Below are 72,089 nucleotides of genomic sequence, written 5' to 3'. Positions count from 1 at the left end.
GGTCAAACAGTATCTTCATACCCCAAAATATATCGAATATTGGGCTTGTTTGGCTTGTCTTGATGTAACGACCTTGGAATTTTTGTGCTTATCTTTCCTTAAGTAGTTGTTTTGGGGTAATTAGCGCTTTACTCGATTGCTTGTGAAATTCGCATCAATCACTTTAAATTGTATCTGCATGGCTCTAAACGTGTAGATTAGTGAGCGCTATGTTACTCTGAAATCTGGGATCCATCGCTAAATCCAGTTGTTCTGGAAAATTTTTGGAAGATCTGGATCGGACCTAGACCGCGCGTCGAAAGTCCAATAACGATGATCTTAGGCTGTTGCGGTCACCGAGTTGGGCTTGATCTTCACCTCGAAAATCAAGTCGATCTGATGTTCTGGGTCGATTTGGTTGAGTTCGGAGTGAAGAGTGTGAGAACGGTTGGAATTTAATAAGCTTTTATTGAAATCTGAGTCGTGTCGCTTGCGCGACGATTTTAAGCATTCTGACCGTTGGATTCTGACCCAATTTCACCCTCTGATCAGGATAGTTGGCCCAGGCATATCCTAGTGCTTGTGGACCTGATCGAGTTTCCGTGACCGTTGAATTGAGTGTGGTCCGCCACGGTTGATCTGAAGAGCCGGTCGGTACGAAAGCTCAGCCTGACTTAGATCCATGGTCAATGAGCTTAAGTCCAACCTTTCGTGGTTATAGGCCCACCAGAAGTGCTTCGTTGGATCGAGAAGGGCGTGCTTTGGTTATAACCTAAGTATACCTTGACCCTGGGGTTATTTCCATCATTTTAAGGCCTATATATAGACCTTAAACCCTAGCTCTCATTTCCATACGAATTTTCTCTAACCCTAGCTTGGAAAGAGAGTGGAAAAGAGAGAGTTAGTGAGAGAGATTGGTTGGTGAATCATCTTGATTCTTCCTTGTTCTTCTTCACCTTTGAACCTTAACTTTGAATCGTTCCTCTGACGATTCTGAGTTCTTTTGGGGTAAGTTAACCTAACCCTAACCTGTGTTAGAGCTTAGATTAGACTTGGTGTTGTTGTATCTCATTTCTATCCTTATTTTAGGGTATTCTAGCGCCGTTGACGAAGACAACTCGTCTAAATCAGTTCGGTGGTTCTTTCTTCGCTTAAGGTGCGGACTTTAAGTGTATAGGTTATGGTTTTCAAGGCTTTCAATCCCAGTTAGTGATTTATTCTTGTTATGGATGAGATTTCACATGTCAAATGTTGTGTTTACATTGCTTTCCTGATATGCATATGCTATATTGAGATTTGTGTATTCTAAGTGTATTTATAAAGTACCGTATACGTATAAAATACGCACTTGTGTTTGCCATGATTAATTGTCATGTAGGTATGCTAGATGCATGTATGACAACTCCTTGATAAAAGGAATTGTCTAAGTGCATGTATTCCAACATACGCTATGTATGTTGTTCCTTGTATGCTAAGTGTTTGTAGAAATGCATGAATGATCTAAGTGTAACTTATTACACTTCTTGCGAGCGTTGAGAAGTGATTCTCAATACTCCTATGGTTGCGCATGGTTTCCTTTATGCAGTTATCTTTCAAGTTCTTTAAATTCAAGCATCTCCTATGCTTACATTTATGTTAAGTTGATATTCTTCAGATGAGTATGTACCATGATTTGAGTGGTTGTTCCATTACTGTTTTACATTCCATATGAATATCTGTCGTAGTGTAGGATGTTTGGGACTATGCCTTAGTCCAGGAGATCGGTAATTGACCCTATATTCGTGGTTGAGATTGCTTTCGCCACGTAGGACGTATTAGACGAACCCGAGCCGTATTAGAGTTGGCGGCAATGGTTTGGCCATGCGGAGTGTTTGCGCACTCTATGTCGTTCAACTCAACGTGCGCTCGTGCTAGTCGAGTTCGTCAAATAACCCGATTGTCCGATGTATGTTAACCATGTATGGACGCTACTGCTTGAATCTAGGGTACCGAACTTACCAGTGAAATCCTAATAACCATGGTACCTGATCCGCTAAGACTCATGAGCCGGACATGGTGGTATGGGACACCGTGGTCGAGCTGTCGGCCTACGCTGGGGTGACGAGCCTCCCCGTAGTGACCAATGAGCAACTAAACTCGTGAGCCGATTATGGTGGTATGGGACACTATATTCGTGCTGTCGGCCTACATTGATTGGTGACGAGCCCTTTGTAGTGACCTCGAGCATACCTGGATACCGCAAGGAGGTGACGAGCCGATCTGTGGTAGTAAGGGCATGAAAGGCGTACATTGATTGGTGACGAGCCCTTTGCTACGACCTCAAATATAAAATCGTATGAGATGTCTAGGATTGACGACCCTAGTATGGATCACTGTTTGGATGGTGACATGAGGAAGGTATCTTAGCTTCCCAATCCTGTTGTGTGAAATGGACTAATAACAACTTGGTAATCATATCCATGCACCGCATTTGCATGTGCTTTGTAGATGTGGCGCACTTTGAGGCGATGTCATGCGTAACGTAAGATGAAGACGCTGAGGGTGTACGCGTGAGGGCACGCATCATATTGCATTCATCCTTGCATTAACAAGAGTAATTAGGCTTTATTTAAGTGTTATGCTTTATCATTACTGTTTGATTGAACTGATAGCATGTTAACCAGTGCCTTATTGTTCCACTGAGTTGATCACACACTCCCACGTTTATGGGCGGTGTTACACACCCACCGGACTCTGTCTTAGGCCCCGATGTTGCAGATGTGGATGCGGCGTCGAGGCAGAGCGGGAGCCGGATGACGACGAGGCCGCCTTCTCCTATATGCGGTTTTGAGACGGGTTCTAGCGAGCCTCGGTCGATGCGCGAGATTCTGGGATATCTTGGGGACCGAAATGATGTAATTTGATACTTATAATTTTGTTAAATAACACTTTTACACGATCTGGTTGTATATGTAATTCAGGGATTTACACTTGTACACATTTTACTATAAGTCTTCCGCTTGCTTTATTCACTTGTCCCTGAATCATATCTGTGTTTTGGCTTAATCTATTCCATGTTTTATGCACTAATACAACAACATACATTCATCATTAAATATGTTGCATAAGTGATGTTTTGGAACTCGGGAGCTGAGTTATGCTCGACCCCCGAATTTCAGGGCGTTACAAGTTGGTATCAGAGCATGATTTGGATTAAACCGGACCTGGGTTATGGTCACACACCGCACGTTGTCGCCACTATAGTGTATTTGGGTGCGGGTCTATCATCGCTTTGTGTTTGTGCTCCGTAGTTTCTATCGGCGAAAGTTTCTTGAAAACCTTTGCCGAGATCGAGTCTGTACCCTTACCTGATCACACACAGCGACCCGAAACCTTTCCTAGATCCTCTATTAATGAGTGTAGACGGTCAATCTTACTTTTTTTCATCTTAAACTTTCCAGAAATCGCTGTTTGAATCAGATTTCTGTCCGAATGACCCGATAGGCCTCTAACTACGCAAGGGGCCATTTGGGGCATTTCCAGTGGGGCCCAGGGGGGAACCACATGTTTTGGACCAAGGGAGACCAGGAGGGCCTCGCCAAATCGGCAAGGCATCGCCGATATGTCCAGAGACCGGCGATGCCATCGCCGGTTCGGCGAGGGATCGCCGGTGGCGGGCCGGGCCGATCGTCCCTAGGTCTTGTGTGGCCCACCCCTCCACGGTTTTCTTTTTAAAACCTCTCCTTTTACCTATTTCCTTCACAAAACTCACCCCCAAGCTTTCCTTTTCTTTCAAAACCTCTCCAAACTCCTTCAAATCTCTCCCAAATCTTCATCTTCCTTCCCTTTTCGTGCAAACCCATCACCCCATTCTCAAATCTTCCATTTTATTGCTGATTTCTTCTTTTTCCCTTCTCATTTGAGCCCTTTCATTCCCTATTTGGCTAATAGTTGTGTGGAAGCTTCACCATCTTCCTATTTCTCTCTTTCTCTCATTTCTCATGGCCCTCTTTGAGATTGTGACGGTCATCTTTTCCATTTCTTCCCTTCTTTCCTTGATGGGGAAGAAGAGAGCGCCCGTGGATGAAGCCGGGCCGAGCCGCCCAACCCGTGCACGGAGGCCGAGAGGTGCCGCCGCTAGCACGTCCGCCACGCGCGAGTTCCAGATGAAGCGGGACCTCGATCCTCGAGCTCCTGTCAGTAGGACCTTGTTGGCGGAATTGTAGCATGGAGTCTATGAGGGGCGTAGAGTCCTTTTTGAGGCTCATGTTGATCCGCGGCTCTTTGGTGAGTTCTTCTTGTTGGAGCGCCTAGAAGGGGCTGGTTGGGGTCCCTTGTTCGAAGGCGAGTATCGCGCAAATGCTAGCACTGTTTGGGCCTTCTATGCCAACATTCTGGAGCCTTCACTGGATCCTGTGCAGTTCAAGATTTCCTGTGGTAGCGGTCGAGTTGGAATTGTCAATGTTGCTTTGATATCCCGACTCTTGAAGGTGCCACTTGGGGAAGTGCATGCCAGCGAGAAGAATGTGGACAGTGTGCGCGAGAGGGATCGTCGCACCCGATCCTTGTGTGGTCGTCTGGTTGAATGGCAGCCGAATAGGAGTCTTCTGGCTTCTTTCATGACGGACGACTTCCGCTTGCTTCACCACATCTTTACGTTCAATGTATATCCAAGGTGGAGCAACCGCAGCGAGTGTACGCGCCTGATGGTAGATTTTCTATATCAGGTGGGGCAGGATGCGAAGTTGTGTGTGCCGACGTACGTCCTGCGTCAGATTATTCTCATCGCTCGTTCGAGTAGACGGACCGAGTCTCTTCCCTTTGGCCGCCTTATTTGCAAGATCGCACATGAGTTTGGCTATAGGCTTGGAGCTGAGAAGCTGGTCCTTGTTCGCCATATCAACTTGAGGACCCTTAAGCTGATGGAGGTTGGTTCTGGTCGGCTTGCCTCAGAGGGTGAGGCCGGGTCTGAGAGTGGTGATGATGAGAGTTATGCTGAAGGCGGTGCGGAGTCTGAGGAAGAAGCAGAGCAAGACGAGGAAGAGATTGAGGCACAGGATTCGAGTGATAGCTCTCCTCCTGTGGTGCCAGAGCAGGGCGCAGAGCAGGTTGCCAGAGATGCCCGTCTTACACGGCTTGAAGAAGGGCAAGCTGCTTTACGCCAGGAGATGGTTGATCTTCGAGGCTTGGTTAAGCACAAGTTCAAGAAGATGTCTCGGACTTTGAAGTCTATCCTGTGTTGCTTGCAGGATAAGGGTGCTCCGCCTCCATCTCCTGATTCCGACGAGTAGCATCGTCGTGGTCGTCTTTGCTTTGTTGTGTTTTCTTTCTGTGTGTAGCCGTTGTTGGCTTGTAGTTGGAGTTGTTGTAGTGTGGTAGCTGTTAGTGGTTGTAGTTGTTGTGGTTGTTTGAAGTGTTAGATGTTGTTGTTTTCATGCTTTCCTAGTCGTGATTCATGTATTGCTGCACTACTTGTATTGCGACGATTTTGATTAATGGAACGCATGTTGTTTGTCTTTGGAGTTGTGCTGTGATTGATCATGGAAGTGGATCGATCCGTGTTGATTTGCTAGTCGCACCGCTTTATCACTACGATGTTATTATGGGTATGGATTGGCTCACGAGGATGCGAGCTGAGATTAATTGTGAAGCGAGATCAGTGACGATCCATGGACCTGAGGGCGAGATTGTTACTTTCCCAGTTCAGGTCAGTTACCCTATTCGTATTGATTTTTATTCTTCTCTGTTGGAGAGTTCGGCCGAGTCGGGTTGGTTAGTACGTCGGTAGTTCAGGAGTTTGAAGATGTGTTTGAGTCGATTCCTGGATTACCTCCTCAGCGTGAGATTGATTTTGCTATCGATCTTATGCCTGGTGCGGCGCCCATTTCTTTACCCACCTATCGGATGCCTCCGAGTGAAATGGAGGAGTTGAGGAAGCAGATAGATGGTTTGCTAGAATTGGGTTTTATTCGGCCCAGTGTGTCTCCTTGGGGAGCACCTGTTTTGTTTGTGAAGAAGAAGGATGGTTCCTTGCGATTGTGTATTGATTATCGCAGTTGAACTTCTGGTAATCGTGAAGAATAAGTACCCTTTGCCTGTGATTGATGATCTGTTTGATCGTTGAAGGGGGCACGGTACTTTTCGAAGGTTGATCTGCGGTCTGGGATCATCAGATGCGCGTCAAGGATGGGGACGTGCGGAAGACCGCTAGGACTAGTTCCGGCCATTATGAGTTCCTTGTGATGTCGTTCGGTCGTCTAACGCACCGGCCGTGTTCATGGATCCGATGAACAGGGTATTTCGGCTTTCCTGTTTCGATTCGTCATTGTATTTATCGATGACATTTTGATTTATTCGCGAGCCGGCAGAGCACGAGGAGCACTTAAGAGCGGTTTTGGGTACTCTTAGGAGCATCACTTTTCGCATAGTTCAAGAAGTGTGATTTACGGAAAGAGGAAGTCAAGTTCTGGGACATGTGGTGTCCAAGGAAGGATAGCCGTCGACCTTGCCAAGGTAGGTGCAGTGCAGGACGCCCGGTTCGGTTATCGAGGTGAGGAGTTTTCTTGGCCTTGCAGGATATTATCGACGCTTTATTCAGAACTTCTCGAAGATTGCCAGAATCGTTGTCTCAGTTGACACGTAAGGATTTGAAGTTTGCTTGGAGTGAGCAGCGGAGTTAGCTTTTCAGGAGCTCAAGGACAAGTTGACGTCCGCCCGTGCTAGTATTGCGAGCAAGGGGTTAAGTATATTATATATACCGACGCCTCTCGCGTTGGTCCAGGTTGTGTCCTTATGTAGGGAGAGGGTGATTGCTTATGCTTCGCGTCGCTTAAGGAAACACGAAGAGAATTACCCTACGCACGACTTGAAGTGGCAGTCATCTTCGCATTAAAGCTTTGGAGACATTACCTCTATGGTGAGGAGTTCGAGCTCTTTTGCGACCACAAGAGCCTTAAGTATATTTTCACGAAGCGTGATTTGAATATGAGGAAGCGCAGATGGATGGAAACATTGAAGGACTTCAAGTTCGATGTTTCTTACCATCCTGGTAAGGCGAACCTTGTGGCAGATGCGTTGAGTCGCAAGAAGGCTTTGGAGTTTGCGGCTCCGCTGATGATAGCAGAGTGGGAGATGTTGGAGTTCGTGCGCGATTTTGAGCAGAAGCTTACGGTGGTTGAGCCGTATGAGGTTATCGCACACATTCGTGTACAGCCCGTTATCGACGAGAGGATCGTTGCAGCTCAGGCAGATGATGAGCTTTTGGTGAAGATGAGGCAGCGGGTTGGTACAGATGAGAGCTCCGACTGGAGTGTTAGTTCTGATGGGGGCCTACGTTTTCGTGGCCGGTTATGTGTTCCTGACATCCCTGACTTGAGACGTGAGGTTCTCGAGTTAGCCCATAGTTCTAAGCTTGCGATGCATCCAGGTAGCACGAAGATGTATCAGGATATGAAGAGGTCTTATTGGTGGGACAATATGAAGGTCCAGATTGCTGAATTTGTTTCTCGTTGTCTCACGTGCCAGCAGGTCAAGGCAGAGCATCGCCGACCTCCTGGGTTGTTGCAGCCCATGCCCATAGCTGAATGGAAGTGGGATTTCATCTCTATGGATTTTATTTCTGGGTTGCCGAGGACGAGAAAGGGATATGACTCTATCTGGGTGATCGTCGATCGATTAACGAAGTCGGCGCATTTCTTACCGATCAGAGTCACTTACTCGGCAGATGAGTTGGCTATGTTGTATATCAAGGAGATAGTACGTCTGCATGGAGTTCCCCTGGAGATTGTGTCTGATAGAGACACACGTTTTACATCTATCTTCTGGACTCGTATCCAGGAAGTAATGGATGTGAAACTGAAGTTCAGCACCGCGTTTCATCCCCAAACAGATGGGCAAAGGAGCGCGTGAATCAAGTCCTGGAAGATATGTTGCGAGCTTGTGTTTTGGATTTCAATGACAGTTGAGATAATTGTCTTCAGTATGCTGAGTTCGCGTATAATAATAGTTTCCAGGCGAGTATCGGCATGGCTCCCTATGAGGCGTTGTATGGTCGCCCGTGCAGAGCACCACATTGTTGGGCAGAAATTGGTGAGCGTAGTTTGCTTGGCCCAGAGTTGGTGCAGGTGACTTCAGAGAAGGTTGACATCATTCGACGTCGACTTCTAGCAGCGCAGAGTAGGCAGAAGAGTTATGCGGATACGAGGCGTCGACCGCTTGAGTTTGTAGTGGGAGACCATGTTTTTCTGAAGGTCTCTCCTATGAAGGGAGTTTTGCGGTTCGGTAAGAAGGGGAAGCTGACGCCGAGATTTATTGGTCCATTTCAAGTTCTGGATCGAGTGGGAGCGGTAGCTTACCGCCTTGCTTTGCCCACACCTCTTGCGGGCGTGCATAACGTATTTCATGTTTCTATGCTGAAGAAGTACGTTCCTGATCCTTCGCATATTATCAGTTGGGAGCAAGTGCAGTTAAGTGAGGATGCCACTTATGTACTGCAACCGACGCGTATTCTGGATAGAAAGGAGCAGGTACTGCGTAGCAAGGTTATCCCTCTCGTGAAGGTGCTATGGACGCATCATGGCGTAGAAGAGGCTACTTGGGAATCTGAAGCTGAGGTCAGGAAGACCTACCCTCTGATCCTCGAGGATTATATGAAGGTATGAATTTCGAGGACGAAATTTTCTTTAAGGGGGGTAGATTGTAATGACCTTGGAATTTTTGTGCTTAATCTTTCCTTAAGTAGTTGTTTTGGGGTAATTAGCGCTTTACTTCGATTGCTTGTGAAATTCGCATCAATCACTTTAAATTGTATCTCGCATGGCTCTAAACGTGTAGATTAGTGAGCGCTACGTTACTCAAATCCGGGATCCATCGCTAAATCCAGCTTGTTCGGGAAAATTTTTGGAAGATCGGGACGGACCTAGACCGCGTCGAAAGTCCGATGGCGATGATCTTAGTCATTGCGTCACCGAGTTGGGCTTGATCTTCACCTCGAAAATCAAGTCGATCCGATGTTCGGTCGATTTGGTTGAGTTCGAGTGAAGAGTGTGAGAACGGTTGGAATTTAATAAGCTTTTATGAAATTGAGTCGTAGTCGCTTGCGCGACGATTTTAAGCATTCGACCGTTGGATTCTGGACCCAATTTCACCCTCCGATCAGGATGGTGGCCCATGCATATCCTAGTGCTTGTGGACTCGATCGAGTTTCCGTGACCGTTGAATTGAGTGTGGTCCGCCACTACTGATCTGAAGAGCCGAGGTACGAAAACTCAGCCCGACCTAGATCCATGGTCAATGAGCTTAAGTCCGACCTTTCGTGGTTATAGGCCCACCAAGTGCTTCGTTGGATCGAGAAAGGCGTGCTTTGGTTATAACCTAAGTATACCTTGACCCTGGGGTTATTTCCATCATTTTAAGGCCTATATATAGTCCTTAAACCCTAGCTCTCATCTCCATACGAATTTTCTCTAACCCTAGCTTGGAAAGAAAGTGGAAAAGAGAAAGTTAGTGAGAGAGATTGGTTGGTGAATCATCTTGATTTCTTCCTTGTTCTTCTTCATCTTTGAACCTTCACTTTGAATCGTTCTTCTGACGGTTCTGAGTTCCTTTTGGGGTAAGTTAACCTAACCCTAACCTGTGTTAGAGCTTAGATTAGACTTGGTGTTGTTGTATCTCATTTCTATCCTTATTTTAGGGTATTCTAGCGCCGTTGACGAAGACAACTCGTCTAAATCAGTTCGGTGGTTCTTTCTTCGCTTAAGGTGCGGACTTTAAGTGTATAGGTTATGGTTTTCAAGGCTTTCAATCCCAGTTAGTGATTTATTCTTGTTATAGATGAGATTTCACATGTCAAATGTTATGTTTACATTGCTTTCCTGATATGCATGTGCTATATTGAGATTTGTGTATTCTAAGTGTATTTATTAAGTACCGTATACGTATAAAATATGCACTTGTGTTTGCCATGATTATTTTTCATGTATGTATGCTAGATGCATGTATGACAACTCCTTGATAAAAGGAATTGTCTAAGTGCATGTATTCCAACATACGCTATGTATGTTGTTCCTTGTATGCTAAGTGTTTGTAGAAATGCATGAATGATCTAAGTGTAACTTATTACACTTCTTGCGAGCGTTGAGAAGTGATTCTCAATACTCCTATGGTTGCGCATGGTTTCCTTTATGCAGTTATCTTTCAAGTTCTTTAAATTCAAGCATCTCCTATGCTTACATTTATGTTAAGTTGATATTCTTCAGATGTGTATGTACCATGATTTGAGTTGTTGATCCATTACTGTTTTACATTCCATATGAATATCTGTCGTAGTGTAGGATGTTTGGGACTATGCCTTAGTCCAGGAGATCGGTAATTGACCCTATATTCGTGGTTGAGATTGCTTTCGCCACGTAGGACGTATTAGACGAACCCGAGCCGTATTAGAGTTGGCGGCAATGGTTTGGCCATGCGGAGTGTTTGCGCACTCTATGTCGTTCAATTCAACGTGCGCTCGTGCTAGTCGAGTTCGTCAAATAACCCGATTGTCCGATGTATGTTAACCATGTATGGACGCTACTGCTTGAATCTAGGGTACCGAACTTACCAGTGAAATCCTAATAACCATGGTACCTGATCCGCTAAGACTCATGAGCCGGACATGGTGGTATGGGACACCGTGGTCGAGCTGTCGGCCTACGCTGGGGTGACGAGCCTCCCCGTAGTGACCAATGAGCAACTAAACTCGTGAGCCGATTATGGTGGTATGGGACACTATATTCGTGCTGTCGGCCTACATTGATTGGTGACGAGCCCTTTGTAGTGACCTCGAGCATACCTGGATACCGCAAGGAGGTGACGAGCCGATCTGTGGTAGTAAGGGCATGAAAGGCGTACATTGATTGGTGACGAGCCCTTTGCTACGACCTCAAATATAAAATCGTATGAGATGTCTAGGATTGACGACCCTAGTATGGATCACTGTTTGGATGGTGATATGAGGAAGGTATCTTAGCTTCCCAATCCTGTTGTGTGAAATGGACTAATAACAACTTGGTAATCATATCCATGCACCGCATTTGCATGTGCTTTGTAGATGTGGCGCACTTTGAGGCGATGTCATGCGTAACGTAAGATGAAGACGCTGAGGGTGTACGCGTGAGGGCACGCATCATATTGCATTCATACTTGCATTAACAAGAGTACTTAGGATTTATTTAATTGTCCTGCTTTATCATTACTGTTTGATTGAATTGATAACATGTTAACCAGTGCCTTATTGTTCCACCGAGTTGATCACTCACTCCCACGTTTCGGGGCGGTGTTACACACCCACCGGACTCTGTCTTAGGCCCTGATTGCAGATGTGGATGCGACGTCGAGGCAGAGCGGGAGCCGGATGACGACGAAGGCCGCCTTCTCCTATATGCACTGACGGGTTCTAGCGAGCCTCTGGATGCGCGGGATCTATGGGATATTATTTTGGGAATGAAATGATGTAATTTGATACTTATAACTTTGTTAAATAACACTTTTACACGATCTGGTTGTATATGTAATTCAGGGATTTACACTTGTACACATTTTTACTATAAGTCTTCCGCTTGCTTTATTCACTTGTCCCTGAAGCATATCTGTGTTTTGGCTTAATCTATTCCATGTTTTATGCACTAATACAGTCAACATACATTCATCATTAAATATGTTGCATAAGTGATGTTTTGGAACTCGGGAGCTGAGTTATGCTCGACCCCCGAATTTCAGGGCGTTACAAGTTGGTATCAGAGCATGATTTGGATTAAACCGGACCTGGGTTATGGTCACACACCGCACGTTGTCGCCACTATAGTGTATTTGGGTGCGGGTCTATCATCGCTTTGTGTTTGTGCTCCGTAGTTTCTATCGGCGAAAGTTTCTTGAAAACCTTTGCCGAGATCGAGTCTGTACCCTTACCTGATCACACACAGCGACCCGAAACCTTTCCTAGATCCTCTATTAATGAGTGTAGACGGTCAATCTTACTTTTTTTCATCTTAAACTTTCCAGAAATCGCTGTTTGAATCAGATTTCTGTCCGAATGACCCGATAGGCCTCTAACTACGCAAGGGGCCATTTGGGGCATTTCCAGTGGGGCCCAGGGGGGAACCACATGTTTTGGACCAAGGGAGACCAGGAGGGCCTCGCCAAATCGGCAAGGCATCGCCGATATGTCCAGAGACCGGCGATGCCATCGCCGGTTCGGCGAGGGATCGCCGGTCAGCGGGCTTGGCGGGCCGGGCCGATCGTCCCTAGGTCTTGTGTGGCCCACCCCTCCACGGTTTTCTTTTTAAAACCTCTCCTTTTACCTATTTCCTTCACAAAACTCACCCCCAAGCTTTCCTTTTCTTTCAAAACCTCTCCAAACTCCTTCAAATCTCTCCCAAATCTTCATCTTCCTTCCCTTTTCGTGCAAACCCATCACCCCATTCTCAAATCTTCCATTTTATTGCTGATTTCTTCTTTTTCCCTTCTCATTTGAGCCCTTTCATTCCCTATTTGGCTAATAGTTGTGTGGAAGCTTCACCATCTTCCTATTTCTCTCTTTCTCTCATTTCTCATGGCCCTCTTTGAGATTGTGACGGCCATCTTTTCCATTTCTTCCCTTCTTTCCTTGATGGGGAAGAAGAGAGCGCCCGTGGATGAAGCCGGGCCGAGCCGCCCAACCCGTGCACGGAGGCCGAGAGGTGCCGCCGCTAGCACGTCCGCCACGCGCGAGTTCCAGATGAAGCGGGACCTCGATCCTCGAGCTCCTGTCAGTAGGACCTTGTTGGCGGAATTGTCGCATGGAGTCTATGAGGGGCGTAGAGTCCTTTTTGAGGCTCATGTTGATCCGCGGCTCTTTGGTGAGTTCTTCTTGTTGGAGCGCCTAGAAGGGGCCGGTTGGGGTCCCTTGTTCGAAGGCGAGTATCGCGCGAATGCTAGCACTGCTCGGGCCTTCTATGCCAACATTCTGGAGCCTTCGCTGGATCCTCTGCAGTTCAAGATTCCCTGTGGTAGCGGTCGAGTTGGAATTGTCAATGTTGCTTTGATATCCCGACTCTTGAAGGTGCCACTTGGGGAAGTGCATGCCAGCGAGAAGAATGTGGACAGTGTGCGCGAGAGGGATCGTCGCACCCGATCCTTGTGTGGTCCTCTTCGAATGGCGGCCGAATAGGAGTCTTGGCTTCTTTCATGACGGACGACTTCCGCTTTGCTTCACCACATCTTTACGTTCAATGTATATCCAAGGTGGAAGCAACCGCAGCGAGTGTACGCGCCTGATGGTGGATTTTCTGTATCAGGTGGGGCAGGATGCGAAGTTGTGTGTGCCGACGTACGTCCTGCGCCAGATTATTCTCATCGCTCGTTCGAGTAGAAGGACCGAATAGCTTCCCTTTGGCCGCCTTATTTGCAGGATTGCACATGAATTTGGCTATAGGCTTGGAGCTGAGAAGCCGGTCCCTGTTCGCCATATCAACTTGAGGACCCTTAAGCTGATGGAGGTTGGTTCTGGTCGGCTTGCCTCTGAGGGTGAGGCTAGGTCTGAGAGTGGTGATGATGAGAGTTATGCTGAAGGCGGTGCGGAGTCTGAGGAAGAAGCAGAGCAAGACGAGGAAGAGATTGAGGCACAGGATTCGAGTGATAGCTCTCCTCCCGTGGCGCTATAGCAGGGCGCAGAGCAGACTGCCAGAGATGCCCGTCTTACACGGCTTGAAGAAGGGCAAGCTGCTTTACGCCAGGAGATGGTTGATCTTCGAGGCTTGGTTAAGCACAAGTTCAAGAAGATGTCTCGGACTTTGAAGTCTATCCTGTGTTGCTTGCAGGATAAGGGTGCTCCGCCTCCATCTCCTGATTCCGACGAGTAGCATCGTCGTGGCCGTCTTTGCTTTGTTGTGTTTTTCTTTCTGTGTGTAGCCGTTGTTGGCTTGTAGTTGGAGTTGTTGTAGTGTGGTAGCTGTTAGTGGTTGTAGTTGTTGTGGTTGTTTGAAGTGTTAGATGTTGTTGTTTTCATGCTTTCCTAGTCGTGATTCATGTATTGCTGCACTACTTGTATTGCGACGATTTTGATTAATGGAATGCATGTTGTTTGTCTTTGGAGTTGTGCTGTGATTGATCATGGAAGTGGATCGATCCGTGTTGATTTGCTAGTCGCACCGCTTTATCACTACGATGTTATTATGGGTATGGATTGGCTCACGAGGATGCGAGCTGAGATTAATTGTGAAGCGAGATCAGTGACGATCATGGACCCGAGGGCGAGATTGTTACTTTCCCCGTTCAGTTACCCTATTCGTATTGATTTTTATTCTTCTCTCGTTGGAGAGTTCGGCCGAGTCGGGTTGGTTAGTACGCCGGTAGTTCAGAGTTTGAAGATGTGTTTGAGTCGATTCTGGATTACCTCCTCACCGTGAGATTGATTTTGCTATCGATCTTATGCTCGGTGCGGCGCCCATTTCTTTACCCACCTATCGGATGCCTCCGAGTGAAATGGAGGAGTTGAGGAAGCAGATAGATGGTTTGCTAGAATTGGGTTTTATTCGGCCACTGTGTCTCCTTGGGGAGCACTGCTTTGTTTGTGAAGAAGAAGGATGGTTCCTTGCGATTGTGTATTGATTATCGCAGTTGAACTTCTGGTAATCGTGAAGAATAAGTACCCTTTGCCCGGGATTGATGATCTGTTTGATCGGTTGAAGGGGGCACGGTACTTTCTCGAAGGTTGATCTGCAATGTGGTATCATTGATGCGCGTCAAGGATGGGGACGTGCGGAAGACCGCCAGCTCCGGTCATTATGAGTTCCTTGTGATGTCGTTGGTCTTACAAACGCACCGCCGTGTTCATGGATCCGATGAACAGGGTATTTCGGTTTCCTGTTTCTATTCGTCATTGTATTCATCGATGACATTTTGATTTATTCGACGAGCCGGCAGAGCACGAGGAGCACTTAAGAGCGGTTTTAGGTACTCTTAGGGAGCATCAGGCTTTTCGCATAGTTCAAGAAGTGTGATTTCGGAAAGAGGAAGTCAAGTTCCCTGGGACATGTGGTGTCCAAGGAAGGATAGCCGTCGACCTTGCCAAGGTAGTTGCAGTGCAGGACGCCCGGTTCGGTTATCGAGGTGAGGAGTTTTCTCTTGCAGCTACTATCGACGCTTTTTCAGACTTCTCAAGATTGCCGCGAGCTACTATCGACGCTTTATTCAGAACTTCTCGAAGATTGCCACGTTGTCGCAGCTGACACGTAAGGATTTGAAGTTTGCTTGGAGTGAGCAGCGGAGTTAGCTTTTCAGAGCTGAAAGACAAGTTGACGTCCGCCCCGTGCTAGTATTGCCAGAGCAAGGGGTTAAGTATATTATATATACCGACGCCTCTCGTGGGTCTCGGTTGTGTCCTTATGCAGAATGACAGGGTGATTGCTTATGCTTCGCGCCACTTAAGGAAACACGAAGAGAATTACCCTACGCACGACTTGGATGGCAGTTGTCATCTTCGCATTAAAGCTTTGGAGACATTACCTCTATGGTGAGGAGTTCGAGCTCTTTTGCGACCACAAGAGCCTTAAGTATATTTTCACGCAGCGTGATTTGAATATGAGGCAGCGCAGATGGATGAAAACATTGAAGGACTTTAAGTTCGATGTTTCTTACCATCCTGGTAAGGCGAACCTTGTGGCAGATGCGTTGAGTCGCAAGAAGGCTTTGGAGTTTGCGGCTCCGCTGATGATAGCAGAGTGGGAGATGTTGGAGTTCGTGCGCGATTTTGAGCAGAAGCTTACGGTGGTTGAGCCGTATGAGGTTATCGCACACATTCGTGTACAGCCCGTTATCGACGAGAGGATCGTTGCAGCTCAGGCAGATGATGAGCTTTTGGTGAAGATGAGGCAGTGGGTTGGTACAGATGAGAGCTCCGACTGGAGTGTTAGTTCTGATGGGGGCCTACGTTTTCGTGGCCGGTTATGTGTTCCTGACATCCCTGACTTGAGACGTGAGGTTCTCGAGTTAGCCCATAGTTCTAAGCTTGCGATGCATCCAGGTAGCACGAAGATGTATCAGGATATGAAGAGGTCTTATTGGTGGGACAATATGAAGGTCCAGATTGCTGAATTTGTTTCTCGTTGTCTCACGTGCCAGCAGGTCAAGGCAGAGCATCGCCGACCTCCTGGGTTGTTGCAGCCCATGCCCATAGCTGAATGGAAGTGGGATTTCATCTCTATGGATTTTATTTCTGGGTTGCCGAGGACGAGAAAGGGATTTGACTCTATTTGGGTGATCGTCGATCGATTAACGAAGTCGGCGCATTTCTTACCGATCAGAGTCACTTACTCTGTAGACAAGTTGGCTAGGTTGTATATTAAGGAGATAGTGCGTCCGCATGGAGTTCTCCTAGAGATTGTGTCTGATAGAGACACGCGTTTTACATCTATCTTCTGGACTCGTATCCAGGAAGTGATGGGTGTGAAACTGAAGTTCAGCACCGCGTTTCATCCGCAAACAGATGGGCAGACGGAGCGCGTGAATCAAGTCCTGGAAGATATGTTGCGAGCTTGTGTTTTGGATTTCAAAGACAGTTGGGATGATTGTCTTCAGTATGCAGAGTTTGCGTATAATAATAGTTTCCAGGGGAGTATCGGTATGGCTCCCTACGAGGCGTTGTATGGTCGCCCGTGCAGAGCACCACATTGTTGGGCAGAAATTGGTGAGCGTAGTTTGCTTGGCCCAGAGTTGGTGCAGGTGACTTCAGAGAAGGTTGACATCATTCGACGTCGACTTCTAGCAGTGCAGAGCAGGCAGAAGAGTTATGCTGATACGAGGCGTCGACCGCTTGAGTTTGAGGTTGGAGACCATGTATTTCTTAAGGTTTTCCCTATGAGGGGAGTTTTGCGGTTCGGTAAGAAGGGAAAGCTCATGCCGAGATTTATTGGTCCATTTCAAATTCTGGATCGAGTGGGCGGTAGCATACCGCCTTGCTTTGCTCACACCACTTACGGGGGTGCATAACGTATTTCATGTTTCTATGTCGAAGAAGTACGTTCCTGATCCTTCGCATATTATCAGTTGGGAGCAAGTGCACTTAAGTGAGGATGCCACTTTTGTACTGCAAGCGTCGCGTATTCTGAATAGAAAGGAGCAGGTATTGCGTAGCAAGGTTATCCCTCTCGTGAAGGTGCTATGGACGCATCATGGCGTAGAAGAGGCTACTTGGGAATCTGAAGCTGAGGTCAGGAAGACCTACCCTCTGATCCTCGAGGATTATATGAAGGTATGAATTTCGAGGACGAAATTTTCTTTAAGGGGGGTAGATTGTAACGACCTTGGAATTTTTGTGCTTATCTTTCCTTAAGTAGTTGTTTTGGGGTAATTAGCGCTTTACTCGATTGCTTGTGAAATTCGCATCAATCACTTTAAATTGTATCTGCATGGCTCTAAACGTGTAGATTAGTGAGCGCTACGTTACTCTGAAATCTGGGATCCATCGCTAAATCCAGTTGTTCTGGGGAATTTTTGGAAGATCTGGATCGGACCTAGACCGCGCGTCGAAAGTCCGATGGCGATGATCTTAGGCTGTTGCGGTCACTGAGTTGGGCTTGGTCTTCACCTCGAAAATCAAGTCGATCTGATGTTCTGGGTCGATTTGGTTGAGTTCGGAGTGAAGAGTGTGAGAACGGTTGGAATTTAATAAGCTTTTATTGAAATCTGAGTCGTGTCGCTTGCGCGACGATTTTAAGCATTCTGACCGTTGGATTCTGACTAAATTTTACCCTCTGATTAGGGAAGGTGGCCCAGGCATATCCTAGTGCTTGTGGACCTGATCGAGTTTCCGTGACCGCTGAATTGAGTGTGGTCCGCCACGGCCGATCCACTGATCCGATCGGGACGAGATAACCTGACTTAGATCCATGGTCAATGAGCTTAAGTCCGACCTTTCGTGGTTATAGGCCCACCGAAGTGCTTCGTTGGATCGAGAAGGGCGTGCTTTGGTTATAACCTAAGTATACCTTGACCGGGTTATTTCCATCATTTTAAGGCCTATATATAGTCCTTAAACCCTAGCTCTCATTTCCATACGAATTTTCTCTAACCCTAGCTTGGAAAGAGAGTGGAAAAGAGAGAGTTAGTGAGAGAGATTGGTTGGTGATTCATCTTGATTCTTCCTTGTTCTTCTTCACTTTTGAACCTTCACTTTGAATCGTTCCTCTGACGATTCTGAGTTCCTTTGGGGTAAGTTAACCTAACCCTAACCTGTGTTAGAGCTTAGATTAGACTTGGTGTTGTTGTATCTCATTTCTATCCTTATTTTAGGGTATTCTAGCGCCGTTGACGAAGACAACTCGTCTAAATCAGTTCGGTGGTTCTTTCTTCGCTTAAGGTGCGGACTTTAAGTGTATAGGTTATGGTTTTCAAGGCTTTCAATCCCAGTTAGTGATTTATTCTTGTTATGGATGAGATTTCACATGTCAAATGTTGTGTTTACATTGCTTTCCTGATATGCATATGCTATATTGAGATTTGTGTATTCTAAGTGTATTTATAAAGTACCGTATACGTATAAAATACGCACTTGTGTTTGCCATGATTAATTGTCATGTAGGTATGCTAGATGCATGTATGACAACTCCTTGATAAAAGGAATTGTCTAAGTGCATGTATTCCAACATACGTGATGTATGTTGTTCCTTGTATGCTAAGTGTTTGTAGAAATGCATGAATGATCTAAGTGTAACTTATTACACTTCTTGCGGCGTTGAGAAGTGATTCTCAATACTCCTATGGATGCGCATGATTTCCCTTATGCATTTACATTCCAAGTTATTTAAATTCAAGCATTCCTATGCTTACATTTATGTTAAATTGATATTCTTCAGATGTGTATGCACCATGATTTGAGTGGTTGTTCCATTACTGTTTTACATTCCATATGAATATCTGTCGTAGTGTAGGATGTTTGGGACTATGCCTTAGTCCAGGAGATCGGTAATTGACCCTATATTCGTGGTTGAGATTGCTTTCGCCACGTAGGACGTATTAGACGAACCCGAGCCGTATTAGAGTTGGCGGCAGTGGTTTGGCCACGCGGAGTGTTTGCGCACTCTATGTCGCTCAACTCAACGTGCGCTCGTGCTAGTCGAGTTCGTCAAATAACCCGATTGTCCGATGTATGTTAACCATGTATGGACGCTACTGCTTGAATCTAGGGTACCGAACTTACCAGTGAAATCCTAATAACCATGGTACCTGATCCGCTAAGACTCATGAGCCGGACATGGTGGTATGGGACACCGTGGTCGAGCTGTCGGCCTACGCTGGGGTGACGAGCCTCCCCGTAGTGACCAATGAGCAACTAAACTCGTGAGCCGATTATGGTGGTATGGGACACTATATTCGTGCTGTCGGCCTACATTGATTGGTGACGAGCCCTTTGTAGTGACCTCGAGCATACCTGGATACCGCAAGGAGGTGACGAGCCGATCTGTGGTAGTAAGGGCATGAAAGGCGTACATTGATTGGTGACGAGCCCTTTGCTACGACCTCAAATATAAAATCGTATGAGATGTCTAGGATTGACGACCCTAGTATGGATCACTGTTTGGATGGTGACATGAGGAAGGTATCTTAGCTTCCCAATCCTATTGTGTGAAATGGACTAATAACAACTTGGTAATCATATCCATGCACCGCATTTGCATGTGCTTTGTAGATGTGGCGCACTTTGAGGCGATGTCATGCGTAACGTAAGATGAAGACGCTGAGGGTGTACGCGTGAGGGCACGCATCATACTGCATTCATACTTGCATTAACAAGAGTACTTAGGATTTATTTAAGTGTTCTGCTTTATCATTACTGTTTGATTGAACTGATAACATGTTAACCAGTGCCTTATTGTTCCACTGAGTTGATCACTCACTCCCACGTTTTTGGGGCGGTGTTACACACCCACCAGACTCTGTCTTAGGCCCTGATGTTGCAGATGTGGATGCGACGTCTGAGGCAGAGCGGGAGCTGGATGACGACGAGGCTGCCTTCTCCTATATGCAGTTTTCAGACGGGTTCTAGCGAGCCTCGGTCTGATGCGCGGGATTCCTGGGATATTTTGGGGACTGAAATGATGTAATTTGATACTTATAACTTTGTTAAATAACACTTTTACATGATCTGGTTGTATATGTAATTCAGGGATTTACACTTGTACACATTTTTACTATAAGTCTTCCGCTTGCTTTATTCACTTGTCCCTGAAGCATATCTGTGTTTTGGCTTAATCTATTCCATGTTTTATGCACTAATACAGTCAACATACATTTATCATTAAATATGTTGCATAAGTGATGTTTTGGAACTCGGGAGCTGAGTTATGCTCGACCCCTGAATTTCAGGGCGTTACACGTGTAGACATGAAATCTGCAACATTCGCTGCTGCTCCACCCTCTAAAGTGGTTCCAATCAACCTGTAAAGGTTTCTATACCTTTGTGCTCTTATAACCATTGGTTAGCGGCGACTTTGGTCAAATATAATACATTCACTCTCTTTTATAAAAGCCCTTGAGCGAAGCAACCAGTGGAAAGGAAGATACTAAATCTCTTGTACCTTTGGGGAATCATGCCCTCCTCCTCACAGCGTCCACAGACAGGTCATGATGTGAGGTCCGCAGAATGTGAGCAGAGATATACTAAGTAAAAACTTACTAATTTGGGGATCTAACGACTGCGTCGTGAATATTTTAGCTGCTCTTACGTGCGTACTACAATAATGCGCATGACACTATTGAAAACTAAGTTAAGATCTAATAGCTCCGAACTTCCCGTAGCATGGCTAAACAAAAGTGGAGAAAATAAGTTAAGAAGCTGAATTAATAATTGCCCATAAATGACAAAAGAAATAAGTAACGTTGAGCAAGCAATGTAGAGATGAAAAGAAATTGATTGATTTGTGTTGACAAGGATTTGAAGCTCTTCTTTGAGTGTTGCTTTTATAGGCTTTTGAGAGGCTGCAGCTGTGTATGATGTTTGTTACTTGTATATGAATTTTATGACCGTATCGTGATCAGATTTAAAATTTTTACTGAATTATGACATCATACATGATCTGCTTTTATATCTTGAAACCTTTACGTGATTTGTGAATTTTTCTGTTTATTTTTTATATAAAATTTTTAAATGTTTTCAGGAAAAAGGTTCTCCTTTTGAATTAATCGGATGGCTGGATGGCAACATCTAGTGTGAATTGGCTCGCAAGTTCTTGCGACGACGGGTCTCTGGAAAGCTTTCTGTAGACGCCAAGAGCATGCGTGCCTTACGTCCGTCCATCACGTGTTATTCAAGAGATGAATAACTTTTGGTCCTAGCTTTGGCGAGGAATCTAGCATCCGGTACATTACGAGGGCCCTGTCCGTGCCCATCATTCTAGCATCCGGCTCTTTACGAGTGTGCCACGTGTGCGGCTCTTGTTACCTTAGGCCAGGCATAAACATATACAACACTAAACCATGGCCCTGCTTGTACAAATTGAAAGATCGGATGTACGGGTCAGCAAATCGAGATGGTAATCTGGAAGAGTATTACACATGCTCACTGGCATTACATAAATGGAAATTATGTAATTCAATCTAGACCGTCTGAATAGTGTGTCCTACTTTAAGTGAATCTCAACTTGTGGTTCCAGTTTCCTGATGTGTGGGCACTACATGGATGGTTAAAATAGAAGGAAATCAAGCAACAAGTGCTCATCAAGGAGATATTAGGACCTTCCGCATCACCGTCTTTCGTGTCCGTTATATACTTGAATCGCATCACCGTGATTTATGGGTTTTATCCACACAGTCCATCCGTTTTTTCGGATCAGTTTAGGTTATGATCTCAAAAATTATGTAGATCCAAGGATAAATTGTGATAATGATGCCCACCGTTGAAACCTTCCTAGGTCCATTCGTTACCTTCTTAGGACGCAATCCGCTTCCGCGTGGACCAATCAGTATCTTGTGTTTGTCGCAATATCGTAGTCGTAGCGATGCTTGCAAATGCAGCCACGTGTTAGTACAACTTCCAAGCCGACTTCATGTTTTGTACCATACGTTATTCTGACCAGAATTAAAGAGCATCTCAGAAGTACCGGTGGCATTACACGAAGCTTGCTAATTCCACGCGCGTGGATCCCTGCCATCCACATGCAGATACAAGTTCCAATGTGTAACACGCATGCTAGATCTGAGCTTTCCATCTAGTTGGAGGCAATGCTTATATCTCCTGTCTCAACAGTTAGGTGCTTTCTTTCCTGATTTGGACCACATTGTACGGTTAAATTGATTTCTGGTGGTGGTCCATTTTATTTTGTATTCTGTGGCCCACCTGAAGTATAAAAATGCCTTGTTTTTTTGGGACAGAAGATCTACAAATGTAGCTCACCTGATGAAAAGCTTAGATCTTGCAAACGCGTTCCACCTTGGCACATAGGCCGTAGAATTTTATTTCTTTATTTGTATTAAACTGTTGTATTAAATTGCCAACCTAGGGGTGGAGAGTATTAAATGCCTAACCTGATAATGCCTATAATAGCTGGGCTAACGTTGTGGCGCAGCCTCGTTTTCAAAATGGTGGTGGCTCACACGGATTACTCACCCGTTGAATCTGGTTTCTGGAACACGGATTATTCTTTAGGTTGAACTGTCAGTAATGTAAAGAGATAAAAAGGACTGTCCTGTAACTCGGGACATGGCGAGCGAAAAACGTGTGTGTATCATAAGATGCATAACGGGAACGGCGGCCTCGCCCGATGACGCAAGGCCATGCACAGTGATACTCGGGTGGGCGATACGCTGCTTTCAAAGATGGGTTACAAAGCATTTTTGAATGGACTTAGTGGATCCCGGACTGTGAGACCTACCATGTGCAAGACACCCGACCCGTTTCATAAGCTGATCAAGATGGGATGGAACCTAAATTCTGATTCATACTCTAAATCCAAAATCAAATCATAATCCGAACTTCAAGCGTAAAAGGATCAAACCTTAAGAACCAACCCCGGACCAGTTGAATAGATCCCACGGAAACCTAACTCCAAAACTAACTTTAAGAAGAATCTAACCAATTCACTAAGCCGACTTATTAGATCAACTCATTTAGTAAACCCACCTAGTTAGCCTACCCAATCAACTCACCTTCTAAAATCTAGGCCCAAGCTTCACCTTAGTCCAAGCCCACTTTCAAAGCCCAATCAAAATATAGGAGAAAACAATTAAGTAGCTCCAATTAGTCAAAACTTCTCACATATGTGTGGGAGAGTACACCTACGAGTAGCCGCTCGCCATGTGGCAACTTTTCTGTTTTGGTAAAGAGGTCCATCCGATTGCATTTGGTCCTAAGAGCATCTCGAACATATGAAAAAATGAAATGACTATAGTAACCTTCACTTGAATCCAAAATTAAATGTTCAATCAAACCCATGAGGATTTATCACATGGCAACCTCAAATCTTAGACATCCAAACCTTTTCTAACCTCAAGCTTGGTAAGAACTACTGAAAATCAGACTGAGAGGCTATAAATACATCTCTCTCCTTTACATTTCATCCATCCCTTTGTTATTCTTAAGCATCCCGACTCACCCCTTAAGCCTTTAGCCTCGCCAATCATCCCTCCACAAAGGAGAGGAAAGAGTTGTAGGGAAGAATCTATCCCTGGTCCGATCTAATCCAGTCCCAACCCTAGCCTCTTGAACTAATCAAGTTCAATCTGAGCCACTCAATCCAATCCTTGCAACATCACTGTCCATTCAGTCATCCAATCGTCAATCTACTTTGTCTAAATCTCAACATTAGTATCGTGCAACACTTACTCATCTCCCAACCCATTTGCTCATCAAGTGCATCATTTCTGCATAACATAGCATCTTGCACCAGGTCAATATATAACCTATGCTTTATGGCTTGCCTACTTAGCCGGATCTTGCCCATCAGAAATTTGTGTTAACTAGTTTATTGCTTTGGAAAATGGAGGAGTTAGGGCGGGTTATCTAGTCTGGATCCAAGCCTGTCATAGGCTTTGCATTTAACACATCATTCCACATACCTTTGTATCATTTGTGTACGAGAACTTATCTCTATCCCATAATAGAAAGTCAAATCTTGCGAAGTAGAGACCGTACGACAATAAGAGTAGAGTAGATGCCTTACACCTTTCTTGTGAAGTAGAGACCGTATGACAGTACGGGCAGAGTGGGTGCCTAACACCTTCCCTCTATGCAACTGCAGTCCCTTACCTAGAATCTCTTATCATAGACCAATAGAATCATCTTTAGGGTGAGAGTTTATGGATCCTCCCTCTTAACATTTTTATAGGGTCTAGCCAACTATAAAAATGAAGTAATTGGCTAGTGGCGACTCTAATCAAACATAATACCCTCTTAATCGAGCGCAAAGCTCTTGAAAAAGGCACTTGTGGAAGCACGAGTCGATTCCTCCCACGAGATCCGGCATACACAGAATGGCAACTCTGCTGGGCATATGCTAGTCACACTAGTCACAATCCGACTTGAAAAACAAGATTTCAGTCATTCTTAAGAGTTAATAGTTCTCGAACACTTGCGTTTACAAATGTATCCATTTCAATTAAATAAATCAATAAATCAAAATCCAAACCATCGCACCTCTACGAGTTAGGCACTTTAAAAAAAAACTCCTCTTTTCGCAACATCCTTAGCACCAAATCGCAGACAGCCATGGTTAACCATGATGAAGATGTTCAACCCTTTCATGCTCTTGACCTCGTAGAAGCCTAGCCTGCATAGCCATAGCATGCATAAAATACACCGATCGTTTGCATGTAGGAATTGGCACAAGGAGTAAAGCTAATGCAAGAAATGCTCCTTCCATTAATGCAAGCACAACCCACCACAGCCAGCAACCAAGCTGATCAAATTGAACATCAACAACCAGTTCTCATATTCTTCCCAGCTTCCAGCTCTAATCAAGGACAAACATCCGAGTCCACACAAGATTACCGACACCAATCTACGCAGTCCTCGATCATGGGGGCATTTCTTTCACTATCCACTCTTAGTTGGGAGTCAATTCCAAAACAATCCCATAGCCAGGATTTTCAGGTAATTTAAGAACAGTTCCGCATCCGAGACTTCAGTCAACATCCAGCCAACCTCGTAGTTGGGGTTTCAAATCAACTTCCAACCGATCTTACAGCCAGGATCTCCAGTCAATTTCCATCACATCATGCAGCCAGAATTTCAAATCAACTTACAACAACTTCCTTGATAGGATGACCAAGACTAGCAATGGTGGATGCCCACAATGGTGGTCAGCATCAAGTCCATTTCAGTCAGCGGGCAATGGCAAATACGCACTAAGAAGGTCACTTCCCAGCATCTCAGCCTCCTCCGACCGGGAATGCCTTTAATTTCTAGCAATTTCCTGCAACTAGGAACACAGTTACTTTTCACCAAACTCCCCCTCACGGGAGCCATAGGGTCGAAGAAGTCAACTACTATGCCGAAGAAGCAGAGCAAGTCTTACCGTGAAAGGCGTCGGTCTCTGAAATGAACTGGACAAAAATAGAGGGGTTACGGGACCAGCTTCAGGTCATCCAAAACAAGCTTCAACGACAGCAAGGGATCAACCTCCCCTCAACAAAGTTCAGGGACCTGTGTCCCTTTCCAAATGTAAGGATGCATCAAAATTTCGAGGTTCCTAAGTTAAAAAGGTATGATGACATCGGTTGTCCCATGACACACTTCAAGGCTTTCTATGGAGAGTTAAATGTTGTGGCAAGGAACAATGGGGCCCTCATCCGCATGTTCCAAAAACTCGTAAAGGGTGATGCCCTAGGCTAGTACACATCATTGGATTGTCACCACATCAAGACTTGGGAGCAACTCTCCCAAGCCTTCATTGACAGATTTTCCTACAACCTCAATATGGCTCTCACGATAGTAGACTTAGTAGCCTTAAGACAGAGGAGCAATGAGACATTGTCCGCCTATTTTGGACAATAGAGAGCCATGGCTGTCAGAATGCACACCCTAACTGATGATAAGGAGCAAATCTCCACAATTGTCCATTCAACAAATCTGGGCATCTCTGGATATCTGATCACACATCCCTATGCAAAATTTTCTCAGCTTATTCACGTTGGAGAGCAAGTCAAAGCAGGAATATGCACGAGGAAGATCTCCCCATGCCCTCATCACGCTGCTTCGGTTAAGAGAAATAAAGTTAAGGAAAGACCAATAGGGTACACCCAGATCCATAGCTCAACTGGCAGACTGAGTGGAGATACGTCGTTTCAACACTTGAGGTCTTGGTATCGATCCCTAACGGGGGTGGCTAACATGGAGTGTGTGTACTAACATCGGTGTGTACTAACAAGCTAACCCAAAAGAAAAAAAGAAAAAGGAATGAAAACGGCAATGGTTCTGCTCAGCAAACGATGGAAGTTAACAATATCAATGCCACTGCTCAAGACAATTAATATGCTCCCCAACAAGGACGCCAACAATACCAGTAACATCGCCCTTAGAACCAATAAAAAAGAAATTGATCAAACATAAATATTACATATATATCCTCTTTGAGACCCGTATCCTAGACCGTATCATTCCTTAAACTCCTGCGGTCCTCCCTGTCGAATTTCGGCGACCCGCGATCTGTAATCGGTATTTGCGTGTGACCCTGAGTCGCATCCTGTCGATCTGAGTCGGTCCAACCTGAGACTTGTACCCTTACGACCGTGCCGTCACCGTGGTTCTAACGTCGTGTCTTGCGCGCCAATGCGATACCCCAAGCTAGGAGTTGTGGGCCTGAGAATAAATAGAGGAAACACCGCAGGCAACGTGTACGCCATTTTCAGGAAGATTCCTGACTGAGAGAATGGAATCTCTACCCATACCCCCTCTTTTCACTAAGTCAACTAAGCCCTTACCTCTCCCATACCTTTCATGCCAATAAGGCAATACTACCCATACCCCATCTCATCTCATGCCCAAAAAGTCAATAAGCCCCATCCCTCACCCATACACTCCATGTCATCCATCCTTACAACTCCCATCACTCTCTCATTTCTCTCTTCACTCCTAAGCAAGCAAGAAGAGTGGACGTCCAAGCTATAAGGAGAGCAAGGAGAGCTTTGTGTGTGGCCCACTTCCTACCCCTCTCATCTCTCATCCTAGCCATTCAATCTCCATCATCTTCCATCAAAGTTGAATCCTAAGAGCTAAGGAGTCCATGCAGCCTAAAGAAGTGGAAATCGGTGGGTGATCATAGCATTAGATCTTGATTTTTATGTATGGCCCACTTGTGATGGGACCCATTTTGATGTATGTGCTCTAACAAAGAGGGACCCATAGTGGCAGGGTCCCTCCACTACATCGTCTCTCTCTCTCTCTCTCTCTCTCTCTCACACACACACACACACACACACACACACTCTCTCTCTCTCTCTCCCTTGATTGCATGGCCCACCTATGATGCATGTATTTTATCCACACCATCCATGGAGAGATCATTTTGGGCTTGAGCTAAAGAATGGTCAGATCCAGCGGGTAGAGGTTTGCCCAATATATTTGTTGGGCCATGCGTTGGACCCACCAAGCTGATTAGATGGTGTACGTTACCCAGTAGCAAAGCTGCTGATGGTTAACGTCAGCAAGTCCTGTGGATTCCATCCATATCATCCATCCATGTGAGACGTGTGGGACCCACTTGCCATATGGGTTGCATCCACACCCTCCATCTGGACGTGGGGTGTGGGATCCCATGTGATGTATTGTTTCATCTAGCCGTTCATTGGCCAAGACAGTGTAACCCACCTATATATATATATATATATATTTGTTATATCCCACACCGTCCATCTGTTTGGACGTGGACCACCCCACACGTGTGGCACGTGTGGGGATGAGACACACCTTGATGTATATGTTCTTATCAACATCGTCCATGGTAGTGACGGTGGGTCTCCACCGTGATGTATCTGATCATCCTGGTTGTTTGGCCATGCACCCCACCTGATGTGTGTGTTGTCCACACACGTGGGTCCCACATAATGCAAGTGAGATATCCACATCATGTAATCTCTGGATGTGTGGACCTCACCATGATGTATGTTTGTATCTACACCGTCCAGTTGCTAGACGGTGTTGTGTAGGCCCCACCTTAACATCCAGACCGTTCACCTGGTGGGCCTCCATCATAATGTAAGTGTTTTTGTAAGTGCTATAGTTTATATCCCTGTCTGTTGTCAAATTTGTGGTGCCAAAATCACTGTTATATATAACTTGCATATGTGAAGCTCTCTCAAGGATCAACATTCATAAACAAGCTAAGCTCACAACAAGCAAAGCTCACAAGTACAAGAATCAATCTTGAATGCAAGAACTGCTCACAAGACAAGACTCAAGCTGCAAGACATCAAGAAGAGTACAAGGCAGTTTGTAAAGAACTCAAGACACTTTCAAGATTGAGCTACATCAAGATTTCAAGATTGAGCTACATCAAGACTTCAAGGCTCATACTTCAACGTCACTAGTTCCTAATGTTTCAATATCCTTACTTCATGGTTGAGGTTTGACTGACCATAGGTTGACCTTAGAAGTAGGTCATTTTGGATACATAAGTCGAATGTTATTTTACATAAGTTTGGTCTGTTCTTCGACTAGTCTTAGGCCTTCTTCGACTAGTCTTAGAGCTGCTTCGACCAGTCTAAGAAATTCCTCGATCAGTCGTGAGTTTGTTACAATTTTCGGATAAAATCTGTTAGGCTTCGACTAGTCCAGGAATCTGTTCGACTAGTCGAAGGAACAGTGTCGACTGCATCTTCGACCTGTCGAAAATCTTCGACTCGAAATCCAGCGATGTTTTTAGGTTCTTTGACCAGTCGAAGGTGACCTACGACCAGTCGAAGGTGACCTACGACCAGTCGAAGGAGACCTTCGACCAGTTGTAGAACGGTCAGAGCTTATCCCGCCGGATCTTTCAAATATCTGTTATTGCTTCGACTAGTCGAAGAGCTCCCTAGACCAGTCGAAGACGCGATCTGCTCACCTATAAATAGTGCATGAATCTCAAAAGAAATCATCAAATTAATTAATCCATTCAAGCTAAACTTCGTCGAACTTCTGAGAGATAATTCTGTGCTCCATCTAAGCTAAGTGTGCTTATTTAATATTCTCTTTCCTTAGCTTTATTTAATTGATTTTGTTTCAGCTATTCCAATCTAATTTGATAAGAGGAATTGTTATTCCCTTTCTTTGGAATCAAAATCAATTAAGGCAAGCCCTATTTGGTTTAATTTAAAATCTATTAGAATTAGAACCATTGTAATTGAGTACTGGACATTGAACTTGGACATTCAATCATCTACTCTGATTTGGTTCTACCGGGCTGCTACATCGAAGGAGATAATCAGGTATTTTACATTTAATTGTAAATTCCTTTCTGTTTTGGTTTCTTTCAAGATTTGCCAGAAAAATCTTGTTGTATTGGTTATTTGAGGAGAGCCAGGAAAACTCAGAAGTGGGGTTTTTTTAATTGTGTAAGCCCACAGACAAAGACACAATTGTAAAGGTTTTGGGTGAACCTGGGAAAACCTATTTTGTTAGTGAACGCTAATATCCCCTGTGTGAGGATATTAGGAGTGGAGTAGCATTCTGTGTGGCTGTTGTTTAACAGTTGGTGAACACACAGGCGAACCACTATAATCCCTTGTGTTGTGGTTGGATGATTTATACTTCTGATCTTTAATTATTCTTTTGTGGGATGTATGTATGGTGGTGAATGTTGTAATCATTTAATTCAAGCATTGTAAGAATGTTGTAATAGTTTAGAATTTATTTTCTGCTATTCCTTTATTAGCTTGATTTTCTATTTCTTTTAAAAGTTGTTCTAGCAAGGTTGCCCTGCCATTTTTATGGTGTATGGCTGTCCCTAGAACAATACATTTGTAATTACAATTTATTTCAATTCAGTTTGTATTTATTTCTGTATTCCTCTTCGGTTTGAGATTTGATACAAAGATCTTTCTAGAAATAAGGTTGTCCTACTAAAAACTCTGGTTTTTGGTGTAAGGTTGTCCTTAGAACAACATTTGTATCAACCTCTCAAGATCTGAATTTTGAGGTTATTTTACTTTCCTGCATTGTGATTTACTTTGGCTATCATATTCTTTTTAATTCCGCTGTTATAAGTTTTATTTGGCATTGTCCTATTCACCCCCCCTCTAGGACATATAGCTAGGCCTTTTCAAGTGGTATCAGAGCCTAATAGCTCTTTTTTATTCTTGGATTTAATTCCTGAGCTAACGATTTAAGCTATTTAAGATGTCAAATTTTGATAGCCTTTCAGTCACTAGGCCTCCACCCTTTGATGGCTCCAACTATGCCTATTGGAAAGCCAGAATGAGGATCTTCCTCAAATCAATGGATGAGAGTGTGTGGCAAGCCACAGCAACTGAATGGAAACCTCCTATCATGGAAGTTACTGGGGTTGATGGTTCAAAATCTATGAAAGTCACACCATATTACCAATGGACCACTCTTCAGAAAAGTGAGAGTAGTGCAAATGCTAAAGCACTAAATGCAATTACTTGCGCACTATCACCGGATGAGTTCAAAAGAATCATTTCCTGTGATACTGCAAAGCAAGCTTGGGATATATTAGAAATGATACACAAGGGTACTACAATTGTAAAAAAATCTAAAGTCCAACTCCTCACAACCAGATTTGAAGAAATTCATATGGAGGAAAATGAAATGTTTATGGACTTTTACACTAGATTGAATGACATTGTAAACTCAATGTGGGGTCTTGGCGATAAAATCCCAGAAAGTAAAGTGTGTGCAAAAATATTACGCTCACTTCCTGAACGGTTCAATTCTAAAGTAACCGCGATCCAGGAACTTCGTGATACGGATAATATGAGGGTAGAAGAACTAGTTGGTTCTCTACAAACCTACGAGTTAAACTTTAAAGCTCCTAAAGGTAAATCTATCGCACTAAAATCTTCTAAATGTAATTCAAAAGATGATTCTGAAGATGATATGGCTCTTTTAGCTAAGAAATTTTACAAGATTTTCAAAAGCAAGAAAAGGGTTGATTTTCAAAAATCAAATGATAAAAAGAAGTTTAGACCCAAATCTCAAAAATCTTTGAAAGATAGTCAATGTTACAACTGTCAAGAATATGGGCACTTAGCAAATAGATGTCCTAAAAGGGACAAACCCAAGAAGAAGGGTATGTTGGCTACATGGGATGAATCATCTGATTCTGAAGGTTCTTCTGAATCAGAAGATTCTGAAACTGAGTCGGGCAATGAGGTTAAAGCTCTTATGACTCTAGCCAAATTCACATTTTCAGATAATGACTCAACAAGTGAAGAAAATCTGAATAGTGAATGTGAAAATGAAGATGATCTTCAAGACGCTTACAATGCCCTATATAAGGAAAGTTGTAAAATTGTTGTCAAACTTAAACTTCAAAAAGAAAAGTTTTCTAAACTCAAAAATTGTTTTGAATCACTTGTCTTAGAAAAATCACAAATTTCAGATTGTTTTGAAAAATCAAAATGCGATTTGGAATTCAAAAACTCCCTAATTATTGATTTAAAATCTGAAATTGAGAAACTTAAAACTGAAGTATCTTCTCTTTTGAGTCTAAAGGACACATGGAAATATGCCCAAGGTGATCCAAAGTTAGAAAAATTTTATCCGGATCAAGAAAATGTGGCGATCGATCCGGGTTGGGCTATGATAAAAATCTACCTCCTAAACAAAAGTATACTCCTCCTATGTTTGTTAAAGGAGAGTTCTCAAACTCAAAAGGAAAAAGTACTTATCAAGATTTTTCTAGAAATTCAAAAACTTTTCAAAACCTAGAAGCAGCCATGTCAACTTTAATCAGAAACGAAATCCACTAGCTAAAAGATAGTTGATTTACTCAAGGAGCTCTTAAAATCTAACTCTATAGGTCATTCCTACAAATATACACAAAAGAAGACCAACTATGTTCCTAAACCCAAAACAGCTTATGAAATGGGTTCCTAAAGTTACCGCTTGGTTGCTCACACCGCTTTCAAAGCAACAAGTCATTCAAAGTGGTACCTAGACAAAGTGGATGCTCCAGCATATGACAGTGACAAAGCTTTATTCACGGATCTGAAAGATATGACTGATGGTTCAGTCACATTTGGTGATGGTAGCAACTGCAAGATTATAAGCCAAGGTATGGTTCAACTTTTTAATCTTCCTGTGTTTAAAAATGTTTTATATGTTGAAGGCTTAAAACATAACTTGCTTAGTATATCTCAAATATGTGATAATAACCATAATGTTCGGTTTTCTAATCAAAGCTGTGAGATATTAAATAATAAGGGTTCTGTAATATTAACTGGACGTAGAATGTCTGAAAATTGTTATATTATTAGTGAATCCAGCTCATCTAATCAAACATGTTACATGGTCCATACAGACGAGACTGATTTATGGCACAAACGTCTTGGACATGTACATTATCGAAATTTATATCGATTGAGCAAACGAGAACTTATAAGAGGTTTACCTAAACTTCAGAAATTAGATAAAATATGTGGTGAGTGCTAGATTGACAAACAAACAAAGAACTCACACAAAAAGGTGAATTCAAATACCACATCAAGACCACTCGAACTTCTCCACATGGATCTGATAGGACCTACCAGAATAGAAAGTCGTGGTGGGAAAAAGTATATCCTGGTAATAGTTGATGACTTTACCAGATTCATTTGAGTAGTCTTCTTAAGGGATAAATCTGAAACCCTTGAAGAAGTAAGAAAAGTTTTCAAAAGGATTCAAACTGAAAAATCTTCTCAAATCAGTAAAATTCGTAGTGATCATGGATCTGAATTTGAAAATAGCAATTTTGAGAAGTTCTGTACCGACCAAGGAATATTACATGAATTCTCTGCTCCCAAAACTCCACAACAAAATGGAATTGTAGAAAGAAAGAATAGGGTGCTTCAAGAAATGGCTAATGTCATGTTGAATAGCATGAAGCTCTCTAAAAATCTTTGGGCTGAAGCAGTTAACACAGCTTGCTATATTATTAACCGAGTCTACACTAGCAAAGATAATAATAAAACGGCTTACGAATTGTGGTTCAATAAAAAGCCTACTATTAAATACTTTCGAGTTTTTTGGCAGCAAGTGCTATATTTTACGTGATCGTGAAAATTTAGAAAAATTCGATACGAAGAGTGATGAAGGTATTTTTCTAGGATATTCTTTAAACAGTTGAGCTTATAGGGTTCTGAACAAAAGGACTAGTGTGATTCAAGAATCCATCAATGTTGTCATTGATGATCACTTAAACACACCAATTTCTAATTCAAATAATGATGAAGTACTAATCATTGATAAACCCGATACTTCATCAAATCAGACTGATTCTGAATTAAGGACTGTTAAAGATCATCCAACCACACAAATTCTTGGAAACCCTCTCACCGGTGTTCGCACCCGTAGATACCTTGAGGATATATATAATTATATATATTTTACATCCCAAATAGAACCATCTAACGTAAAAGAAGCTCTTGCTGATGAGAACTGGATTGTTGCGATGCAAGAAGAACTCAACCAATTCATAAGAAATGATGTTTGGTATCTCGTACCAAGACCTAAAGATAAACACATCATTGGAACAAAATGGATTTTCAAAAATAAGTCTGACGAGTGTGGAAATATAATTAGAAATAAGGCTAGACTAGTGGTACAAGGTTATACTCAAATTGAAGGGATCGATTTCGATGAAACTTTTGCACCAATAGCACGTCTTGAATCTATCAGACTATTTATATCCATTGCATGTTTTAGAAAGATAAAGATCTATCAGATGGATATGAAAAGTGCTTTTCTAAATGGCGATTTACATGAAGAAGTCTATGTTGAACAGCCAATGGGTTTTGAAGATTCCAAAAATACTGATTATGTATATCGGCTTAAAAAGGCACTTTATGGACTAAAACAAGCATCTAGGGCATGGTATGAGAAACTAACGAAATTTCTTTTAAGTCATAATTTTCAAATGGGATCTGTTGATAAAACTTTGTTTGTTAAAAAACATAATGATCATATCTTAATGGTGCAGATTTATGTTGATGATATCATTTATGGATCAACTTGTACTGACTTAACTACTGAGTTTGCAGATTTGATGAAATCACAGTTCGAAATGAGCATGGTTGGGGAATTGACTTATTTCCTTGGATTGCAAGTAAAGCAACAACCTGAAGGAATATTCATTTCTCAATCTAAGTATGCTTTGAATCTAATCAAGAGATTTGGATTTGAGAATGGCAAGAATTTCGATACTCCTATGAGTACTACCCTGAAACTCTCAAAAGACTCTAATGGTAAAAATGTTGACTCAAAACTTTATCGGAGTATGATTGGTAGTTTGTTATATTTAATTGCTAGTAGACCTGATATTTCTCTAAGTGTTGGTATTTGCGCAAGATATCAATCTGATCCAAAAGAATCTCACTTGATTGCTGTCAAGCGAATTATTAGATATGTCGCAAGTACTGTAAATCTCGGTCTCTGGTATCCTCATGAGACCAATGTCCAATTAGCTGGGTACTCGGATGTTGACTGGGCTGGTAATCTAGATGATAGAAAGTCAACCAGTGGTGGTTGTTTTTACATTGGAAATTGTTTTTCTGGTTTAGTAAGAAACAAAATTCTATATCACTTTCAACAGCTGAAGCTGAGTATATCGCAGCTGGTAATGCATGTACACAGCTTGTTTGGATGCAACGAATGCTAAGTGATTATGGAATTAAACAGGATTCTATGTTATTACATTGTGATAATTCCAGTGCGATAAATATTTCAAAAAATCCTATTCAGCATTCTCATACTAAGCACATTGACATTAGATTTCATTATATAAGGGAATTAGTAGAAGAAAAAGTTATATCTCTAGAATATATTCCTACCGAAGATCAACGAGCTGACATTTTCACAAAACCTCTCGATAAAAGCAGGTTCAAAAAGATGAAATTTGATCTTGGCATGTGCATTTTAAATTGATTTTTTATGCCTACTTGTATTATAATGTATATTTTTGCTAGATTGAATTCTAATTTTTGCATAATTTGCAAGAAATATGAATTTTTGGGCATTCTTCGATCAATCGTGAGTGTACACGACCAGTCGACCTACGACCGGTCGTAGATACCCACGACCAGTCGTAGAACTCGGGATTCACTTAAAATTGAGGATTTTTGCTTTCTTCCTCATTTCGGTTTTCTTCTCTAAGGTGCCGTGCTTCGACTTGTCGAACCCATCTTTCTTGTTCTTCAAGGTTAGTGTTCCAAATCACTTTTTCTTGCAGATTTGTGTCTAGATTGTTTTCTTTTCAAGCTTTAAGCTTTCTATTTTGAATTTCATTGAGATTTGGAGTTTGAATTTTGAAAAATCTGTTTTGAGTAAACCCACTTCTCAATCCTTTGCAACTTCCTTATTCCTTGAAATCCTTGTTGCAAATGGCTTCTAGAGGCAGAAAAACTACTTCCCGTGGTCCTTCTTCTTCCTTTAGATCGACCGCTATTTCTAAGCGTCATCTTCTTGTTCCCAATGATGATCCATCATATGTTAGGGACATTAGATTACGTAATGTTATTGTTGAACATTCTGTTGATGTTAATCATATTGCACCTTTTGACATCCTTCCTATGCTTGAAGCTGTAGGTTGGGTTAACTTATTACATTAGGGTGAGCCTGCATACCGGTCCATTGCCCAATCCATGTTTACATGTATTAGTGCTTTTTCATAGGATAATTTAACTTTTAAAATATCTACTAGAGAAGGGCCTTTTGACGTTGATCGTTATTTAATTTCAGCCCTTATGGACATTCCTGTGAATGATGAGGGTATTCCTATCCATAACTTAACTGATAAACTCTCAATGTCTGAAAAACGCATGCTCACTAGAGACTTGTGCAACATGGATGTTCAATGGACTCAAAAAGGGAATGCGCTTCCCGTAAGGTATTTGTTACCCAAATACAGAATTTTCCATAAAATCTTTGTGTCTAATCTGTATCCTCGTTCAGGTAATAAATCTGACTTGACTTCGTTTATGGTTCGTGTTATCCATACTATTTCCAATGGTACTCAGATTTGTTTACCATCCTTAATCTGTCATTTCATTCTTCAGTTTAGACTCCATCCTGGTCATAGTGACATTCCTTTTGCTTATTTAATGACTGTATTGGCTACTCATATGTTAGTCGATATGCCGGTTGATGAGGCACCTATCCATCATCTGATTTTCAACAATACTAATATCAATAAGATGAAGCTGGATCTACTTCCTGAACAAGGTGGTGGTGGTGGTGGTGGTCATGAAGAAGCTGGTGATGACATTAATATGGATGACATTTTTGAGGAACTAGATTCTGACTCAACAAATGATCCAGATTTTGAACCATCTGATGTTGATGCACGTCTGAGTGCATTAGAGGGTAAAGTTGAGAATATGAATGTAAAGTTGGAAAACATGTCTGTTGCTCATGATTTATAATTCAAGTACATGCGCAAATATCTTAGGCGTTTGAACAAAGGCATGTACCAACTTGATCCCTCTATTCCTGCTCCGTCATCTGGTTCTAGTTCTGACTAGTTTATATGTGACTTCTGGTTTGTAATAACTTTATAACTTAGCACTTGGTTGACTGATTTTGAGTTGGATACTATCTATGTTTTATGCTGGTTATTTATTCTATGTGAAGCTATGCTGAGTATCTCTATCACTGTTTTGCTATACTCTCATAACTCCTCATGTTTACTCTCATATATCCCTTTATTTAGTTCTCCTTTATTGTTGTTTCCTTTGTCATATTGTGACAAAAAGGGAGAGAATGGTTTGTTCTTAACGATGTGATTGTGAGAGGAGTAGTATTGGTTATGTTACTCAGGGGGAGTATGTTTGAACTAGTTAAATGAAACTGGTTGAATGTTGAATGTTGAATATTGAATATTGATTTGCAGGTAAGCCAGTTTATATGACCTGGTTTATAACTCTTTAACCAGTTGTTTTACTTTATGTTTATCTTGGTTATGTGTTTTGTCACTAATTTGACAAAGGGGGAGATTGTAAGTGCTATAGTTTATATCCCTGTCTGTTGTCAAATTTTTGGTGCCAAAATCACTGTTATATATAACTTGTATATGTGAAGCTCTCTCAAGGATCAACATTCATAAACAAGCTAAGCTCATAACAAGCAAAGCTCACAAGTATAAGGATCAATCTTGAATGTAAGAACTGCTCACAAGACAAGACTCAAGCTGCAAGACTTCAAGAAGAGTACAAGGCAGTTTGTAAAGAACTCAAGACACTTTCAAGATTGAGCTACATCAAGATTTCAAGATTGAGCTACATTAAGACTTCAAGGCTCATACTTCAAGGTCACTAGTTCCTAATGTTTCAATGTCCTTACTTCATGGTTGAGGTTTGACTGACCATAGGTTGACCTTAGAAGTAGGTCATTTTGGATACATAAGTCAAATGTTATTTTACATAAATTTGGTCTGTTCTTCGACTAGTCCTAGGCCTTCTTCGACTAGTCTTAGAGCTGCTTCGACCAGTCTAAGAAATTTCTCGATCAGTCGTGAGTTTGTTATAATTTTCGGATAAAATCTGTTAGGCTTCGACTAGTCCAGGAATCTGTTCGACCAGTCGAAGGAACAGTGTCGACTGCATCTTCGACCTGTCAAAAATCTTTGACTCGAAATCCAGCGATATTTTTAGGTTCTTCAACCAGTCGAAGGTGACCTACGACCAGTCGAAGGAGACCTTTGACCAGTCGTAGAATGGTCAGAGCTTATCCTGCCGGATCTTTCAAATATCTGTTATTGCTTCGACTAGTCGAAGAGCTCTCTAGACCAGTCGAAAACGCGATCTGCTCACCTATAAATAGTGCACGAATCTCAGAAGAAATCATCGAATTAATTAATCCATTCAAGCCAATCTTCGTCGAACTTCTGAGAGATAATTCTGTGCTCCATCTAAGCTAAGTGTGCTTATTTAATATTCTCTTTCCTTAGCTTTATTTAATTGATTTTATTTTTGCTATTCCAATCTAATTTGTGAAGAGGAATTGTTATTCCCTTTCTTTGGAATCAAAATCAATTAAGGCAAGCCCTATTTGGTTTAATTTAAAATCTATTAGAATTAGAACCATTGTAATTAAGTACTGGACATTGAACTTGGACATTCAATCATCTACTCTGATTTGGTTCTACCGGGCTGCTACAACGAAGGAGATAATTAGGTATTTTACATTTAATTGTAAATTCCTTTCTGTTTTGGTTTCTTTCAAGATTTGCCAGAAAAATCTTGTTGTATTGGTTATCTGAGGAGAGCCAGGAAAACTCAGAAGTGGGGTTTTTTTTTAATTGCGTAAGCCCACAGACAAAGACACAATTGTAAAGGTTTTGGGCGAACCTGGGAAAACCTATTTTGTTAGTGAACGCTAATATCCCTTGTGTGAGGATATTAGGAGTGGAGTAGCATTCTGTGTGGCTGTTGTTTAGCAGTTGGTGAACACACAGGCGAACCACTATAATCCCTTGTGTTGTGGTTGAATGATTTATACTTCTGATCTTTAATTATTCTTTTGTGGGATGTATGTATGGTGGTGAATGTTGTAATCATTTAATTCAAGCATTGTGAGAATGCTGTAATAGTTTAGAATTTATTTTCTGCTATTCCTTTATCAGCTTGATTTTCTATTTCTTTTAAAAGTTATTCCAGCAAGGTTGCCCTGCCATTTTTATGGTGTATGGCTGTCCCTAGAATAATACATTTGTGATTACAATTTATTTCAATTCAGTTTGTATTTATTTCTGTATTCCTCTTCGGTTTGAGATTTGATACAAAGATCTTTCTAGAAATAAGGTTGTCCTACCAAAAACTCTGGTTTTTGATGTAAGGTTGTCCTTAGAACAACATTTGTATCAACCTCTCAAGATCTGAATTTTGAGGTTATTTTACTTTCCTGCATTGTGATTTACTTTGGTTATCATATTCTTTTTAATTCCGCTGTTATAAGTTTTATTTGGCATTGTCCTATTCACCCCCCCTCGAGCACATATAGCTAGGCCCTTTCAGTTTTATCTACTCCGTCCATCCCTGATGCATGGGACCCACCTAATGTATGTGTTGTATCCACCGTCCAGCAAATGGACGATGGTATACACCGTTGATATATGTATTTCATCCACGCCAACAACCTGTCAGGCCTTCCTTGATGTATGTGACACATCCAAACCATCCATCCATCTCGTGAGCTCATCTTAAGGCTTGAGACTAAAAATGAGACAAATCTAATTATCAGGTGGACCACACCGCAAATAAATCGGTGAGGGGATTGAACGTCCATCATTGAAACCCTTTTTGGGGTCATAGATGTTTTGGATCAGTATGGAATTTGTTTTTTCGCTTAAGTCAGGTTTTTGTGACCTTATGATCAGATTGGATGGAAAATAAATGTAATGGTGGGCCTGTAAAATTTAAATGGTAAATCATTATCTCCACTGTTATTTGCGGTATGGTCCAGATGATCTTTCGATCCGCCACCATTTATGGTGTGGCCCATGTGTTGCGGCCCACCTTGAGGTATATAGGCCCATGAGATGTGACCCATTATGATATGTTTGAGGCCCATTGATGAGGTCTGATATGATGTATATATGGCCCAGGTGAGGAGGCCCATTGTGATGTAATTGTGGCCCAAGTGATGAGGCCCAATATGATGTATTTGTGGCCCTTGTGTGAGGCCCAACATGATGTATATTCGGCCCATTTGGTGAGGCCCAATGTGATGCATATACGAACCTTTTGATGAGGCCGACCTGATGTATATGTGGCTCCTGAGACCCATTGTGGTGTCTATTAGGCCTCTGTATGGGGCCATGGGCCCCACTATATGTTTGGCCCTACGAAGGCCACTCCTTAGGAGCAATGTTGGTTAAATGTCCACATTGATGGGCAATGATGGTTAAATGTCCACATTGTGGCCTTCCCTTAGGCCCTTTGTGAGGCCGATTGTTGATGTTGATTATCGATATCGATTATGAGTATGTGACAGCATAACATCATGATACGTGCCCATACGCATCATCTGCATGTTTGTTATAAGATGTGGATGACTATTACATATGCCGCAGGGCAGGTTATTTATGGGACTCCCTGATAGGCGAAGTCGTCTCACATGAGCACGCGATACGCGCAGGTTTGATGCATGACTAGATGGCATGACTCATGCATCTTGTATTTTGTGATATGACTACTGTACGCCCTAACGATATCAGGGTTGTAGCCTCTATTGGCACATTGTGGATGGACAGATGAGACATCGAAAATATTTGGTTCTATCATACAGGCATCATAGATGTCCTTGGGTGAAAATTCATAAACCTACGTGGCCAAGAAACGCTCCAACGTCTAGACCGAGTGGATACATGAGCACCCGAATACCGAATACCAGTAGGCCGCGTCTCCCACTGTATCATGGTCGGTTAGAAGGGGGTGTAGCCTTACCCGCTTGAGGGTAGGGGGCATAATTATGCTGAGTTTGACCAGCTCGTAAATGAGTCCGCTTTCGACGTGTCGGGTAGATATTGGCTGACTACTGGCCAGGCGGATACTGAGGTCTCTTCTACTTGCATGGTTGCACGTCCAATGGGCGGCGATCGCGTGTATAGTGTACTAGACCCCGGTGATGATTCCAAGGATGTACAGTACTGATACGTGGACTTATTGAATAGGAGTTGCATACTCAGCATTTTACTCATTCATTCATTCATTCACTATCCACTCGGGCTGGTGGTGCGTAACTAATTGTTATGTGTACCTTTGCAATGGCCAGGATTTCGGCTGGGGCGTGCAACCAACCTGAAGTCAGGAGTTTACCACATTGAGTCTATCTATCCAAATTTAGGTATGAGACTGGTTTGAATAGAAGTCCATTGTGATGGACCCCGTAGCCTATGATACTATGTACTATCATCCTGACTTCACACTCCAACTTAGTCATTTCATTTGCACTGCATATTGCATTACGTTCGTGGCATATGGTATTCTGAGTTGCTACGTTTCTGCATTTATATGCCTAGATGAGGTTGATGGCATTCGTGGACTCGTCAAGATTTGCATATGCATTGTATCCTCAATACCTTATATTTGGTTTACTATGTCTCCGCATTGCATAGCTGATCTACATTGCTTCCTCAGTATATGATATTGACTTATTATCTTTTTGCATCACATAACCTGGATAAGGCTAATCGTATTTATAGATTTACTAGCATGTTTTTGCATTGCTTTGATATTGTATACTTGACACTTACCTTACGCACACACTTATACCACCCTCTAAGCTTTCTATAAGTTTATGCATGATAGATGCGTACAGGTGGTGTTAGGTCGCAGCAGCGTTGAGCTTGGAGTGTGCAACTGTCTTATGGAGCTTTGATTATTGATATATGTATTTCCATTTCAGCGCTGTATTCAACTGTTTATATTAGTGGATATGTGATGATGATGTTGCCTTTGTGATTTAGGTAAACTTGTGGTTATGCTTATTACGAATTAAATGTACGTTGGAAAATCCTCCTTGTAGAATCCCAGGATCAAAATCTGGCATACCGGCACTCGGAGCCGAGAATGGCGTACTACGGAGGCTGTTGGCACCAGATTCGGTGATCCAAAATTTTGTGAGCCCAGTTTCCAAGTTTGGTACATGACAGAAGTTGGTATCAAAGCATAACTTGGGAATACCTGAGGATAACATCACATATCTACTGATAGCTACCCTACACTCTTTGATTGTTGAGAATTTAGAATGATTATTTCCTTGAGTACTATTAACTTAGAAACTTTCTGATATATCTCCCTACCATTGAGATTGTGAGGCTGCATAGTATCCTAGTTTCGATCTTTTCTAATCCGAGGTTCAATAGGGGTCACCATAGTGTTGATGATGTGTCTTGGGAGCGCGAGGTTGAGAATAGAGAGCGTTATCTTCATCCTTTTGCAGATTGATTGTGCCTTGACATATGTATATGAGGATGCTTCCTCTTCCCTTACTTTGTCCTGCATGATAGTGCAAATGTGGAGGATGAAATTTTTAATTAGGAGGGGAGAGCTGTGAGACCCGTATCCTAGATCGTATCGTTCCTTAGCCTTCCGTAGTCCTCCCTGTCGAATTCTTGTGACACGCAATCTGTAATCGGCATTTGCACGTGACTCTGAGTCGCATCCTGTCAATCTGAGTTGGCCCAACCCGAGACTTGTACCCTTGGGACCGTGCCGTCGCAACGGTTTCATAGTCGCATGTTACGCGCCGATGCGATACCCAGGCCAGGAGTTGTAGGCCTGAGAATAAATCGAGGAAATACCACGGGCAACGTGTGCACCGTTTTCAGCACTACCAAAAAACTGGGCAAAAGCTATGAATAAAAGTCGTAGCTAAAAGCCTATGGCTACGGTTAATATCCGTAGCACGACCGTAGTCATAGGTCTTAAAGCTATGGCTTTGGATTCAATCCGTAGCCATAGAAACAATAGGTACGGATTAAATCCGTAACAATAGTTTACATAGCTCTAAAGTATATAAAACTACAGATTATATCTGTAGCTAAAAGTAGAGCGAGAACCGTGCAATAGGCTGAAATCAGCAATAGCTACGGTTTCTAGATAAATGGCTATGGTTCATATCCGTAGCCATAGAAATAGGAGGTACGAATTAAATCCGTAGCAATATTGTCCATAGCCCTAGAATATACAGCTACGGATTATATCTGTAGCTAAAAGTTGAGCGAGAACTGTAGCAATAGGCTGAAATTATCAACAGCTACGGTTTACAGATAATGGGCTACGGTTAATAGCCGTAGCTAATGTCTATTTTTTTTTTTTTAAATATAATAATGGCATCTCTTACCATTGTAGTACATGCCCTGATAGATCAACTCATATAAGCTAATATAGATAAATACTTCATGGCTAAATCATTCATTCATTCAATCAAACACAATAATTCATTCATTCAATCATATACAATCATTCATTCAATCAAATACAATCCATTCAGCTAAACTCAGCCAGTGAATTGGGTAGAGTCATTCACGTGATCAAGGTGTCCATTAGTAAAAGTTAAGGCGCTTTAAAACTCCCACCTCTAGTGGGGAGAGTAATGACTTCAACTAGGATCTACACATGTTACCCCAAACATTTTCCAATCATCTAACTTAAATATTAAATCATGAAGTCAAGCTATACTTATAGGCTTTTGAGTTATGCTTGACAGTAATGTAATTCCAATTCCTACCCCAATCCGAGTCCGTTGATGAATATGCATAGCTTAGATACACTGATACTTCTGCTACCTGTTGTAAATGACATAAATAAATAAATAAATACATAAGAAGAAGAGGAACAACAACAAATTTAAATAAAGAGAGGTCTAACACCAAAGTCATTCTTAGTCGTGCATCGATAGCAAACACATCGAAACAAGCAAGTGCACTACTGCCAACATGTTATGCAGATAGTAAAAAATTTAAGAACCAATATCCTTTTCCACATAGTATAATTATCATATCAAATTCATTTAAGATCCAATAATTGTATTGATCTTTGAAAAATTGTCTTACTTTAACTAATGTATGATTGGGTGAAGGATTGTTTGTTGGAGTCGCAGTTGGCTGATATGGAAAATTCAGGCCACCACTGTTTCCAATATCATCGAAGTCGGGCACTGAATGGGATGTTCTATTCTGGAAAAGAGATGGAAGTTCTTCAGGGGAATCCTGCTTTGATGAACCTAGAAATTCATTATTTTCCATGATGAAGCAAGAATACGTGCATTGTGTAAACAATCTTAGCATACATTGTTCTCTCCATTGGCGTCAAGTTTTAATAGAAAGAAGAAGAAAATAGAAGGAAAAAATCAACAAAGTAAGAAAGATGGTTTTAAGCAAGATAAAGCTAGACAAAACAGTTTCTTCATGTTGTCACCTCTCTGCAAATCTGCAAAACCCTTCACCAACTGTTCTATACAACAACAACTACTCAACTAAACCCTTCATACCCCAACCACTGTTCCACACACTTCAAAAATCTGCTACCATTGTTCTATACAACAATGGCAATAAGATATATTTAAACAACAACTGTCAGTTTGGAACAACAACTTCCATTGTTCCATTATTCCTTAGAAAATCTGCAAAGGGATTTTAATGTATAGAAAATCTACTACCATTGTTGTGTGGAAAAGGATTTTTTAAGGAACAATGGTAGCTAACATTCGGCAAAAGGATTGTCAGCTATACAACAATGGAACAGTGGAACAATCCTCTATGAAATTTCACAAACGACCAAGTGCTTCTCTCATTATACACATACAATTATAAAGTAGACATGATTACATGAGAGAATTCACAGAGGACAATGGCTACATATTAGACGTAGATTCCTTAATTTCTTCCAAGGAGATGGCCTGCATTTCAACCAAATCAATCTATGTGAGATCCATAACCCAAACTCTGTAAAAATATGTACATCACAATAAAGGAAAGAAACTTCAAAACTCAAATGGAAAAGGATGATTCATGCCAGTGAGATTACCAATGCATACAATAGAGATGGTTTGAGGGAGGAAAAGGTCTCCAATCAAACAGATTCTGGATTTCTAATGTGTGGATAAAGGGTATTTTATATTTCTAGTCTTGGGACACGAGCAAAATACTACCATGTACTTCCACTGCCATAGTGTGCATGAATGCTTGGTTATGTACCCCTAAATTCAAGAACAAACAAGATAGAGGACCCCTGCAAAGCCCCAAATCTATACTTACATTTTGTTTGATGAAAACAAAGTATACTGGATTAATTTAAAAATGAAACATTTTATATCAATACAAAAAAAAGGGTATGATCAATAGCCAATTGAAACCAAAATCTGATAAAAGAATGCCATCATAAATCAATAAGAGATGCATAAAACAAGCAACACCCTGCCACCTTCCCTCATGACCAAAACATAGTGCTGTTAGTGAGCACCTACCTTGAAGCAACTCTACATGAAGTTGCATGTGCCAACCTGACACATGTGGTGCACATCCAAGCTATGCATCACATGGGCCTTGTTTGTTGCCTCATCAACGAAGCCACACATATGGAAACACTAGATGGTTTAGTAATTACTGTCAACAACCCACATTCAAAATGCATGTAACTTTATGGTTAGGACTGCCTGATGCCCAGCTCGAATGCCCCAGACATATCAATGTAGTCCTAGCACTTGGATCGCATGTCAAACAGCTAGTAGAGATGTACATTTAAACTTACCAAGGCTAACAAAATTACACAGGTTTGAAAAATAAGACATACATAAACCACAAGTTGGTGGATGAGGTGACTCACAAGGAGATGGATTTATACAAGACTACCTTGTCAAATAGTTGTGTGCCCCATGGCCCGGTCAACACAGGTTTAACACCCTGTCTCAAATCATCTGATAAGTCATACGTTTTTGCCTTATCATAAGACACAACCCGTAATGGCTCAAAGTAAAGTGCATGATCAGTAAGAGTAATCGACCTGCAATTGACATAGATTCAACTTGTCATGAAGTGAAAATTTTAGCAAGCATTTAGACAAACCATTGCCTAAATTTCAAATAACTAGCTCAATTGAGAAGAAAGGAAATAACCAAATTGAAGTTACCTTCCTTAGAATCCATAATGAGGCATAAATCAAAATATAGTTCCCCTCCTTTCAAGTCCAACTTGAAAGTAAAGCCCTAATACCCAATATGAATACTAAGTAGGTAACTGCAAGGTTTGGGCGAGTGGCCATCACCATGGGTTTACTCCCTATAGGTGTGGGCCATCACCATGGGTTTGCTTCCTTTTAACTTGTCTTTGATTTGTAGTATTTTTCAAGCCAAAGCTCCATCTCTGCTAGAATCGCCTTTAACTTTTTTAATTTTAACTTTGATGGTTAAGCATTCGACTATCCCTCAACTCTACAAGCTTTCTTATACTTCCTAAACCTTTTCAATACAAGCTTCAATCTATTTCAGCACAGTGGGAATCAATGCATGTAGTGGTGTTCCATGTAGGTGAGATGGAGAATCGAACTCACCTCCTGCCCAAGCACTAGAAACACTGGCCATTTCTTAATTTAGACAATGGCCTGTCATAGATGAATTCCCCACCTCAAATCACCTTGATCACATCTTCCTTCAAAGCAAAGCTTGACCCCTACTCAGTGTTGAGTTGTTTAACCTCTTTAGGGTTTGTACCCTCATCAATCCTCAAGTTAGCTGGAAAAATACTCCAATAAAATTTCTTCACCTAGTTTCATATGTGTCAAACTCAAATCAAAACTTTGCACATTGCCATTAATATCCCTTGATCAACCCTAACTAACCGGTTCATGTCTCCTACTATGCAGAAAAAAAATAATCTCAAGTTATTACTTGCATTCAAGCATGTGAATAGTCCAATCAATCAAATTGGACCATAATTCCTAGCCATCATCATCATAGTATTGTCCCAACTATTTGGACCCATTTCCTAAGCCAAGCAAAAATACACTTTAATTTCCAATAAAAGAATTATAAAACAAATAGAAGGTATTTAATATTTAATAACAATAGGTACAAACCTTGATCTAACCATTCCAATTTCGTGACATATAATGGAATTTAGATATAGAAAGGGAAATCTAACCTTTTCTTATTACCATTTTCTTCATTTGTTGCCTGTAATTGAGAGCACAAGAGACCCTACAAAGAAATTTCAATGTAAAACTGGAGCACTTCATTACCATCAAGTCATCGACTATGGCAAAACAAGTGAACTAAGGAAATCACCGACTGTCTGCCTTCTAGTGTGAAAGCCCCACAATTCTTAGTTAATTAAAGCCAAGATTTTTTCTTTTGAGAGTAACAAGATTTTTATTAAGAAAGAACAGAATATATATATATATATATATATATATATATATATATATATATATATATATATATATATATATATATATATATATATATATATATATATATATAACAGTGATAAGAAATCATCCAATTAAAACAAAGAAGAAAAAGGCCTCCACAAACAATGGAAGAATTCAACCAAGCCATTGCAAAGAGACAAGAAGCCCTGGCCCAGTCAACCACGAGCCATTTGACCTTCTAAAAGACCTCTTCTAGAGAAAGGATTTATCCTGTAAGGATCTCCTGTTAGGCTGTTACACTCCAGCCAAACTGACCCATAGAGTGGCAAGAAAAGATAAACGATTGATTATAGATGTTTTATGAACAAGATCCCTTGCTAAGACATAAAGTAGAAGTGAACTACATCAAGATTAGACCAGGTCCTATTCATAACAGCCTTCTCGGTATTCTCATGCATAATGACAACAAAGAAACAGCCTCTATCTATAAAATCATAACATCATTAACATCAGAGGCTTGAACTAGCTATATGGAGCTTGGCTCCTCTTTTTATCAAATGAAAGAAGCAAGAAGTCATTAAAATAGGAAAGTAGAGGAGATAGGCATGAATGGCTAATGGTACCAAGCTATTAAAATATACCACCTATGCCTATTTTTGCAAGTTTATTGAACTTCCAAGAATTTTGCTTCACAGTGAGTGAATAGAAAATTTTGCTTCATAGTGTGTAAAACACATTCCACTAAGACTAATACAAGGATTCGCCAAGGTTTGGCTGGAAGCAGTAGAAATTCAATCCTGTGTAGCTTATACGGCATAACTAGCTCTATCCCTAGTTTGTCAACACCATTTCTGCACAGTTGCCAGGCAAATTGAGGATAGACTGTACTAAAATATGAGGATGGTCTGTCCTTTAAAGAAAGGTGGGATAACAAATCTTGGGCAGCGATTCATTATAGTAAATACAGGCATATGTTTTTTTGCATGCATGGATCATATCTGCCACATGTACCACAATAGATGTAACAATGTGCCACATGTGCCACTATCAACCTTCAACCACCTACATGTGCCACATTCAACTTTCAACCATCCCACATGTGCCAATGTGCACATGTGACACTAGTGATTCACAAGTGGCCAACATGTGCCAACGTGCCAATGCACACATGCGCCAGATGTGCCAAATGTTCCTTCCCTATCCAGGGTGTTTTGAAAAACAAAATGCAGGACAGGTTTTCTTATCTTTTTCCTTTTTCTTCTTCTCTTAACCATCTGTTTGAATTAAGGAGTCCCATTTGATCGATATCACTGACAACCCAACTTGATTAGTGGTATAGATAACTTTGAGTCAACACATGCAAATACATCATGTCTGCCCTTATCTATGAACACCCATTCAATCCTCTAGGCTCAAAAAAACTAGTTAGCCTGGTATCTTTCAAAAAAAAAAAAAAAAGGTTAGAATAGAGGTAGTTTGCAGAACAGCCCACTACAAAGTTCTTACTAAACATATACAAGACAGATACATTAAGATGCATAGGCCATGCAACAACCCATTTAAATTAGGGGACAATTGAGCCATTTAGAATACCTATGAAGGTGAGAAATATGGACAGAAACCTCCTTATCAACCCCTGAAACAGCCATTACAGCCCTGTTACAGTCAAATTTTTTTAAAAAGAAAATGTATCAGCCTAATATGGGACCATTATAGGCTCATATTGGCCTGTAATGGGCCTGTACGACTGTTATGGCTGTTACAACTTACAGGCCTATTATGGGCCATTTTTTTAAGAATGGACATTACAAACCCATATCGCATAAGGGATCTCACCATTACCATTACATAACTACCATTACAGCCACTATGTACCCTTTTTTACTACCATGATATGAGCAAGTACAACTTATCAACTAAAGAATGCTAACCTTTCTAATCCAGCAAGGTACTTCTCACATACAGAGAAAGAAAGCCGACCTCCAGTTGAATCTGTAAGTACATCAAACAGATGAGTACTGGTAACTACATCAACGATAGTAGGAATTGTTGGTGCTATTCGAGAAAAAGCTTCTCCCCCCACTGTACTCTCCGCATCTATCTGCCACAGAGAAAGGAATGATGAATCCTGATGCATAAAACAAGCAACACCCTACCACATAGTGCTATCAGTGAGCACCTACCAAATGGAGAGAAGATAATCAGTTCCTATACCTGGTAAAGAGGGATCTTTTTCAAGCTAGCACCTGCTTTACAAATAGCAAGTGATATTGCCAATATAGCATTAACACCAAGCTGACCATATTAACACAACAACAAGATCATATTAGATACATTTTTGCAGCATCACATGCAAAATTAACACAAAACTAATACAACAAACATCAATAATTGAGGAACAACCATGATACCTTCTGCTTGCACCAACCCCAACTGTTCCATCAAGTTGTTGTACCATGAAGTTATCAATGCCAGTTTGCTCGGTTGGGTCCTGCAAAGATAACATAAGCATCAACAAGCTCACCATCAATACTACAACAACACATTTCAAGAGTGATATGCTAATTTCTAAATGGAGGCACCAGAAACAGGCTCACCTTCAACAGATTCCATGCAGCCTTATAAACATCAGGCGACTGCAAGTGGAAATTTGAATGCATTGTAAATTCAAGAGAAAGAATAGAGAAAGTGTAGTGACTTGAGAGAAGAAAAAAAAAAAAAAAATAAATGAGATTTCTAGATGAAGCTAAGCTACAATAAAATGTTTCATAAACTCAAAAAATGGAAAAAAAAATGATAAATCTTCTGCCTCAGGGTATAGCTCAGACATTGTGTCTTGTAGATTTGCATCAAAATCATTACTAGAAAATCTCCTTCACCGGACAATCACAATTATCCATTGGATAGACTTTTCCCCATTGCATTCAATCCATTCAATAAATTGGAGTTTTCCCCATTGCATTCAAACTACTGGATATATTTTTGTTTTTCCATTTACAGGCCATCTACCAGAGGCCCAAAATTGTCCAATGGAGAGTTTCTCTGAGGCCCACTTGATGGAAAGTCTATATCGCTGAAAGGAGTAACCTGTCTATACAAAATAGTTATCTTTCAAAAAAAAAATCTATACAAAATAGTGGCCCGAAGTAATTGAGTCAGACCATTAAGTACTGCGTCATACAAACATACCTGTAAAGTGAGAAAGATGGTGGTTTCAATGCCAACCCCAACACAGATTTCTGCTTGCACATGGTAGAAATCATGGTCTCAAGGAAGTAAGGTTTTAGGCATTTGCAACACTAATCGGGACACTTGAACACCATTATGTTCACCTATACAATCTAGCAGTTCCCCTAACCAAACCCCATTTCTTTTCATCTTTCAGTCCTAACGTTATTTTCATCTTTCACCACAAAAAAAATAGTTGGAAGACTCATATAATCTGATCATGGTTAGATGATGACATACAGAAAAAATGAAAATCTGTAATGGTCCTTGTTCACCTAGGGAAGTTTAATAGCAATAGCCAAAAAACAGAGTAAAAATAACCCAAATACATAATATTTCTCCACTAAATGTAGAAAATCAAACATTCTAGGTCCACCATTAGTTCTAAGACACCAAAAGCTCAGAGTAATGTCTCTAATATGTTTGATTAGTGGGACTTGGCCATTCAATAGCGATGATCCACTGATCAATGTTCCTAACTGGCATTGTTGCACAGAATAAGCCTGTCCATTGGATGCCTGGCCATTTTTTGTTAATAAAATTAAGCTCATTAATTCATTGGACACCACATTGCATGAGAAACCCCCAATCCAATTCCACAAAATAAAAGACAAAAATATGAATATTCAAAAGAGAAAAAAGAAAATCGGTCTTGCATGCCTAAAATGGACATGGATTATGGCGTGAGAGAGGCAACTCTTCGTGAGATCGAGTGAGATGGGATGGTTAGGGAGAGAAGAGGAGTTCTTGAGAGGGGAGATCGAGAGAGAGAGAGAGAGAGAGAGAGAGAGAGAGAGAGAGAGAGAGAGAGAGAGAGAGGGACGAACGTGAGAGAATGGGGTTTTATTCCATGTGTATGAAGGTTTCGTGAGAGAGAAAGGGATGGAGGTGGGAAATGAAACGTCTCGTGAGAGGGGGAAAAGAAAAAGGCCCCGTGGTTTTTCGCATTTTCACCCATTATGGTCCTGCTACGGTCTTAAACTGTAGCTAAAAGCCCAGTTGACCGTAGCCATTGTACCATCTGTAACCGGCCCTCCGCGTATGCACATCTGATGGGTTCTAGATGGATAGCCTTGTCAAGGGCTTTGTGGGGTCCATCGAGATGCAATCAATATATCCACTCCGTCAATTAATTTTATAATTTTTTTATAGGGAATGACCCCAACATCTAGGTAAATCGAAGGTCTAATTGAACCACACCATCGATCAATGGTACGTATTAATCTCCACTGTTTCCTACCGTGCCCTCCACTTGAGCTTTCAATATACTTCCTTTTTTGGGCACTTACCCTAACATGCTCTTTAAAAATGGATAGACGTATTAGATGGAGGACACATTTTAATGGGCCTCGTAAAGTCCCTTATGGGGCTATCCAAGGTTGTATAAACGTGTGGAGGAGGTAGCTTTTAGCTACGGTTTGGGCATTTTTAGCTACGGTTTTAAGTCGTAGCTTTCTAGCTACGGTCTATATTCGTAGCTAAAAACTGGCTTAGTCTGTAGCCTTTGATCATTTTCTGGTAGTGCATGAAGATTTCTATTTGAGAATAGAATCTCTACCCATACTCTCACTTTCCACCAAGTCAACTAAGCCCTTACCTCTCCCATACCTTTCATGCCAACAAGGCAATGCTACCCATACCCCATCTCATCTCATGCCCAAAAAGTCAACAAGCCCCATCCCTCACCCATACACTCCATATTATCCATCCTTACAACTCCCATCACTCTCTCATTTCTCTCTTCACTCCCAAGCAAGCAAGAAGAGTGGACGTCCAAGCTCTAACGAGAGTAAGGAGAGCTTTGTGTGGCCCACTTCCTACCCTTCTCATCTCTCATCCTAGCCATTCAATCTCCATCATCTTCCATTAAAGTTGAATCCTAGGAGCTAAGGAGTCCATGGAGCCTAAAGAAGTGGAAATTGGTGGGTGATCATAGCCTTAGATCTTGATTTTTATGTATGGCCCACTTGTGATGGGACCCATTTTGATGTATTTGTTCTAACAAAGAGAGACCCATAGTGGCGGGTTCCCTCCACTACACCGTCTCTCTCTCTCTCTCTCTCTCTCTCTCTCTCTCTCTCTCTCTCTCTCTCCCCCCTGATTGCATGGCCCACCTATGATGCATGTATTTTACCCACACCATCCATGGAAAGATCATTTTGGGCATGAGCCAAAGAATGGTCAGATCTAGCGGGCAGGGGTTTGCCTAGCCGCTGGTCCACCTCAATGTATTTGTTTTTTCTTCACGGTCCACCTGTTTGGGAGAGGATGGGGGTCGGCCACTCCCTGGGTGACCCGCGTCTAAGTGGGACCCACCGTGAGCATGTGATTCATCCGGGCAGTCCATCTGTAGCATACTGCTGGACTGCCGTCCAGGAAATAAGAGGTACCTATGGTTGTTTATATATATATATATAGATATAAATATATATATATATATATATATATATATATATATAAGAATGAAATAATATATAATATAATATAATATAATATAATATACCATATAGGTATATCTGGTGGGCCATACGTGGGACCCACCTAGTTGATTGGCTGGTGTACATTACCCTGCAGCAAAGCTACTGATGATTGACGTCAGTAAGTCCTGTGGATTCCATCCACACTGTCTGTCCACGTGGGACATGTGAGACCCACTTGCCATATGGGTTGCATCCACAACGTCCATTTGGACGTGGGGTGTGGGATCCCATGTGATGTATTATTTCATCCAGCCGTCCATTGGCTAGGACAGTGGAACCCACCTATATATATTTTTTATATCCCACACTATCCATCTGTTTGGACATGGCCCACCCTACACGTGTGGGGATGGGACCCACCTTGATGTATATGTTCTTATCCACATCGTCCATGGTAGTGATGGGGTGTGTCTCCACCGTGATGTATCTGATCATCCTTGCCATTCGGCCATGCACCCCACCTGACATGTGTGCTGTCCACATACGTGGGTCCCACATGATGCATGTGAGATATCCACACCATCCAATCTGTCACGCCCCAAACTCGGAAACCGGATTCACAAAATTTTCGATCACTGAATTTGGTGCTGACAGCCTCCGTAGTACCCTATTCTCGGCTTCTTGGGTTCATACGCCAGATTCCGATCCTAGGATGCTACAAGGAGGATTTTTTTTTTTTGTACATTCAACTCATAATAAGCATAACCACAAGCATACCCAAATCACAAAGACAACATCATCATCATCACATATCCACTAATATAATCATTTGAGTACAATGCTGAAAGAAAAATACATAAACCGAAAATCAAGCTCCAGAAGACCGTTGTACGCTCCAAGCTCGACAATGCTGCAACCTAACATCTCCTGCACGCATCTATCATGCATAAGCTTATAGAAAGCTTAGAGGGTGGTGTAAGTGTGTGCACAAGATAAGTGTCAAGTATTCAATACAATGCCATCATCATACAAGACCAGAAATACTGGTGATCCATAAATCCAACAATATCAGAATAAACAGATATACGGACCAGATCATGAATTTATCAGAGTAAGCAGAAATACTGACAAAGTCATAAATCACACGATAACAGAGTAAGCGGAAATATTGGTAAGTGCATAAATCATACAATATTAAAATATACAATACAAATCAGTATGCAAATGAAGAGTCGTAGAGAGCCAAATATCAGATGCAGAGGATGTAATGCAATATGCAGTGCAAATGGAATGACCATGCTGGAGTGTGAAGTCGGTATGGTAGTACGTAGTATCACAGGCTATGGGGTCCATCACAATGGACTTCTATCCAAACTAGTCCCATACCTAATTTGGATGGTCAGACTCAATGTGGTAAACTCCTGATCTCAGGTTAGTCGCGCGCCCCAACCGAAATCCTGGCCATTGCGAAGGTACACATAACAAATAGTTGCGCACCACCAGCCCGAGTGGATAGTGAATGATGAATGAATGAATGAGTATGCAACTCCTACTCACTAAGTCCACATATCAGTACGGTTCATCTCTGGGATCATCACCGGGGTTTAGTACACTCCAAATGGCACTGCCGCTCTCCTAGCCGTACAGTCCAAGTGAGCGTAAGAAACCTCACTATCCGCCTGGCCAATAGTTTGCCAATACCTATCCGGCACGTCGATAGCGGACCCATTCAGGAGCTGGTCAAACTCAGCCTAGTATTGCCCCCTACCCTCGGGCGGGTAAGGCCACACCTCCTTCCCAACCGACCACGACACAGTGGGAGACGCGGCCTCCTGGTATTCGGCACTCGGGCGCTCATGTATCCACTCGGTCTTGACGTTGGGGCGTCTCCTGGCCATGGAGGTTTAGGAATTTTCACCCAGGGACATCTATGGCGCCCGTATGCTAGAACCAAACATTTCCGGTGTCCCATTTGGCCATCCACGATACGCCTGTGGAGGCTACGACCCTGATGTCGCTAGGGCGTACAGAAATCATAATGCGAGATGCATGAGTAATACAATCCAGTCATGCATCAATCCTACGCATACCACGTGCTCATGTGAGATAACCTCCGCCTATCAGGGAGTCTCATAACAATATGCTCAATGACATATGCAATGATCAACCACATCTCATAACAAACATGCAGATGATGCATATGGACATGTATCATGAGGCTATGCTGTCACATACTCATAACCAGTATCAATAATCGGCATCGACAATCAACCTCGACAATGTGGATATTTAACCAATATTGTCCCCAAGAAATGGCCCACATAGAGCCAAACATATAATGGGCCCACGACCCTAAACAAAGGCCTGATATACCACACAGTGGGCCTTACTCAAGGGACACATATACACAACAGGTGGGCCCTGCTCATGGGTCTCAAATGCATGACATGTGGGCCCTACACATGGGTCTTGAATACATCAAATGGGCCATGCATCATGGGCCATGAATACATCACGATGGGCCTTTATCATGGGCCTAACATACATCATAATGGGTTCTATAGCCTGGTCCTCAAATGCATCCCAATGGGCCTCATCACATAGGCCTCATATATATCATATTAGGCCTTAAACACGGCCTGAATGCTCATCACAACGGTCCTCAGATACGGGCCGCATATACATTTCATTGGGCCTCAACAATCGACCTCGATATTCGGCCTCAATACTCGGAATCGGCACTCGATAATCGGTACCGATAATCAACATGTATAAATAAGGCGGGGTCCATAAATGGACAGCTAATCAACAATAATGAAAGATCGGCTCATGGCCGTAGTTATATTAATCCGATAGCACGAAGCCATCTGTCTATGGCGAATGGGGCTCACTTATTTAAGTTAACCCACGAAGAGAATGGGCCTAACGAGACCTAAGGGAAGGTTACAATGAGGACATTTAACCGTCATTGCCCATTAATGTGGACATTTAACTAACATTGCTCCCAAGTAGTAGCTCATGTAGAGTCAAACATAAGGTGGGCCCAAATATCCAATATGTGGCCTCAAATAGTCATCACAGGTGGGCCTTACACATGCAGTGCGTGGGCCTACGCATCACGGTGGGTCGATACATTGGGCTGCATCAATGGGCGTCAATCCAACAAGTGGGCCGCATCAATGAGTCGCACTAATGAGGCTCATGCACATCAAGTGGGTTACATCAATGGGCCGCACAAATGCACAATAGGTAGACCCGGCACATGCAGCAGATGAGCTCCACCATATGGTTAGTGTGGATATAGAGTGCATACATCTAGTGGGTCACACATCCCACGGACGGTGTGAATAAAACATACATCGAGGCTGGCCCTATACAACCTGGACGGTTAGGGTGGAACATATGAGGTGGGCTCTGCTCACGGGTTCCAAATACATTACAATGGGCCCTACCAAATGGGCTTAAATACATCTCAATGGGCCTCACCCATGGACCTTGATATATATATCATAATGGGGTACCTACCCTGGATGGCGTGGATAAAAATACATCATGGTGCATCCCATCCAAATAGTTGGACAATATGGATATAAAAACATATATATTATGTGGAATCCATGTGTACAACGGATGCATCAAGGTGGGCCTCACACAGATGGACTGCATAGAATGAATTCATATGTCACGTGGGTTCACATCCCACGGCCAGAGATTTGGGCGGTAAGGATAAATAAATACATCATACTGGCCCACCCTGCATATGGACGGTACGCTTATTCAACACATATAATAAGGAGGGCCCCACCGTCCAGTAGCTGCTGGACGATGTGAATATAGAGTGCATGCATTAAGGTGGGCACCTCGAATGGACCACAAAATACATCAAAGTGGGCCCGACAAATGGGCCACAAAATATATCAAAGTGGGCCCGACAAATGGGCCACAAAATACATCAAAGTGGGCCCGACAAATGGGCCACAAAATACATCAAAGTGGGCCTTCTCACATGGTCATACATACATTAAATGGGCCACACCAATGGCCCCCATGTATATCTAATGGGCCACACCCAAATAAAAGTGGTAATAATGATTTCCACCATTTAAGTTCCCAAGGCCCACCATAAAATATGTTTCCCATCCAACATGTTCATGAATTAACGTAATGATAGATGAAGTGGAACAAATATCAGCTTAATAGGAAACTCCCATGGCCCTTAGAAATTATGAACGGTGGACGTCGTTGTCCACTACCTTAAATGGTGGGGTCCACTTGAACTTTATATCTGACTTATTGTTAGTCTCAAGCCTGTTAAGACGAGCTTGCCAAATGGTTGGACGGTTTGGATGCAACACATGCATTAAGGGCGGGGTCCACATGAGCTATGGATCTAACTCATTATTTAACTCACGTCATGAAATGAGCTTTGAAAATGGATGGACAGCTTAGATGCGACACACGCACTATGGTGGGTCCCATGAAGGCCTAACCATCATGTATATATTATATAATATAATATAAAACAATATAATATAAAATCTATATATATAATATATGTAATATATACAATATAATATATATATATATACACACACACGTACTCACATCAGCCCCACACGTGGGGTGGTCCCACCGTCCGGGTGTGGACGGTGGTGTGGATAAACACATACGCCAGATGGGGTCCACCCGTCGTCCACCAGCTGCTGGATGCCATTAATAAAACACTAGCATGTACATGAGTTCCACCGTCCGCTTGTACGGTAGGAATAAAACGCGTACATCACTGTGGGTCCCATGTGGGGCCCACCGTAATGCTTATTTGCCGTCCAACCCGCTGATAAGGTCGTACGGACCTGGAATGAAGTGGAAAAACACACCCAAAACTTCTGTGAACCCAGAGAAAATGAGTTCAATGGCAGCCATACAATACCATTGTTCCTATGATGTGGGCCATCTGAGCCTTAGATGGGGCCGATATTTGGGGGGAGGCCCAGTGCCATAGGGGCCTATAGAATGGACGGTGTGGATTCTAAAAACACATCACGGTGGGGCTCACTTCTATGGTCCCACGGTCGGCCAGAGACCGTCCCAGCGCTTGCTGCGCCTGCTGCGCTGTCAGCGGCAGCAGGTGCTGCGTACGTATCTGCTTTGTTTTTTTTTTTTTTTTGAAAATTTGGTTTTTCCCTGGTTTTTCACATGTGTGGCCCGCATCAAGTAGATCCGCACCATCCATTGTATCCCATGGCCCGAGACGGACCAAACAAGTCCAATATTCACTATATTGTCAGTGCATCAAATCAACAGAGTGGGTTTCAGTGGTAGGCACACTGTTTGCTATGTTAGGGCCCGTCTGAGAGTCAGATTAACCTCATTTTTCGGCTTAACGCTTAAAATGATCTAAGAGATAGGATGGATGGCGTAGATTAAACTCATACATTGAGGCAGGGCTTGTATGAGTGGTCCTTCTAAAGTTTTTGTTTTAAATCAAACCAACACATTTTTTATATATATAAATCACTTCACTCTTCACTTCTCACACACGTCCAGCGTCCAAGGACGCTGGACGGTTTGCATACAGCATATGAGTAACGTGGGTCCCACATGTGGGAACCATGGAGATGGCTGGTGGGTCACACGTGGACGTGGCCCACTTGATTTGGACCAACTTGATATTTGTGTTTTCCCATCTCCCTAAGGTGGGGTCCAAATGGTTTGAACGGTTGGATAAAACATACATCAAGTGGGGTACATCCGAGTGGGCCACACCGCCACATCGTCACACACAACAAAAGTGAAAGAGAGAGATGGAAAGAGAGGGAGAAGAATAGAGGCACCCACTTTACTCTTTTTCTTCTTCCCATATACTCCAATGCTTCTATGAAGCTCTATCAACGGTGAAGATGACAATCTAGAGGTTGGATTGGTGGGGATCTAAGGTAGATGGTGGTTGGATTTTTGGGATGGTTGGACGTCCATGGCTTTTGCAATGGAGAGTGAGGAAGAAAGAGGGAGGGAGAGAGAGATAGGAGAGAGAGAGAGGTGATGGTTTATAGGTAATTAATGAGTTGACTTATGGGGAAAAGGGAATGGGTGGTTATTTATGAGTTATGGCTAAGGTAGGGTAGGGTGATGTCACCCCTATGGTGACATCATAGTAATTATTATTTTTTTTTATTTTTTTTAGGGAAGTACAACAATAAGGGCAGGTGGGTCCCACGATCAAGTGATCAATAACCTAAATAATGCACGGGCCGGATCTCATAATCTGAGCATCGCATTGACGCACAAGACACGTCGTCGGAACCGCGACGACGGCGCGGTCGCAATGACATAGGTCTCGTTTTGAGTCGGCTAGGGTTTACAGAATGTGACTCAAGAGCGTGCGCCAATGCTATCTACGCGTCGCGGGTCGTCGAAATTCAACTGGGAGGACCGCGGAAGTTTATAGAACAATACGGGTTAGGATACGGGTCTTACACAATCTCTAAACGTGTGGACCTCACCATGATGTATGTTTGTATCTGTACCATCTAGTTGCTGGATGGTGCTGTGTAGGCCCTACCTGAACATCCAGACCGTTCACCTAGTGGGCCTTCATTGTAATGTAAGTGTTTTATCTTCTCCGTCCATCCCTGACGCGTGAGACCCACCTAATGTATGTTTTGTATCCACCATCGAGCAGATGGACGGTGGTACACACCGTTGATGTATGTATTTCATCCACGCCACCCACCTGCCGGGCCTTCCTTGATGTATGTGACACATCCAAACCGTCCATCCATCTCGTGAGCTCATCTTAAGGCACGAGACTAAAAATGAGACAGATCTAATTATCAGGTGGACCACACCGCAAATAAATCAGTGAGGGGATTGAACGTCCACCATTGAAATCCTTTTTGGGGTCATAGAAGTTTTGGATCAGTATGGAATTTGTTTTTCCTCTTAAGTCAGGTTTTTGTGACCTTATAATCAGATTAGATGAAAAATAAACATAATGGTGGGCCCGTAAATTTTAAACAGTGTAAATCATTATCTCCACTGTTATTTGTGGTATGGTCCAGATGATCTTTTGATCCGCCTCCATTTATGGTGCGGCCCATGTGTTGCGGCCCACCTTGAGGTATATAGGCCCATGAGATGCAGCTCATTATGATATGTTTGAGGCCCATATGATGAGGCCCGATATGATGTATATATAGGCCATGTGAGGAGGCCCATTGTGATGTAATTGTGGCCCAAGTGATGATGCCCAATATAATGTATTTGTGGCCCTTGTACGTGGCCCAACATGATGTATATTCGACCCATTTGGTGAGGCCCAATGTGATGCATATGCGGCCCGTTTGATGAGGCCCGACCTGATGTATATGTGGCCCTTAAGTGAGGCCCATTGTGGTGTATATTAGGCCTTTGTATGGGGCCATGGGCCCCACTATATGTTTGGCCCTATGAAGGCCACTCCTTGGGAGTGATGTTGGTTAAATGTCCACATTGATGGGCAATGATGGTTAAATGTCCACATTGTGGCCTTCCCTTAGGCCTTTTGTGAGGCCGATTTTTGAGGTTGATTATTGATGCTGATTATCGATGCCGGTTATCGATACCGATTATGAGTATGTGATAGCATAACATCATGATACATACCCATACGCATCATCTGTATGTTTGTTATGAGATGTGGATGACTATTGCATATGCCACAGGGCAGTTTATTTATGGGACTCCCTGATAGGCAGAGTCGTCCAACATGAGCACACGATACGCACAAGTTTGATGATGACTAGATGGTATGACTCATGCATCTCGCATTTTATGATATGACTACTGTACACCCTAGCGATATGAGGGTTGTAGCCTCCACAGGCACATTGTGGATGGCTAGATAGGACACTGATAATGTTTAGTTCTACCATACGGGCGCCATAGATGTCCCTGGGTGAAAATTCCTAAACCTCCTTGGCTAGGAGATGCTCCAACGTCTAGACTGAGTGGATACATGAGCGCCTGAGTGCCGAATACCAGTAGTTGCATCTTCTACTCTGTCGTAGTCATTTGGAAGGGGGTGTGGCCTTACCCGCCTGAGGGTAAGGGCATACCTAGGTTGATTTTGACTAGCTCGTAAATGGGTCCACTATCGACATATCGGGTAGATATTGGTCGACTACTGGACATGCGGATATGAGGTCTCTTCCACTTATATGGTCGCGCGTCCAGTGGGCGTCGATCGAGTGTAGAGTGTACTAGACCCTGGTGATGATCCCAGAAATGTACAGTACTGATACGTGGACTTATTGAGCAGGAGTTGCATACTCAGCATTTTACTCATTCATTCATTCATTCACTATCCACTCGGGCTGGTGGTGCGCAACTAATTGTTATGTGTACCTTGGCAATAACCAGGATTTCGGTTGAGGCGCGCGACTAACTTGAGGGCAGGAGTTTACCACATTGAGTCTATCTATACAAATTTAGGTATTGGACTGGTTTGGATAGAAGTCCCTTATGATGAACTCCGTATCCAGCGATATTATGTACTATCATCCTGACTTCATACTCCAGCTTGGTCATTTCATTCGCACCGCATATTGCATCACATCCACAGCATATGGTATTCTAGGTTGCTACGTTTCTATATTTATATGGCCTATATGAGGTTGACGGCATTTGTAAGACCTGTATCCTAACCTGTACCATTCTGTAGGCTTCCATGGTCCTCCCGGTCAAATTCTGATGACCCGCGATGCGTAGATAGCAATTGCGCTCGATCCTGAGTTGTATCCCGTATTTCAGAGTCAGCTCGACCCGAGACTTGTACCCTAGCGACCGTGCCATCACCACGGTTTCGATGCCACGTATTACGAGCTGAGGTGACACCCGGTCCAGGAGATGTGGGCCCGCGTTCAGTTCGAGGAAAACGCCGCGCTTTGCAAAACCCAAGAGAACATGTCAAATCGATCAATCAAATACACATCACTCCTATCACTCACACCCATCCTTAAGTACAACCACCCTCCCCAAAGTCAACTTTCTCTTACAATGTAACGCCCCAAATTTTCAAAACCCGAGTATACAACTCATCTCCCAAAAACCCAAGTGTTAACCTTAAAGGATGGTTAAATTCAAGTATATTTTTTTCAACTATCAGAGTAAGCAGATGAGTGTAGAATGGACAAATCAATATAAAGGAAACTTTTAAATTTCATTTAAAATATACAAGAGCTGCCCATAATGACTTATACAAACCAATGTCCCCATTCTTCCAATTACAAAATGAAATAAAATTGCATGTGAAATAAAGTAAATTACAACAAATTTGTGATATGAAATCCTGTAGCAACCCTTAGTAATTACAATCATGCATCCCTATCAAGTATAGCTTACTCCTCATCAATATAAACATGAATTTCACCTAGGCCACTTGTGCTACCTGTACAGTTATATATTTAATGGATGAGTGGCTAACTTAGTGTGAATTTTTCTCAAGATTACACACCACCGCATTAGGTAAGAAATAATATAAAACATCCAGACAACCAAAACAAAGTAAATGCAGTCTTATTAGATGCATGGATGCATGAATGCAATCATTGTCCCGAGTAAAACATCCAGACGGATATTAGAGTCGTCACCCATGCAATCATCGACCTAGGTAAAACATCCAGACGGTCTGTGCCCCCGGTAAAACATCCAGACAAGCATTGGGCTCGTCACCCATGAATATGACTGGTCATCAGTGCAACACTCAGCGTAATTGCATGGGCATGATGATCTAAGTCATTATCATAAATCGAATGACTGGTCATTAGTGCAACACTTAGCGTAATCGCATGGGCATAATGATCCAAGCCATCGTAAATATATCATGTATGTATGATTAGCCAAGTCATTATTAGTCCATTTATAACCAGCCAATTTAAATAAGCTCAAAGGTCACTACGGGGAGCACATGGCCTAGCATAAGCCGACGGCTCGGGCATAGTGTCCCATGACCATCATCTTTGGCCCAGGAGACTACCATCTTAGGATGTTTAATGGAAACCCATCGACTAGTGGCCAATCATATTACAGTATATGGGGCTTACCATCGCATGGTTGCACAGTATAAAAGATCGAACCCGTATAGAAAAAATACTAGAACAAAGCCACATAGGGTGATATCAAAGTAGGCCACATAGGGCGAGTATTAGAACCATGTGATAAAAGACCATCCTTGAAGACCACTTGACAACAACCCCTGGATGGTAGGCCCACATCAATGGTCAGTTTAGACCACCATTCAATAGCCACTAAGTCGAAGGTCCATTACAATCACAACCTGTAGGGTTACATCCCAAGTATGGGTGTACATTTATAGGTGGGGGTTTCCCCACTAATGTACCAGTTTAAGTTCCATAAGAAATCCATAAATAATCCACAAGCATGAATAAATATGCAAGATAAACATTAAACATGCAATGTAACAATTTAATTCCAACAATTAACACATGTGACTATGAAATAGAGATATCAATTATAAATTAAAATAAAAAGTATAACTTAAGCTAATGGGAAAATGGAAAGCTCAAGGGGAAGAATCATCACCTTATACTTTGAACCGCCTACTAGTGTTGCTAGAGAATGTGTGTTTCCTTAGAATCAATCCTTATCATAAATCAGGAACTTGTACAATTAGATCCAAGTTCTACACACTACCTAGGGTTTGGATTACTTTTAGGGTTTTGGTATAGAGTTAGGGCTTCATCCTAGGGTTTGGTCTTAAGTTTAGATTCTAAGAATTGAATCCTAAATTGTTAATATTATTATTATTATTATTATTGTATAGTGAATCGAATAATATTCGTAATAGGAGTATTAATCCATCAATATTAATAATGATGGTTTGCAAGTTCGTATGTAGATATACCGATATTACCTATCATTCCTATGTCTAATAATTTCTTAAATAATGCAAGTAACACTAACAAAATTTCTACTAATAATAATATAACAAGGATTAATAACAATACTCATATTAACAAGGATTATACTAGTCCCATAAAGAAAGTGGTGAGACTAATGGTTATCGACAATGAATCTATGCATGCTAATATTTAAGGATAATAAATAAAATGTAGATGTCTAATAATCATAGTTTTGTTTATCACTTCTAATACTAATGTACGTGACATGTTAGTGGCTATTCATGCTTAGTCTTCATGATAGTTAGGGTCTTAACTATGCTATCTAATGAACTTCTACCTACAACTTATCCTATAGTTAGGGTTTTGATCACATCATCTAGTGGACTTTGACCCACACTCTCACTTAAGGTCAAGGTTTGAGAAATGCAAGTTTAATAGCTATAACATTTAATTAAATAATTAAAAGTAATTCACAACACAAGAGGGTGGAGGATTTTATACCTTAACGGAAGTTGGGTGTGGTCCAGCGAGTTAACTCGGAAGGTTGAGTCGAGTGGACACATCCGTCGCACTTCTTCTTTCCTTCCCACTCATCTTTCTTCCTTTTATTTCTTCTTCTTTATTCTCTTCTTCTCTCTCTTTTCCCTGAGGTGACATGGACCGAACTAGTCCTACCCAGAACTTCAACCGAGTCAGCGACTCGCCCCGAGTTCGTGAGTTAACTCGGCAGCAGGTCGAGCTCCTCAACTCGTCCCAACATCCTCAGCCCCCTCTTCTCTTTCTCTCCCTCTCTCCCAATCTCCCTTCAACTAAGGCCGGCTAGAAACATCTAGGCCCACACTCAACTGAGCCTGGACTTGGTTTCAAACCCGCCAACCATTGCTTTTATAGCGAGTCAAGTCAGGTGGTGCAACAGTCGCACCTGCCTCCTCATTCTTCTCTTTTCTTTTCTTCTCTCCTCTCTTCCCTGCTCTCTATTTCTTTCCTTCCTTTTCTTTCTTGTTCTCTCTCTCTCTCTCTCTCTCTCTCTCTCTCTCTCTCTCTCTGCTGGAAATGTCCAGCGTGGGTGTTGAGTTTAGCCTGACTCAGCCCAACTCGGCTCGGTTGAGCTCAACCCGACAGCCACTCCCTCTCTCGCCATTCTCTCTCATCTTCTTCTCCTTCCCTGTTGCCTTTTCCTCCCTTCTTTTTCTTCTAACTTACTACTGGAAACATCCAACAATGGATGCAAACTTGGCCTAGCTAGCTCAGACCGAACTCAGCCTGAGTCGCGTTCGCGACTCGGCCTAATGTGGTGCCGCACCACCACCTGAACCTCCCCCTTGTCCTTCTTCTTCCTCATTTCTTTCTTCTTTCTTCTCTCTTCTTTTTCTTCCTCTCCAATGTGTCTAACAAGCTTAGGACTCGGTTTAACTGAGTCCAAGCGAGCCAGCGGTTCGGTGAAGACAACATGGTTGTCAATGGCGGAATCTTGCCCAGACAATTTTTCTTCAATCTACCTCTTGCAGAAGGTCTGTATGGACCACATGGGGCTTGGAGGATAGTCGGAGTGGAGCTCCAACTCCGTTCTCTGGTGGGTTCAATGGAATGAAGAAAACAGTCCTCACTCTCTCTCTTATTCTCTTCATGTAGAGGAAACCTAGCTTGAAGGGCTAGGATCACTCCTGGATGATGGAGGTTGGGATTGGAAAGGGGAGAGGCACGTGGATCGTGCCAGCAGGCTGTAACGGTTTCCATTTTCAGAGTTTTCATCTTTTTGGGGCTTGTTTGCACCCAGAATCGAGTGCATGCACATGCATTGAATCACTTGAAACTTAAGAGTTTTGATCTCATGTGTGTCCTCCGTTAGATGGATAGTTTGGATCATCCAGATGGACAATGTGGGTGGGCCATGGATCAAGAAAACGGACGCTCGTCCATCCGCTGCTATAAACGAAGGGAGAGGGAGAACTCCTCTTCTTTTGGGCAGACCGGGTCAGACCCGTTTGACTGAGCTGGGTCATTCAGTGCACCGCAGGTGCTTTAGCAGCGGTGCACATTCACCCTAATGTGGGCCTCGGGGTGATGTTTGTGCGAAATCCACACCGTCCATTCATCTAGGAAGGCCTTATTCGGGGTCCTTGACCAAGGATCGAGCTGAGGAAATGCCTAAGTGGGGCCTACCACGTGATTTGTAGTCTTAATGGGGGTTTCTCGTCGATCCAATGGTCGGATGATTTTGAAGTTGGACGTCAATCGTTAAAAGATCCAAATGGGCCATTTGTGAGGCTTCCATCCTGTATTTCTGGCCAATTAATATAAAATTTATCACTATTATGCATTACTTATAGTTACCTTAATTAAAACAATTTACACTTATATAAGTATAATTTAAATATTAACATACTGCTATTTACATGCTATTGGCCATACATTTTCTAGTGTATGATTTATAATATACAATATGGCACTATACAAATGTATGAATTGGAAATTGTACAACACTATATTTAAAATTGTCTTGTTAAGTAATATACGACTTTATTAAATTATCTAATAATTTTTGTATACGTATTTATAAAAGATACTTAATACTACACTAATATTTATAATTCAATCATATGTTGTAAAATTATTATTCATTTTGTTTATTTATTATAATATTATTTTCGTAATATTTTTCATACATTAAGTACATACACATCACTCTATTTCAATACATTTTCAACATTATTTAATTGGTAATTAAATCATTAAAATACATCCATATTCCTTTTGATCTGTGTTTGTGTAGAATTTATAACAATTAATAAATATATATATATGTATATATATATATATATATTTATTTATTAAATATATTTCTGGATGGTTCGATTCATCTATCGAGGTGATCAAAGTCCTAACGACATGTTGTGCTAATGATGTGATGGCTCATCTTGAATATCAATGGTCGAATAGGTCAACATATGGATGGGAGCTGTAATGTACATGAATATTTAAGTAGGTTAGGTTTGCATTCATACTAAACTAGATTACATGGTAACACCCAAGCACTAGAAAGTTCGGGGTGTTACATACAACCAAGCACACCCATTACTCACTCACCCATCACACCCCATCACTCACCCATCCCTCTCTCTCTCTTACAACCTCTCTCTCTCTCTCATCTCTCTCTCCCTTATTCTCCAAGTAACCCACGTCCAAGCTTCCATGAGAGAAGCTAGTGTGGCTCACCTTCCTACCTCCCATCTCCACCATCCAAAGTCCATCTCGACCGTTGAATTGCATCCCTTGGAGCTCTAGATCGCATTAGCGGAAGAAGGAAGAGGAGATGGATGGTGGCTGATCTTGTATTTACCTTTTTGTGATTTAAGGGCCCACATTGGTGGGACCCATCTTGATGTATGCATTGTATAAGGAGGGCCCATAGTGGTGGGGTCCCTCCCTTTCTCACGTCTCTCTCTCTCTCTCTCTCTCTCTCTCTCTCTCTCTCTCTCTCCCTTTGATGTCGTGTGGCCCACCTAATGTGTGTGATATATCCACGCAATCCATCAAGATGGAGCCCACTTTGATGTATGTGGTGTATCCACACCATCCAACAACTTAGACGGTGAGACCCACCGTGACATATGTGTATCATCCACACCGTCCATCCACGATGGAGCCCACTGGCGTATGTGTTGTATCCATGGCTACCCAGCCCATGGGACCCATAAGATATATGTATTTTATCCTGGCCGTCCACCATCCAAACAGTACTAGACATGGACCCCAGCGTGATGCGTGTGATATATAGGCCGTCCAGATGCTCCAGTATCTGGACGTGGCCCACATGATGCATGATTTGGATCCACAATGTCCAACACACTGGGTGGGTGGGACCCACTGCTAAAATCCCCACCGACCATCTGTTATGATGGTAGGCCAGTAGCCGTTGCCAGTAGCTGCTGCACGTGCAACACCCGCAGCTCCGTGGGCCACCATGATGTATGGTTTCATCCAGCCGTCCATTGGCCAAGACAGTGGACCCCACCACAATGCATATGTTATATCTATACCGTCCATCCAAACGTCTAATGTCTGGACGTTGGACATGCTGGACTAGATATATATATATATTTGTATATGGTGGGCCCCATGTAGGACCCACCTGATGAAGTGGATTAGCTGGTGCATCTCACACCAGCAACTTGCTGGACGTCAGCAAGTGTTGCGTGGACCCACCATGATTTATGTATTTTATCTACGCTGGCCATCTGTTTTGATAGCTGTAGGCCCACCCCACACGTGTTGCATGTGTGAGGGGTGGGGCCCACCTAGTTTGCATATGTGTTGCATCCAACCGTCCACCCGTTTGAGGACGTGGAGCCACCACCCTAATGTATGTGTTTTATATCCAGATCGTCTAGATTGTGCTAGATGGTGCTGGATAATGTATGGACAACGCTGATTTACATGGACTATGTTTGAACGATGTGTTGTATACGAGGCCCACACAATGCAGCCCACTTAATGAAATGCAGCCCTCGTATGAGGCCCATCGTGATGTATTTGAGGCCCATGGGTTGCGGCCTATAGTGATGTGTATTAGGCCCATGTGATGTGGTCCATAGTGATGTGTGTGTTAGGCCCATGTGTTGTGGCCCATAGCGATGAGTGTTAGGCCCATGTGATGCGTCCCATAGTGATGTGTATTAGGCCCGTGTGAGAGGCCTATAGTGATGTGTATTAGGCCCATGCGATGCAGCCTATAGTGATGTGTGTTAGGCCCATGTGAGTGGCCCATAGTGGTGTGTGTTAGGCCCATGTGATGTGGCTCATAGCAATGAGTGTTAGGCCCATGTGATGCAACCCATAGTGATGTGTATTAGGCCCGTGTGAGTGGCCTATAGTGATGTGTATACGGCCCATAGTGATGTGTGTTAGGCCCGTGTGACTGGCCTATAGTGATGTGTATTAGGCTCATGTGATGCAGCCCATAGTGATGTGTGTTAGGCTCGTGTGAACGGCCTATAGTGGTGTGTGTTAGGCCCATGTTATGTGGCCCATAGTGATGAGTGTTAGGCCCATGTGATGCGTCCCATAGTGATGTGTATTAGGCCCGTGTGAGAGGCCCATAGTGATGTATATTAGGCCCATGTGATGTGGCCCATAGTGATGTGTGTTAGGCCCATGTGATGTGGGCCATAGTGATGAGTGTTAGGCCCATGTGATGCGGCCCGTAGTGATGTGTATTAGGCCTGTGTGAGTGGCCCATAGTGATGTGTATTAGGCCCATGTGATGCGGCCCATAGTGATGTGTATTAGACCCATATGATGAGGCCCAATGTGATGTATAAGGCCCATGCGATGTGGCCCGCTTGATGTATGAGACCCTTGTGTAAGGCCCATTGAGATTATATGTGGCCCATTATGATTGTAGGTCGCCCATTGAGACTTGTATGTGGCCCATTGTGATTGTATGTGGCTTATTGCGATTGTATGGGGCTTGTTGTGATGTAATTGTAGCCATTGATGAGGCTCGATGTGATGTATTTATGGCCTAGTGTGATGTATATTAGGCCCTTGTGTGATGTTATGGGCCCACTATATGTTTGGCTCTATGTGGGCCACTCCTTGAGAGCAATGTTGGTTAAATGTCCACATTGATGGGCAATGATGGTTAAATATCCTCATTGTGACCTTCCCTTAGGCCCTTTAAGAAGCTGATTATCGATGTTGGTTATCGATACCGATTATGAGTATGTGATAACATAGCATCATAATACATACCCATACACATTATCTGTATATTTGTTATAAGATGTGGATGACCATTGCATATGTCATAGGGTAGGTTGTTCATGGGACTCCCTGATGGGGGGAGTTACCCTACATGAGCACACGGTATGTGCAGGATTGATGCATGATTGGACTGTGTGACTCATGTATCTCGCATTGTGTGATTATGATTACCGTATGCCATAGCAACATTAGGGCCATAACCTCCACAGGCATATCGTGGATGGCCAGATGAGACACCAAAAATATGTTCTATGTGGGGTGCTATAGATATCCTTTGGTGAAAGTTCTAGAACCCTCTTGGTACCAGAGGTTGCTTCAACGCTTAGACCGAGTGGATGCATGAGCGCATGAGGGTCGTATACCATTAGGTTGCGCCTCCTACTGTATTGTAGTTGGTTAGAAGGGGGTGCAACCTTACCTGCCCGAGAGGAGGGGGCAAAGCTATGCTGAGTTTGACGAACTCAAGGAATGGGTCCGCTATCAACGAGCTGAGCCCGATATTGGCAAGCGGATAGTGAGGTCTCTTTCACTCACCTTGTTGCGTGCGATAGGGCGGCAATATGGTTCAGAGTGTACTAGACCCCAGTGATTTCTCAGAGAGAAACCGTACTGATTGTGGACTTATTGAGTAGGAGTTGCATACTCATTCATTCATTCATTTGCTATCTACTCGGGCTGGTGGTGCGTAACTAATTGTTGTGTACCTTCATAATAGCAAGGATTTAGGTTGGGGCGCACGACTAACTTGAGATTAGGAGTCTACTACATTGAGTCTGGCTATCCAAATTCAGGTATGGGACTAGTTTGGATTGAAGTCCCTTATGATGGACCTCATAGTCTGCGATACTACGTACTATCATCCTGACTTCACTCCAGCTTGGTCATTTCATCTGCACCGCATATTGCATTTCATCCACAGCATTTAGCATTTTGGGTTGCCATGTTTTTGCATTGATATGGTCGTTAGCATTCATGTTTTGCATCGCATAGCCTTGGTATGGCTGATGGCACTCATGGACTTATTAGTATATTTTCGCTTACTCTGATATCGTATGATTCATGATCTTGTCAGTATTTCTGCTTATTTTGATATTATATGATTTATGGCATTGTATTGCATACTTAATACTACCTTGTGCACACACTTTCACCACCCTCTAAGCTTTCTATAAGCTTATGCACGATAGAAGCGTGTAGGTGGCGTTAGGTCACAGTAGTGCTGAGCTTGGAGCATGCAGTTGTCTGTTGGAGCTTTGATTTTTGATATACGTATTTCCCTTTCAGCATTATATTCAAATGTTTATATTAGTGGATATGTGATGATGTTGTTGCCTTTGTGATTTGGGTAAACTTGTGGTTATGCTTATTACATGTTAAATGTATGTTGGAAAAGCGTTGGGAGCCAAGAATGGGGTACTACGGAGGCTGTCGGCACCAGATTTGGTGATTGGGAATTCTGTGAGCCCAGTTTCTGATTTTGGGGCGTGACGACATTCGTGGACTCGTCAGGATTTGTATATTGCATTGTATCCGCAGTATCTGATATTTAGTTTACTATGTCTCTGCATTGCATAGCTGATCTACATTGCTTCCTCAGTATATGATGTTGGCTTATTATCTTTTTGCATCACATAGCCTGGATAAGGTTAATGGTATTTATGGATTTACCAGCATTTTTCTGCATTGCTCTGATATTGTTTACTTGACACTTACCTTATGCACACACTTACACTACCCTCTAAACTTTATATAAGCTTATGCACAATAGATATGTGCAGGTGGCGTTAGGTCGCGGCAGCATTGAGCTTAGAGCGTGCAGTTGTCTTCTAGAGCTTTGATTATTGATATATGTATTTCCATTTCAGCACTATATTCAACTGTTTATATTAGTGGATATGTGATGATAATGTTACCTTTGTGATTTGGGTAAACTTATGGTTATGCTTATTACGAATTAAATGTACGTTGGAAAATCCTCCTTATAGGATCTCAGGATCGGAATCTGGCGTATGGGCACTAGGAGCCAAGAATGGGGTACTACAAAGGCTGTCGGCACTCGATTCAGTGATCAGGGATTTTGTGAGCCTGGTTTCTGAGTTTGGGGCGTGACAGATCAATTGCATTATTTTTTTAATGAATTTAAGAGCATAATCGATATATTGACATATGTTTTCTGCATGCAGGGTGATTTCGAAACCAATGATGAAAATGTGTTCAAAAGGGTGAAATAAAGCTCAAAAGAAGACATAATGAAGAATTAAAGATTTCAAGATAATGAAGAAAGAATTAAAGTGCCAAAGGCCCAGGGTAAACATAACCATAGCTCGAGCCTTGTAGATGACCACCTGGTCAATATTCAGAATGATGGAGGTAAATGTGTTAGTTAATCAGTGGATCTGCAACTAGTTGTAATGAAATTCACTTATGAGAGGATCCATGTCGAGAACCCTCTCCTAGTCGTCATCAATAATGGGAGGCAAACTTTGGGCATTTGGCACTTGTGGGCTGTTGAAAGGAAGGCTAAGATGCATATAGACGTCTAATGGCATGATCCCCCTGTTGAGTGTGAAATATTGCATATTTTTCGTTTATTTTGCATTGGTTTTATAAGCATAGGTATGCTAAATCGATCTAATTATATGTATTTTGTTATGCGAGGTGATTTGGAGAGTTACGAAGAAAATGATAATCAAAGAAATGATTTAATGCTTGAAGAATGACCAATTGAATGATTAGATCTATGGAGGTCATTATTGAAGAATTCAAGTGCCAAAAATCCAAGAAAACTAAATACAAAGGAGAGAGA

The 72,089-nt window shown here is 42.4% G+C and overlaps 1 protein-coding gene across 1 annotated transcript; it reads right to left on the bottom strand.

The window, feature by feature from the left end:
* Nucleotides 1–44,024: 44,024 nt before the first annotated feature.
* LOC131236357 (uncharacterized) lies at nucleotides 44,025–49,374 on the bottom strand. The gene is made up of 5 exons (XM_058233483.1): nucleotides 49,345–49,374; nucleotides 49,183–49,263; nucleotides 48,900–49,069; nucleotides 46,740–46,795; nucleotides 44,025–44,500 (listed from the first exon to the last, which is right to left on the bottom strand). The coding sequence occupies exons 1-5, from the start codon at nucleotides 49,372–49,374 to the stop codon at nucleotides 44,478–44,480; spliced, it is 360 nt and encodes a 119-aa protein (XP_058089466.1). The 3' UTR covers nucleotides 44,025–44,477.
* Nucleotides 49,375–72,089: the final 22,715 nt, after the last annotated feature.

This window comes from Magnolia sinica, unplaced genomic scaffold (assembly GCF_029962835.1).
Source record: "Magnolia sinica isolate HGM2019 unplaced genomic scaffold, MsV1 ctg405, whole genome shotgun sequence".
Lineage (NCBI taxonomy): Eukaryota > Viridiplantae > Streptophyta > Magnoliopsida > Magnoliales > Magnoliaceae > Magnolia > Magnolia sinica.
Note: the sequence above shows the minus strand (reverse complement) of the source record. Positions and strands in the feature narration are given on the sequence as shown.

Bases quoted from the DNA above. Each gene is read 5' to 3' on its own strand.
- LOC131236357 (XM_058233483.1), bottom strand. From the start codon at position 49,374: ATGGTTGTTCCTCAATTATTGATGTTTGTT. The intron at 49,070-49,182 runs GTATAGGAACTG...TCTCTGTGGCAG, and splicing joins AAAAGATCCCTCTTTACCAG to ATAGATGCGGAGAGTACAGT. The intron at 44,501-46,739 runs GTTAGATTTCCC...GTTGAAATGCAG, and splicing joins GAAAATGGTAATAAGAAAAG to GCCATCTCCTTGGAAGAAAT.